General features: G+C 27.4%; 1 protein-coding gene across 2 annotated transcripts; it reads left to right on the top strand.

The window, feature by feature from the left end:
* Positions 1-26224: 26224 nt before the first annotated feature.
* On the top strand, positions 26225-29418 carry LOC111302395 (transcription factor bHLH122-like). Of its 2 annotated transcripts, none has more exons than XM_022898320.2 (6): positions 26225-27543; positions 28019-28341; positions 28431-28604; positions 28703-28768; positions 28854-28922; positions 29078-29418. In XM_022898320.2, the coding sequence occupies exons 1-6, from the start codon at positions 26940-26942 to the stop codon at positions 29129-29131; spliced, it is 1290 nt and encodes a 429-aa protein (XP_022754055.2). In that variant the 5' UTR covers positions 26225-26939; the 3' UTR covers positions 29132-29418. The 2 variants fall into 2 exon arrangements, with proteins under 2 accessions (XP_022754055.2, XP_089600750.1); XM_089744624.1 differs by having other exon boundaries at positions 28025-28341; positions 29078-29155.
* The last annotated feature ends 33573 nt before the right edge of the window (positions 29419-62991 follow it).

Genomic DNA, 62991 nt, shown 5'->3' with positions numbered 1-62991 from the left:
GGTGGAAGAGAATGTCACGCCCTAGATGGGCACACTAGGCACATCAAGCGCACCAGTAAGCACACTCGAGGTTGAAGCCCGCACACCAGGTGCACTGATAGGAGTTAACGTGCAAGGCCTTGAAGGTAAGGCCATAAAAACTCGCACAGCTTATCGGCCAGCCCACAAGGCCAAGGTTTAGCCTGCATGATGCCGTACCACATCCGATAGGGCCCAATATGAGAGATACATAAGGGGATTTTTTGAAAGATCACAAGATTAGTAGGAGCCTTCTGGCAGATCTGGTTGACCCTTAGAATCAGGAGATAGAATCCTGATTGATTATAATATTTGTAATTCTTTGATTTTAGCTTTGATTCTAAGGATTTAGCCATAAATGTAGCTGAGAGCCTCAATTATAAATAGAAAGCTGTTTGACCCTCATTTGTACACCATCATACACTTCTGTTTCAGTGACTACAAAGCATATTACAACAAGCTATCTTATTTTCCTGTTTTTCTCAAACTTGTGCATTCTGCCTTTCTTTTTGTTTTAATGCCCGCACGATTGTGTTTTAGGCTGACTTAGGCTAGAAGGAGGTGATTCCAAGCTTAAGGCCGTATGGATTCTGAGTCTAATGTTGGAGCCCGTGACACCATAACAAGCTAAGTTACGTAGTACTACGATATTACTTTAACACCCTACGATGATAGGTCTTCCACTATTCACCATCTCGTAATTTTTTTCCTATATAAGAATTCATAAATTAAAAGACTAAAGGGAATTCACAAAAGAGGAGGCAGAGAGATTGATTCATTATCCACCCATACTTACAATCCTATTCAAACAACCCAGCCTGTCTATAACCTAGACAAACATTACAATTGAAGGGACACAACCTTTGCCTTATGCACCATACCCTCACAGCACCATTAGTCCACCATTAATCACCACCTCTTAAGAACCTGCGAGCCTCATTAACCCTCAATTTAGCCTTATAAAGCCTCTACACCAAGCACCCCATTCCCTTCACCGCACCGACATTAAACACCAACTGAAATCAATCCCTCATACACAAGTCCAGACCTTTTTCAAACACACCACAACCTAATGCCTTTACGGCCAGCACCATTCTTAACCACTAGCACTTCATAGAACTAGCACCAAACCCCAACACCTAAATCTACCACCTACCTCTATTCTCCATAAAGCCACCCCAGCCAAGACCTTGGTCTCCACCATCGTAAGACTTACCTACCACTAAAAGCCACTATCATTACTGCCAAAACCCTTACCTGCACCAACCTCCTAAATAGCCATCTAATCAAGTGGTTAAACCTAAAAAACAATAGCCATTTGAATCTGTCATCACTACTAACCCTTTTCAAAACCTTTAACATCCATCAACCCATATTAACCTAAAACCTATCACAAACAAAAAAAAATCACGAGAAAAACCCCAACACCTTTAACTAATAGAAAACCACCCCCTGGTGAACCACCAAAAACAACGAAAAATATATATATCACAATCTTCCCTGAGGGAGGAACCTTAGCACCAAAGCCATCATATGAAAATAAAAATCAGTTTCATTTAAAAAAAAAAAGGGAAAAGATAGCCATAAACCATCAACACCAGCGGCATGGACTTCCGATAGCTCACAACGGTAATTTTTTTAGATGATTAGGACCGGTGATAACAAAGATTGAAAAGAGAGCAATAGCATATTAAAACTATAAAAAGATCCAATGGCAAAAGAGGGAGATTTGAAGGTTTGAAGTTTCAAGCTAAATATTCAAATCTAGGCTATTATGAGATGATTTGTGAAAAATAGATCTTAGATCTGAGAAGAGAACGAGAAGGAAAAGCTTTCAGAGAAATTCAGGAACCAATCGATGCCAGTAAGCAGTGGCTAACAGTTGAGTGGTAGATGTGTGGCAACAAAGTGGTAAAGACGTGGTAACAAAGTTGTTAAAAATTGGGTTAAGGGGTAGCTGTTGGTTTTTTTTAAGAATGAAGATTTTTCTTTCAAGAAAAGAAGAAAATGAATTAAAAAAAAAAACCTTGATTTATAGTTAGCTTAAAAAAAAAGGTAAGGGATCTGACAGGTCAAAGCTGACCCGACCCAACTTGATTGGTGACCCAGGCCGGTCCATTATTGCAATTTGACCTACGACCCAAGCAACTCAATCCACATCTATTTTAATCTAGTATAGATTAGACCCGAACCTTGCTTTCGGCTCTTTCATTAAATTGGGTTCAAACTTAATTTCTAGTAAATTCAATGTGACCCACTCTCTAATTATTTATGTTGCATGCATTTTTTACATAAATATATATTTTTTATTATTATCTTTTAAAATTGTTGGGAATGAAAATCTATATATATAATTTTCATTTTGTAAAAGAAAAAAATAAATTATTATATATATAAAGCGATTAAAATTATAATTTTAATTTAACTTTATAAAATTATATTTATAAATGTTACAAGATTAAAATTAAATGAAAATCTTCTAATGATGAGACTCCGAGAAGTCCAAGTAGTGATTCTTAAGAATTCCTTAGGTGAGAAAAGCTTTCTAAAATTGCTAAAGTATTGAAATATTTAAAAAGTCTTTTCAATACAAAGATTTTCATTTCTTTCTTTAATTTGAATAATTTTTTTAACTAATAATAATAAATATAAATAAATATAAAATATAAAATATTTATAAAAATATACATTTTTAGGAAACAAATTTATTTATGGACAATTGAATAATGGTATAACTTTTAAGGTAAAATAATAATTAAAAAATTGATGACGATGAATTTTTTATGATGAGATTTTAAGGTATTTTAAGTAATAATGCTTAAGAAATCTCTAGATGAGAAGATTTTTTTTTTTAAATGCTACCAACGTATTAGAGTATTTATAAAAAATTTTCAATACCATAAAAATTTTCTTTTTCTTCTAAATAATATAAAAAAGAAATTAATAAGTAATTTTTTTAAAAGGGGAAAATTAAAATGTGTGCATTAACATTTCATTGTTTGCCTTTTCATGTATGTCATTTATTTTTTAAAAAATAATAATAAAAATAAAAATAGCATCCGGTGATGAGATTTTAAAAAGATCTGAGTAGCGATTCTTTAAAAATCTTTAGATAAAAATATTTATCTAAAATGTCGTCAATGTATTGGATCATTTAGAATAATTTTTGATAAAGATTTTTCATATATTTTAACAAATAGAATAAAAAATGAACTTTTAAAATATTATTAGGATTAAATTATAGTTATCATATTTCATTACATGCATTATAAATGTTGATTTTTGAGATAAATATGAATCGCCGATGATAGGATTTTTGATAATTTTGAGTAGTGATTCCTAACAGATCCTTAGGCAAGAAAGTTCCTTTTAATATTGTCAAAATATTGAAATATTCTTAGGAATATTTCAATAAACAAAGTCCTTATTTATTTTTTTAAATCAAGATAAAAAAATAAAAAATAAAAAATGTTTTTTTTGCAATAAAAATTTTAAGAAAATTAACTTTAAATACAAAATTAAGACCTTTTTGTCCAAATTGAAAGATAACACATAATTAATTGTTACAGTTTTTTAATGGGCACTATAGGGGTGCTAATCCTTCCCCACGCATAATCGATTTCCAAACCCAAACTATTCCCTAGACTTAAAAATTATCTTTTTAATAAGTTTTAATTTTTTTAAAATTTTATTAAAGGATAAGTTTTAATAGGTGGCCAATCATACTTAGCCAAAAAGATTAGTGATGACTCCTCCTTTTTATTTTCAAATTTGTTTAACGAACCTAAAAAACTGTTATAATAGCTTGACGACTCTACTTGGGACATCATTTTTTTTAAGGAGTCAAGCCAAAAAATTAATTAGGTGTTATCCTTAATTGTGATTAATGGTTTTAATTAGTATTTAACATTAATTTTCTCTATTTTGATTTTTTTTAAATAACAATGGTAATAGAAATTTACATGCATTTCATTTTAATTATGTCATTTATTCATTTATTATTTTATGTTTTTATATATTATTATTGATAAATTGCAAAGCATTTAAGATTAGGTTTTAAATGTTATATTCCCTCATTCACACATGGCATATCCATATTATGCATGAGCTCCATGCCCATGCTTAATCCTCTTTATAAGGAGTGGAGTACCTATAATCTCATGAGGTGAAAATCTCTACAATAGCAAGTGAAATACTCACACTCAAATTGAACCATTTTCGTTTGTAGCCTATAATAGGTGAGTATCAGGATGCCTTACTAGTTCTATGTGGACGTTAGTCAAGAATAATTTGAGAACCTATAGACATATAAATCTTCACTCAACATACAATGAGCCTTAGGGGACCAGCTATAGGTGGAGTGATGTCGACTTTTTTTTAGAAATAACCCAAATTAGGACACTAATATGATATACATTTAGGGATAATAATGGCAGGTAAAATTAAAATTTTGGAAAAAAAGAAATAGAAATTAAAAAAAAAGCATTTTTTGAAAAAGAAAAGAAAAGAAAATTTTCATTTAACATATAGTTCATTCATTTGTTGGTTATCCAAAATTTACATTTTCAAAAGATGTTTTAAAATAAAATGAAGAATTTTTTTAACATTATCCAACAAACATAAAAAAAAAAAAACAATTTTTTTCAAAAATAAAGTTTTTCTTAAATTCTTTGGTTGTTGGCCAAATATAAATTAATAAAAAAAATTTTGAATCCTAATTATTCTGTGTGATAAAAAATGCACGTTCTTGAATTTTTCCTTTTCCTAATAAAGAAAAAAAAAAGAAAAAGAGAGAATTTTAAGTTTGAATGTTTCATCTTTTGCATTTTAATTTAATCTTGTTGCATACATTTTTATTATTTTTTTAAAAAATAAAAATAATAAGATAATACATGTTCCCATCTAATGATGTCATAATAAGATAATACATGCATTTCATTTCATGCATATGTTAATAAATGATACATGCATCCATGCACATCTTAATAGTAATGCATGCACTCCATCTCATTACATATTTTAAGGTAGTGTCAATCTCGTTAGGCCAGCACAACACGTGCATTGCATTTCATGTAGATATATCTCATGTACATGATATGTTCGCACATTTCATACAAGTAGGTGGCATTAGTCATAGGTATATATCTCATCACTCATGTAGTATGTCATTGCATTTCAGTATATGGATTCATGAATGGTAAGGTTTTATAGAACATGTGTTGCATTTCATACCCTACCATCCAAGCAACATAACATTATATTCTTTGTATACATATTCATGGATGATAAAATTTTTATCATTTGGGGCCCGATACATGTGAAAATTCATTATATTAGGCATTTTGATGTTCCGTGACATTCTTTAGGTATCATTGTCATATTTATAAACATGCTCTATGTGTCATATAAGTTAGAAATTATTTTGTGGCATTCATTCAATAAGGGTCATAATATAGAATTTTTAGTTTAAGTCCCAAAATAAAATATCTGTCTTGGCGGGAATTAGAATGGCAAAAATAAGAGATCAATTAAAAGAAAAAATTAGCGCATTAGAGTTGAATCAAGAGAAATTGTTGCACAACCTTCGAGCGATGAAACAATAAATTGCTCAATTGATGGAAATGGTTAAAGGTAGTGGTATGGTTAAGTTTATTACTCCTTAAGGGCCATTATCATTTCCAATTCTATTAAATCAAGATCAACTAGCTCCTATTCATTTCAGCACTTTTTTTTAGTATACTAGGCATTGGGTGATTCAAATAGTGATCAAATTTTAGGCAAGCTCAAGAAAAGAATGAATGAATTGGCCACACAAATGACTGAACTCAAAAGTATAATTTCCAAGATGTAGTCATTTGGCTTCAAACAACCTTCACCAACTATCTTAATTCTAAACCCGCACCTAAGTTCTTCTCATGACTGTTTTCGACCTTCTTTCCAAGCATCTAGGATTAGGCCTCTAAATTTCATACAACCTCCAAGAATTTTACACCTGAATTCATGCCTACCACCTCTCATGTCACAACCACTTGTTCAGTATGCTATCGCATCACCACTTTTTCAACCCAATTTTCGATCCAAAGTTTCCCAATTCACTCTAACACCAACTGTACCACCAATTTTTCAACAAAGCAATCGAACTATAAAACATAAAAAGTCTTGCACCACCAACACAAAAAGAATAACCCCTATTGACCTAATATCCATATCTTACATAAATTTAAATCCATTATTTCGAGAAAACTATCTTATTGCTCTTGTCCTTATTAAACCCCTTAAACCACCTTATTCCAAATGTTACCACCCAATGCCTAATGTGAATACCATTTTGGCATTATCGGCCATTCTTTAGAAGATTGCATGCCTTTGAAATACAGGGTACAGAGATTGATGAAAGTCGAATATTTAGGTCTTGACGTTGAAATGAAGCCAGTTGTTTATAGGAATCCTTTATTGATCCATGCTAAGATAGCAAGCAATGTTATAGGTAATAGTCAAGTTGGCTAAGATAATGAATAAAAAGCAAAAGCCTTAAAGCAAAAAATTATTCGTACCACCAATCATAGTCAACTTTTTTTGGATTTCTTAGATGAAGGAAGAGGGAGTAAGAGCCAGTCTAGCACTTTTTGCCCTTAGTTCAAAAATGGTTCATGATGTCTAAACTTGAAACTTTTGGGAATGGATAAAAACTTCGCTTGATCAGAATTTCTTATGGATAAACATCTCTGTTTACGTTTAATTTTTTATATAATGATATGCTTAAAGGAGTCCATAAAAAAAATCATAGTTGTAAATATATTTTCACTAAATTTTTTAGCTAGAAGGAATATATTTGAATAAGTTGACCTTTAGGATGGAATTTAAACTTCTTCTCAACAATAATAATAAAATTTGACTTGTATATCATGCATTATTTGTTTGAATTCATTGTTTTTCATGCCAACTAAGGATAAGGAATGATGATTGTGAGTATAATTTCATCAAACCTTTGAAGCAAAAAGGTATTTTTGAAAGTTTTATCTAAAGGCCAATAATAGAATTCATGTCATGCATTTATGACTTTTGGTAATTAATAAAAAGGTTCAAGGATAGCACGTCTTTGGAAACAAGATGAGTTAAATCTATGTACCTACAACTCTCAAGCTTGTACTAGAATTATAAAAAATGAAAATGCAAGTTAGATGGATAGAATGAAAAGTGCACAAGGAGATACTAAGGAAACAGTTATGAGAATGTAATAGAATATGGATAGACAGTTGGCAGAATTAAAACAGTTGTTAGTAGGTTTGACAAAAGGAAAAGGAATAGTTGAAACACACAGGGCAAGGGAGGAAATAGATATTGAAGAATCATTATTTCCACCTGGGTTCACATATCAATATGTTCAAGACCCTCATATGTCACAAGCACCTTTAGTAATTCATCAACCTTATACTGACACTTTTGCCAAGTTACCGTCAATTCAGATAAATGTCAATTATGGGCCTACTCCATATGACTCCATTGCTATGCCTAACTTGGATAATCCTAAAAAAATGGAAGAAACTGAAAAGAGAGTTAATTTATAAGGAGATATGGTGATGAAAGTTAAATATGATTTGTTGGAAGAGAGATAAAGGTAATTGAAGGCCATAATATATATGGGAGTGTTGATGCTAATGAACTTAATTTAGTGCTTGATTTTGTTATTTTATCAAAATTTAAAGCCTCAAATTTTGAAAAGTATGATGAAAGGAAATGCCATTTAACACATATTATCATGTACTACGGAAAGATGATAGGCCACACTCATAATGATAAGTTGTTGATCCATTATTTTTAAGATAGTTTCATTAGGTCTATAGTAAGGTGATATGCCCAGCTAGACCGAAGTAAGATTTGCTCATGAAATGATTTGGCTAGGGCCTTTCTAGCACAGTTTAAGCATGTTGAAAATATGGCACGAAAAAGGTTGTCCCTACAAAATATAGGAAAAAAAGGGCCAATTGAAACTTTCAAAGAACATGTACATAGATGGAGACACACAATAGCCCAAGTACAACCACCTTTGTCAGAGAAAAAAATCTTTGTTCTATTTATTAATTCCCTAAACACTCCCTATTACGAAAGAATTATTGAGAATATATCAAAGAAATTATTGACATGGTGATTATAGGGGAAATAATAGAAAACATAATCAAGAATAACAGAATTGAGTTGAAAGATGCAATTAATGATGAAAAGGGAAATACATCGAAAAACAATAAAGGGGAGGTGCAAGCAGTCACACATGAAGGGCATTTACTTAAGAACTTCATCACGTGCAACCCTTATCCTCTTCATCAACCCCATTTTCATCAACCCCATTTCCCTATCATAGGTAGTATCTCTTAAAATTCATATATTTGCTAACCAAGCCAGTTTTTGGGCTTTTTAATAAATTCCTATCCCTAAATAACCATTCATGATCTTGCCCTTACATTTGAGTCTACCACCCGACTAACAAAGAATAAAAAAAGATCGAGAAATGACCAAGAGTAACTTTTAATCCCTATTTTTCACCTTTTGCCTTTGCTAATAGATGGTTGATATTTCACTCTTGTGCCTCCAAAAACAACACCAAATCCGTCGATCCTATTGGTAAGTGTGATTATCATATGAAGATAATTGGCCACTCGATTGAAAAATATAGACAACTAAAGGAAAATGTTAAGGATCTCATCAAGAATAGTATTTTGACTTCATAACTTATGAAACAATGGAAGTTGACTCTATCCAGTTGCAAAATCTGAGGAGTTGAAATGTGAAAGGAGGTATTGAGTTTTGAAAGATCAAGATAGGATGCTTTTCTTTTAAACCTTTGACCTTTTATGTATGACATGTGTATGGTGTCCCTAGGAGTTATTTAAATTAATCTTGTTAGAATTTATTTTGGAAAAAAATGAATTTTTTAAATTTTACTATGAAATTTTATCTTTATGCATTTGTTTGAATAAAAGTCCCACATAATTAATTTTTCAAAATCATAAAATAAAATGTTCTTTGTAAAAAAATAAAATAAAATAAAATAAGAAAAGAAAGAAAAAAGAAAGAGAAAAAGTTATCTTTTGTAATAAAAGATAAAAAGAGTCTCGAAGTAACTGGTGATTACTATTAAAAAATAAACTTATCCAATACATTCACACTTTCCTTGACCGTTCCTATGTTGCAATTTTTTGAATAACTTCACTTACCAGTTATAATCCTTTAAGGGGCATTAACTTCAACTTACGAACCTTGTCATCATTTGACATATTGAGATAATAATATTTTCTTGGGCAATGAACAAAAAAGACTAATTTTGAAAATTCATTTTGAAATTCGAAAACCAAGCAAGACACTCTTTCAAATTTTTAATTGGTAATTTAATGCACGTCAAAATTTTGTCAATATAATTGAACTATTTAAATTCTTTCAATGACCATAGACATGAAAAATGCCTAAAATTTCTCTTTTAAATAGTCTTTGTTTCACATCTTAAGGTATATTGAACAAAAAAAGCAAAATTTCTTTTTGCCTAAGATAATTTGTTTCCTGCCTTAATACCTTTTCCCTTCATTTTACCAAAAAAAGCCAAACAATTTGGAACCAAAAAAAGTTTTTTCACTATGTGATCAAACAAGGAAACATCCCATATAACCTGATTTTCACTATCATAAGAACCTTGAATGGAAAACAAGATGGGGCATCAGTCATGCAAAAATAATTTATGGTTATAACACAAAAGTAAAGGAAAAAACAAAAACAAAAAGAAGCCTTTTATCTCTTTATTCAAATAATTTATTTTTTTAACTAAGTAATCGTGTTTGAAATGATAAATGGTCATTTTTTTATCCTTTTCATATAAAAAAATTATCCACTTGCTACCTATTTGAGCCACTTAAATTTTTCGTTTCAAAGTGAACCATGACCAAGGATCGTCTTTTACAATGGGGGTAAAATAAGGATATCTTGAAGAGCCTAACTTTAAGAAAAATGTTTGATAGTAAGAGCATTTCACATGCACCTCAGAGATTAGTGTCCAGGGTAAAAAGTGAATAAAACTTCAATTAGAATCCTACGAATTCAAGAAAGTAAATTGCTAAAAATGAAATCAAATGTTTTAAAAAAATAAAAAAGGTAAAAAAACAAAGATGTGCATCTTGGAAATGAGAGTCAGGGACAAAAAGTGAATAAAGCTTTAGTTAAAATCTCAAGTAAAAAAAACAGATAGAATTTAAGAAAATAAAATACTAAAGTTGAAGTCAGATGTTTCCAAAAAAGAAATAGCAAAGAAAAAAAAACAAACACCTTAGAGATGAGGATCCAAGGTAAAAACTGAATAAAGCTTTAGTTAGAATTCCAAGTAAAAAGAAGATAGAATTTATGAAAGTAAAATGTTAAAGATAAAGTCAAATATTTCCAATAAAATGTTTCCAAAAAAAAGGAAAGAACAAAGAATGGAAGACAAACACATCGAAGATAAGGATCCGAGGTAAAAGGTAAATGAAGCTTTAGTTAGGATCCTAAGAAAAAAGAAGATAGAATTTAAGAAAGTAGAATGCTAAAGTTGAAGTTATATGTTTTCAAAAAAAAAAAGGAATAAAGAAAGAAAGGCACATGACTTTTAATCCAGAGAATGCTCTATAAGATTCTTGGTTTAATTACCCCGAATAACATATTTTGAGCTTATTTATCCATTCTTTCATAACATTGAACCTTGGCCTACATTACATACCTTGAAATATCCATTTTGATCAAATATGGACACTTGAATTGAAGAGTTGTGTTCTTGAAAATTTGTATATACTTGTTAGTATTTGATAAGATTTTACCTAGTTCCTCATTGTTAGAAAATATAGTTCTAAGGTGAAAACCCAAAAAGGATAGTTTAGAGCTAGAGCCACTCTTAAGGGTCCAAAAGAATTTCAGAAGTTTCAAAGTTCTATCCAAAATAGAAAGTCTAGATGCAAAACCTTTTGAAACACCAATACCCATTAAATATTTTGTATTTCATTAAACAATTAAAATAAAAAACCCTACCTTTTTCTCTTTTCAAATCTTTTTTGAAAAATAATTGCTAGTTTTAATGCACATTGAAGTATCACAGTATGCCATACTTGATTTTCAATAAAAGAAAAGTATTTTAGAAAACTTATCTCTTTCGTAAACCCAAGAGAAATCTTTGCAACCCTCGTCGAGACTTCATTAAGATATGCCCACCAGTGAAAAGAATTGAATTGTTGATTACCCTCATTCACAAGCATTTCAAATAGTAATCATCAATTTTTAAGAGATTCGAAAGTCATGGGTTTTTAACTTTTCTCATTAATTATGAAGATACTTTTTGTGGGGTAACTTTGTGATCACTTTTGAAAAGTTTGAAGATTATTTGAGCATTTTGTACAAAATATTAAGAACATTTTTTTATGAAAAGTAAACATTAAAAATTTGAATAGAGATCTTAAAAAAAAAAACAAAAAAAGCATGAGAAAAGCATTTGACCTACATGTTGCAAAAACAAAAATGACTTCGCATTTACATCATTTGCATTCGCATTGACATTTACATCGTGAGAAAGACATTTGATATGCATGTTGCAAAAATAAAAAAGCCATTCGCATTTGTATCACTTGCATTTTTATTAACATGTGCATCATGAGAAAGACATTCACATTCACATCTCCATCATGAAAAAGACATTCGCTTTTACATCACTTGCATCTGTATCATGAGAAAGATTTTGCATTTACATCATCTGTATTATAACCAAGGCTTTCACATTTGCATTATAAGAAAGATATTCGCATTTGCATCATAGCATCTACATCATAAAAAAAGTATTTTTAGGGCCATCTACATGAAATGAACATTGGCAATTGCATTATGAAAAAAGTCATATATATTTGTATCAACATTCATATTTTTCCATTTGCATAGACATTTGCATTTGTATCATTTGATCAAAATAGACATCTATATGATGATAGTGTTTGTTAACTTTGTAAATATTAGAAAAAAAGAAAAAAATAGGAAATAGAAACATTTTAAATAGTAAAAAAAAAGAAAAAAAGAAAAAAAAAGAGGGAAGAAAAAGTATGAAGTTTTTGAGAAAAGAGTTTATGAAGAAAAAAAAAGAAAGAAAAGTCTCCTAGTTCAAAAGATAAGAAAAGAAGAGTCTACCAAAAAAGAAAGGAAGGAAAAAGTTTGAAAAAAAAAAGAGAAAACAAAAAAAAGAAAAAATAATGAAATAAAGGCAAATAAAGAAAATGAAGTCTATTATGAAAAGATGAAAGACAAATAAGAAAAAGAGAAAATAGTTTGATAAGAGACCAAATGTCAAAAAAGTTTGAAGAATTGAAAAAAAATTATCTGTAAAAAATAGCGGGTTGTTGAAATAATGAATGAAAAAAGATGAGATACAATACAAGATTAAGATTTAAATCCAGTCTAACTGGCACCTAAATCAAACTAAGCCTAGTCTAGCTGGCATCTTGATTTAACTAAGCCTAGGTTAGCTGGCACCCAAATCAACCTAAGCCAAGATTAGTTAGCATTCGAGCTCAGATTAGCTGACACTTTAAGCTTAGATTAACTAGCATATTAAGCCTAGATTAGTTGGCACTGAAAGGTTTTAAGTCCAGTTTAACTAGCATCCGAATTTAAGCTCAATGAAATTGGCACCAGTTAAGAAAAATGTTGTGATCAAATTTTCTACAAAATTGCTCGGTGGTGATATTCAAAGTTCAAAAAATCTTAAAATTTGAATGTTTTCCTTTTTATAAACAAATTTTCAGAAAATAATTTATAAGTCCTCCAAGCAAAATCTTAGATTTTTAAATAATCTCAAAGACTTTCGTGCAAAACCTCATATTTTTACATGATTTCTAAGACCTCTAAGCAGAATGTTTAAATTTTATTAATGCTTCAAGGCCTTTAATTAGAGGAGCTTTCATACATGATAAGATCTCTAAGGCTTTTGAGCATAATATTTAATACTCCTGGGTATAATCTCTAAGACCTTCAAGCATAATCTCTAAAACCTCTAGACAAAAAATTTTACGATTTAAGGCCTCTTATTAGATGAGTTTTCAAAGATGTTGAGATTTGTAAGACCTCCGAGCATAATCTCTAAGACCTCGACGCGTAATCTCTAAGTTTTTTGGGCAAGATTATAAGTTTTTCGAGTTGAATATATTTTAATTTCAATATTTGTAAGATTTCTAAGCATAATATTTTGGTTTATTTTCAAAAGTTATTGAATTTTTTGTTTTCCAGTGTTTAAACTTATTGATTAAAAAAATAAAAATAAATCAAGAAAAACCAAAAATGAAAAAAATAAAATCAAGAAAAATAAAAAAAAATTAAAAAAAACTTTTGAAAATTTTTGAATCGTTACTTTGAACAAAATTGTTGTGTATGTTTTTACCATATTCTTGATTTTTAGCAATGTGCAAAGAATGGTAATTGTAGACACCTAATTTTGTTTGGATGGATTCAGCTTTTTTTTTTTTATGTTCAATTCAAATAATTTAATTTAGACTAATTTAAGTGCGATAATTGAATTAATGTGTTTCGAGCTTACCCCAAATTAATTGTTTTTGAATCATTTTATGTGAATTAAAATCTAGTCTGATTTAAAGTTTGAATTCTAAAGTTCAATTTGTTCAATCTCAGGTTTAAATTCAATCACTTGCACTTAAAGGGCTAATAGGAGCCCAAATCAATTTTTTGGGCCTCAAGCTCCAATTTTAGGCCTAGATTAATTTTTAAATCTCAATTTTATTTTTATTTATTTGAAATTAATTAAATTAATTAAAAATGACAAAAATGAAAAAAATGTAAAAAAATAAAGATACAAAACATGAAGAAATAGTCGGCATCTTACTGTTATAATAAGCTAAATTGCCCAATACTGCTCTAATACTTAACACCTTGCCACAATAAGTCTTCCACTACCCACCACCCTATAATTTTTGTCCATAATAAGAATTTACAAATTAAAGGACTAAAGGGAATTCACAAAAAATGAGGTGGGGAGACTAACTCACTATCCATCCCTACACATAATCCCACCCAAACAACCCAGCCTACCTATAACCCAAATAAACACTACAACCGAAGGGACATAGCCCTTGCTCGAAGCACCATACCCTTACAGCACCATTGGTCCACCATTAATCACCAACTCTTAAGAACCTACGAGCCTTATCAGCCCTTCATTTAGCCTTATCAACTTTCCATACAACCCTGTATAGCCCTACACCGAGCACCCCATTCCCTTCACTAACACCAACCCTAGCTAAAACCAGTCCCTCCTACACAAGCCTAGATGCTCTTCATAAACACTACAACCCAATGCCTTTATGACTAGTACCACTCCTAAACACTAGCCCTTTCTAGAACTAGCACTAAACCCTAAAACCTAAATCTATCACCTACCTTTATTCTCCACAAAGCAACCCCAGCTAAGACCCTGGTCTCCACCATCGTGAGACTTACCTACCACTAACAAACCATCGTTATTCCTGCCAAAACCCTTACCTTTACCAACCTTTCAAATAGCTATCTAATCACACCGTTAAACCCAAAAAAATAATAAACCCCAGAATTTATTACCATTGCTAACCCAAAACCTATCACGAACAAAAAAAAAAAAGCACAAAAAAGCCATAACACCTTTAACCAACAGAAAACTTCCCACTGAACCACTAAAAACAAAAAAAAAAAAAAAAAAGTCACAATCTTCCCTGAAGGGAAGAACTTCAATGCCAAAGCCATTATGAGAAAAAAAATCCATTTCATTTTTTTTTTTAAAAAAAAGGGAAGAGATAAACAGAAATCATCAACATTGGTGGCATGGACTTACGACAATTCATGACGACTTATTTTTTTAGACAATCGGGATCGGTGATAACGAAAATTGAATAGAAAAGAATAGCATATATAAAAATTTTTCAATACCATAAAAGTTTTCCTTTTCTTCTAAATAATATAAGAAAGAAATTAACAATTTAACTTTTTTTTAAAAGCAGAAAAATAAAATATGTGTATTAACATTTCATTATTTGTCTTTGTATGTAAATCATTTATTTAAAAAAAAATAATAATAAAAATAGCCTTTGAAGATGAAATCATAAAAAAGTCAGAATAATGATTCTTTAGAGTAGTGATTTTTTAAAAATATTTAGGTAAGAAATTTTATCTAAAATGCCGCCAATGGATTGGAGCATTTAGAATAATTTTCTATAAAAATTTCTAATCTATTTTAATAAATATAATAAAAAATGAATTTTTAAAATATTATTGGGATTAAATTATAGTAATAATATTTTATTACATGCATTATAAATATTAATTTTAGAGATAAATATAAACCACCGATGATGAAATTTTTAAAAATTTCGAGCAGTGATTATTAAAAGATCCTTAGGTGAAAAAGTTTATTTTAATATTACCAAAGTATTATAATATTCTTGTAAATTTTTCAATAAACAAGGTTCTTTTTTTTTAAGCAAGATAAAAAATAAAAAATAAAAAATTATTTTTTTCTACAATAAAAAATTTAAGAAAATTAATTTTAAATACCAAAATTAAGATTTTTTTATCAAAATTAAAAGATAACACATAATTAATTAGTATCGATTTTTAACAGGTGATGTATAAGTGCTAATCTTTTTTCACGCATAATCGACTCCTAAACCCAAACTGTTTTTATAGGCTTAAAAATTATCTTTTTAATAAGTTTTAATTAATTTTAAAATTTTATTAAAATGATAAATTTTAATAGATGATCAATCACACTTAACTAAAAAAAATTAATGCCGACTCTTCCTGTTTATTTTCAAATTCATCTAACGGACCTAAAAAAACCATTACAACACAAACATTTACTTAAAATTTTTGTGTTTTTTTGTTTCAAACGTAAAGGAAAATTTTAATTTATTTATCTATATTTTGCATTGATGAGCATATGAAATGTCTTTTTTGCCCCTAATTAACCCAACAGTTATTTAATGCTTGATTAACTTTTTAAAAAAAAATTATTTAGATGGTGCTTGAATTTTTTTTAACTCTGATTGTGGTAAAGCACAAGGAATCTCAAATTGATCAAAGTCCAATGCTATAGCTCGATGAGATCCAAAACAAATAAATAAATATATAAAATGATTTCCTCCATACTTAGTACGCATAAACATGCAAACAACCTTCAACTCCAGTCCCAATAATTTTATTTACTTATTTTTTTAATCCAAAAAAGTACAACCCCGATGTTATGAACTTCAGAGTCAAATATTTTGGACCATAATTTCTTTATAACTAATAAAATAAATCTGTCATTCAATTTGAGTCAGTCATAGAGACAAATTTTAACATTTGATTTTGAGAAAAACAATTAATAGTATATTTTATTATATTTTTTATAAAATTTATTGTATCATATATATTAATAATAACAAGTAACGAGGTCATAAATTATAAAATAAAAGTATTACTATCATAATGTTAAACTTTTTAAAGAGTATTAATACTTTTAAATTAATAGTAGAATGACTAATTATACATTCTTTCAAATGAATAATGAAAACTTTTTTATTCTTTTGACAATTTAAAATTTAAATAAAATAAATAAATAAATCAAAAGTTAAACAATATCTTTTTATTGAAACAATATATATATATATATATTTTAAAAGAATGAAGTTGAAATTTTGAAATTCAAAATTATGGTCAAATCTTTTATAAAGTGATTTTAATTTTTTGTTGAAAAAATTGCAAGACAATATAAAATAAATATCTAGAGTAAAATTAAAAGTGAAGAATTATAAAGAAAAGAAAACTTGTAGTAAGTTATAAAGAAAAGGAAAAAAACACATTTGATATTTGAATGAAATTTTGGATTCTTGTTAAAGTGGCTAAAAATTAATTTGACTGTTGTTAAGTTCAAATGATTTTGGTTTAAAATTTTGACAAATCTCTTAATTGTTAGGTAAAATAAATAAAGAAATAGTAATATATTTTAACTTTTGTTAAATTGTAATGCGTAGAATTATAAATAAAAAAATTTATTTAGAACATATCAATTTAAATAAGCAAAGGCTAGCCAAAACTTTTGGGGTTAAGGGCCCTTCATGCTTATGTGACCATTCGCACCTTGTCAATTGATGGAGTAAAAACTTTTATATGAAGGGATCAAGTCATATATATGTACACATGTGAATGTGTACACGCATATATATATATATATATATATATATGTATAATATGTTTGGAATATAATATCATATCATGATAGAATAAAATAAAATTATAAATAAAATAAAATAAAATTATTTTATTTTATTTTATATTTGATGTATATAAAAATTAAGATAAAATAATTTATTTATCAATCAAAATTATTTTTTTATACAATTTAAATTATTAATATAATTTTTAAGTATATAAAAGAATATGTAAGTTTAATTGTAAAGATTAAAAATAATTTTATTTTATTTTGAAAAGATTAAATTATCATATATCAAGGTAATGATTAATTCTTTTTGTAATTTTATTTTTTTAAATATAAATGAAATATAATATAAGATGATTATCATCGCATTATATACATCATGTTATGTATCAAATATGATCATAACTTATTTAAATATATAAAATTGATAAAAAAAAAAGAATATGATCAAAATTCTAAACATATATTTGAAACATATCGTAAAAGATTTTGTCCTAGTAATATTTCATATAAAAATTATCATAAAAGATTTTTCATATAAAATTATCACAAAATTAAAATTAATAACTTACTAAAATACAAAAATTAAATTAAAGATTTTTATTTTATTAAATTATAAGAATCACTGAAAATACGATACTAACCAAACATTCTTACATTATAACAAAATTGTAAGTACAATATCACTAGGATCGAGGTAAAGTGAAAGTAGAGCTGAAATCTTGTTTTTATCAATTCATCTTACTGGTATTTATTATTATTACTATTATTATTATTTACCAATTCAAAGTAACTGTCTTTTTTTAATTTTTTCAAGTGATATTACCTAGTAAAATCATCTGAGCAAAAATTAATGCCAAAGTGCTTTTTCAGCTTTTTACAAGGCAAACTAACTAAATAGATTTTTTTCTTTTGAAACATTACGAAATTTATAATAAATAAGTTATAAAAAATTAAAAATTAAAAATTAAAACTGATTGATTAATAAAACTCAATAGTAGAACAATGATATGTAGCTTATTAAAGTTTTCCAAAATCACATGTAGGTAGTATATTCAACAGGCTATTAATTAAATTGTAGTATTAGTTTTGATTTGTAGTATGTATAGACCACTTGTATTTGTAAACTTTACAAATTTTACTTAAAAATTTATACACCTTGCCATTTATTTAGTGTTCAAATGTTTTATTCTATTTAATAACACTAAAAATAAATTATTCTATGGAAAAAAAATTTTTACACTTTACAACTATATTCAATTATACTAATCTTCTTATTTTAGCGAAGACAAAGTTTAATTTTTTATTTAAACTGAAAAAAAATAAAGCTCTTAAAATTTTTAAAAAATTTAATAAGTTAAAAAATTTATAAATAAAATTTGAAGGCAATTATATTACTTTGAAGGGATCATTTATTTATTTTGAGAAATATATTTAAAATTTAATGTATAACACAATTTCAAAATTTTGGGGCGCACCATGGCCCTTAAGCTTCTATGTGGTTTTCGCCTTTGATTTGAGCTGATCTTTGGGGTTAGGTAACGAAGGCAACCATGGTTTTTTTTTTTTTTTTATCCTTTTTGTTAGGGTAGTTCTAGTTAAAACTTGAATGCCTATCCTAGCTTCGCTTGGGTTGTTTTTCTTTTCAAATATTCAAAAAAAAAAAACTCTTAACTGAACTATGTTAGATATTTTATTATGTAAATCGAATTTTAACTCTACATAGTTTTAATAACTGAGGCTTAAAATAAGATAATTTTCATAATTTTTTAATTGAATAAAAAGCATACCTTGATTCATAATAAATTATATATAAGTGTTCTATAAAGTTTTGTTTCTTTCTCTTGACTTTTTTTATCTTTACATATATTTTTAATTGATAGAACATGATCATTTTATAGGCAGAGAGTGTGAAGCAACTTTTCTTTTTTCTTAATGACATTCAATTCATATGTTCCATCAATGTACGCATTATAAACAAAATTTTCTTTTGTTTTAATTATATTCATTTATTGTTTCATAAATGAAAACAAAACTCACTTATATCTTTATTGATCAAAAGTATTTTTAACATATAATAATTATTAAACTATTAATATCTTTTAAATAAACCATTTACTTCATCGAGCAACCCCAAACAAGCAAGTGCCTTAAATTTAGTTTTTATCTCATCAATAATTCAAAAAGAATCTTTGAAATTGCTTTACGAGAAACCCTGTTTAACAAATACGTGGTGATTTTCAAAATATACATCCACACTGATAAGGGTAAAGAAGAATTACTTAATTTACTCTTAACCATATCCATTAAAGTACAGTTATGTCTTTCTGCAACACCATTTTTGTTCTAGTGCACTTGGCATTGTGTATTAAGCATATATGCCATGCTTTTCAAGGACTTTAGCAATGGACTAGGAAATTGTCCATTTTTATCATGCCTTCTATTAGATATGAAAATTTTCACTTTACTCTCAATTGTTTTTCAACCTCATTAATAAATACTTTTAAAGTATTTACTGACCGAGATTTTTGCATGCAACAAATAAATATAGCCATAACATGAAAAATCGTTAATAAAGGTGATAAAATATTTTTCTTAACCAAAAAATGAAACATCAAAAGGTCTACAAATATCAGTATATATAATCTCAATGAGCTTTTTGCTTCTTGTAGTTGCTTTGTTAATTGTGTTTTTTGTGTGTTTTCCCTTAATACAATCCATACAAATACCAAGATCAGTAAAATCTAAATTAACAAAGATTTCATTCTTTATTAATCTTTACATTCTTTCTTTGAATATGTGACCCAAATGTTTCTGCCATAAGTAAGTTGAATTTTCATTCACTAAAACACATTTAGTTTGAACGTTATGATGTATCAAGTTTTCAACAAAAATGTTATCAAGTTTCAATTTATATAAACCATCACAAAGAATACTAGAATCAATGAAATAATTATGTTTAAACAAAATGAAACATTCATTTCCAAACTTAAAAAAAGTATCTAGATGTATCAATTCTAGATAAAGAAACTAAAATTTGACAAATGGAAAGAACATAAAGAGTTTGAAAATATCTAAATGATGTCTAGCGTTTAAAATCAAACAGTAGGTTCTAATGACTTCAACTGGAGCTTTAACTTGGTTTCACATAAAAACAAAATTTTCATTTGGATTTATGTTTTGGGTCATAATGAATCCCTGCATCATATTTGAAACATGAATAGTACAACTAGAACCAATCCACCAATAAGGAATTTTCGCCAAATTTGGTTCAAAAAATATGAAAAGTACTAAGCTTACCTTTGCTTTTATGCAAAAGTGAGACTTATCTTTCTTTTGTTCTTTCTTGTAGATTTGAGTAGATGACACATTAGCCTTTAGTAGTCCTTTATTTCTCTTTCCATTATTCTTTCCTGGTTTCTTTTTAGGTCCTGATTGCTCATGAGATTATTGAGTAAATTCTTTGCTTTTTAAGCTTTACTTCCTCTTGAATAAGCATAATTTGCTTTTCAATTATGTTCTATTTATCCTTTATAATGTTGTAATTTATTTTTAATGGACTATATTCAAAAGACAAAGAGTTTATAATAAACTGCATAAGAAAACTTTCACTCATTTCCATTCTCATGGATCTTAATTTTGCTATTATATTTGACATTATGCTCATTCATGATACAAGAATCATCAAGTTTCATGATAATTAATGTACCCATTAATGTCCAAGCAAGTGATTTATCATTAGAGTCAGTCTGAGACAAAACTTTCATAAGTTTCATAAATTATTTCGTATTATTAGTTTTAGAATCGTTAACTTAATATTGTTTGGTGTTGTCATCCATTTGAATATTAAACTTTGTCTACTTGATCTTTCTCAAGCCTTATGAAAAAATCTTTATTCAGTACTGCTAAAATAATTAATAGTAGCAAGCCTATTAGTCGGGAGTACAAAATCAAAATCCATAACACCTAGATGATATTAGACTTGTTCACACCATTCAGAAAAATTAAGCTTATTGAACTTTATAATAGAAGAAGCTTGTGAATCAAAAGAAATATGAGCGCATGTAGCAAATATATAAAATGCTCATAAGTTAATGCTTTAACTTGTAACTTAAACACATAATATAGATTCAAATAACATTCATATAATCATTAAATGTACATTGAATTTCTTGGATGATCGAACAATGTATAACAATAAAAATAATTGATGCTTAATTTTGATTTCACATTATTGGAAATTATACATACTCTAATTAGACATACTTGCTATCTTTGAATATGCAAAAATATCTAATGAATTATATTAGTCAATCACGATCATGTTCATCATTATAAAATTAATCAATCTACTTTTGGATGATCTTTAAACACTTTATAATCAATAAATTTCAATTTGCTCATAAATAAGGGAATATATATCATTATGTCATCTCATTTATAACATTGCATAATCATGAGTAATTGAATTTTATTTAATTTGAAATTTATAAAGTCTTTTTAATTTGACCACGTTGGTGACTAACAAATTATACATATTATAGATATCAAAATAAATAATTAGAATAATTATTTCAATAATAATAATACAGAATGATAAATTAAAAATGCATATACTGAAAGTGTTAATATTTTGAGTAAACCAAATATCTAGAAACTATCATATATAAATTTCACATAATTATTGTATCTCGCATACACAATACAATATTTATATTATAACAAGTAGATAAATATAAAACAGTTAAACATTCATTTTATTTAATGGCTTTCTTGATTATAAAGTATGTAATGTTAAATTGTATTATTAATATTAATAAAAAGTTACAAAGATACAAACCTTAATGACTTATAAGAAAATCCAAATTAAACTTTTAAAACCTAATTAGTTTTTAACAAAACAAATAAACAAATGGTCAATTTAATTAAAAACATCCTAAAAACTAAGTTTGATTCATTTATTTATATTTATCATGCCAGATATTGTTTTTTTCTTTTATTTATGGTAAGTTTTAAATACCCATATGCATTTTTTCTTATCAATAAATTTTATTATTATTATTATTATTATTTATGAGATTTCAAAATTGAGAAACCCATGATAAAATTTTCATGTAGCATGCCATTATTAGCTTGAAGAAAATATTGAAACTCTTAACTTTCAACATAATATAAAATAAAATTAAAGATAAGTAATAATATGAAAATCAATCATAAAAGTAATAATAAATATATATAGTAATATTTAAAAGAACATCACAAGTTTTTTATCTAAAAACTCTGATACTACATACTAAAATTTTTTTTATGCAAATTGAATTTTAACTTTGCATAATCTTAATATCCAAGGTCTTAAAACAAAATTTTTACAATTTTTTAATTGAAGAGAAAGCATAACTTGATTCATAATAAATTATATATAAATATTTTATGAAATTTTGTTTCTTTCTCATGACCACTTTTATCTTCACAAACATTCTCAATGGATAGACCGCGAGCAATTTATGGGTAGAGAGAGTGAAGCAACTTTTCTTTCTTTCTTTCTTAATGGCATTCAATTCATATATTCCATCAATATATGCATTATAAATATATATTTTTTGTTTTAATTACATTCATTCATTGTTTCATAAATAAAAACAAAACTTTCTTTATCTTTATTGATCAAAAGAATTTTTAGCATATAATAATTATTAAACTATGAATATTTTTTAAATAAATAAAATATATTTATTTAAGTCAGATAATGGGCATATAAATTACATAATATCTAACAAACTAAACAACAAAAAAGAGTAATCATAAATTAACTAAAGCAATAGATAATAACAGTAATAATAAATTCAAAGATATTTATTTTAAAGTATCATTTTTTTTAAATTTTTTTGTGAAAGCAAATTTTTTATTTAAATAAATTTTATTATGAAAATATTTTTATATATGTATGCTAACGTTAAAATAATTATATATTTGTATATGTATGTTAACATTAAAATAAATATGTATTTGTTAATTATAAAAATTAAATACATTAAAAATAATTATTGATAAACTACATGGTCTAAATGTATATTGGCAAGTGTAATTGATAATTTGATATCATTTTATTTTTTGAATGTTTATATTTTGACTTAGCATATATTGATTTAATAATTTCATTTTCATAATTTTTATTATTCTCGATATTTTAAAATAATTTAGTCTATGGTATTTTTATTATTCATTACTTTTTAAAATAAGTTTATAAATTTAATTCATACATAAACATTAAACATTAAATAAGGAAAATAAAAAATACAAAAACTAGGTAAGTATCTTAACTAGAATTGGGTTTAATCAATTTGATGATTCCAGTCCAACAAGCCTCCTTTCCTTTCTTTTCCATTTTTTCTACTAACTTACCCGACCAATTAAAATCCAGTGGTTTAAAAACCCACAATATATACTTGAAAAAATCTTAACCTTACCTCATTACCTCTTCATTTTACCTCTAGCTGCTCCTCATTCTCTCTACAAAAAACTTTAACCACCTTTCTCTGATTTTTTTAATTTTCACTGTTCTAGTCGTTAGATCCTAATGAAGAAGGCATCATTTTCTTGCTTTCTCTATCTTTAAAGCTTTCACCTAGTATTTTTCCTTAAACCTCTCTTTCATTTTGTTGAAAGCCCTCTACAATCACTTTTCTGCCATCCTAGCAGTAAAAATTTCTAAATTTTTTCGTCAGTTCAATTTTTCTTTCTTGTGTTATGATTTATGATAGGTTGAGAAACATGATTTTTTTTTAAAGCCTGGAATGATAATAAAAATTCCAATTTTACATTTTTTTGGTAGTGTTCTTATTGTTTTTTAAAACATGATCGAATTAAAAAAAATTCATATTTTTAGGAAATAGTTCTAATATATGTTAATGATGTTTTATATTTAAAAAAAACATAGAATGGTTAATAATTAATACCTTATTCTTTTTGTCTTAAAAAACTTTAAATGGTATTGATAACTTCATCTCTACAAGCTCAACAGGACTTTGGTTTTAATTCTTTGTTAATTGTATTTTGTTTTTACTGTTTGATATACTTTTCCTTATTGTTAAGTTTTTAGGATCTAACCAAGTATGTTTTAGTTTAGTAATAAGAAGAAAATCTTATAATTTTGATGTCTTTGACTCAAGTTTCATCCAAAGTAAATTTTAGGGATGGTAATTGGGTCAAGGTGGGATGAATTTTTGCTTGAATCTGATCCAACTTTCTATCTTAACTCATCTTGTCTATTTTGGTGGAATTAATTTAATTTTATATTGAATTTATCCAATCATATGATGATTTGGTGATTGATTTATTTATTTGATTTAATTCATTAATTTTGTATATAAATTTAATATTTAATTATGTTTATATATTTTTTGCTTGTAAATTCATAAAAAAAATCCTAAGATCTACCGTTAATAATGAAATTTCACACATATGAACGGCAATAATAAATGTATTATATAGTACAAGATAAAAAGGATCTCAAAGAGTAATAACGGTAAGCTAAGCAAATTTTTTTCCCTTTTCTTTTTTTTTTTTCTGGATTGACAAGCAGACATATATATTTTTTCAATCACGTGTACGAAAGGGAACAGCTACCTTCAAAAAAATAATAATAATAAATGTAGAACAAATTATTTGCCTACTTTCAAAAGAAAAAAAAAGTGGAACACCATGTTTTGAAGTGTTAAGTATAGATCAACTCAAACCCCAGTACAACAGGATTACTCATTTTAGATTTTCATATAAAAAAATTATAACATGTATTTATAACCATCAATGCTATCATTTAATTATTTGGTTTCCATATCTTAAATGATTAAATTATTCACATGCAAGTCCCTTTTCATTTCTAAGTGAGAGGATTTTAGTTGATTTTTTAAATTTTAACTGAAAATTTCTTCAAGAGTAAATAAACTAGTTACACTTCATTTGATTAGGAGTAAACAAATTATTAGTTACATTAGTTTCAATTGAATGGTGAATACTTTTCCTTTTTCTTGTTTTTGGATCAAATCCAAATATGCATGTCTAATTGATCAAGATTATAGGGAAGAACAAGGCAGCAAAACAGAGTAAGGCTATTTGTCTCTATATTTTTATAAAATTTAATTGGATAATTTAAGGATTAAATCTATGATAAAGTAGGTAAACTTCTTCATAAATACAATGTTAACTTTTTCTTATTTGAAAAGCAAAAATTCAAATTCAGTGCAAAAATCATATAACAATCATTGAATCAAACACTCAAATATAAATATAATGCTTAAAATTAAACAATAATGTTTCAACCACTATGATAAACATAAGTAAAAGATGTTCAATTCAAAGGAAGCAATGTTAAGGTTATTGTTTTCCTTTTTTATTTTTTTCCCTTTATGTAACTATATATACTGATACATAGAGGCAAAAGAAAGTTGAACTTGAGATCCTTTGGGGCATGTAATTTTATGTTTTTCTTCTCCCAACAAACCATTCTTTTTGCATGACAACAAGAATTGTGATTTTTCTCTCTTTTGGGTAATGAAATGGAGTTCAAGTTTAACATTACTCATACTTCCACCTTCCATTCAAATGCAACAATCTGCAATTGTGGTCCAACAAGGATAATAAGGCCATTTTATTTGTGGGGTATTTATATTCAGAAAAATCCTAGCTTTCTTCTAAAACAAGGACTCATCTCGACTAGGGTTACCCCAATAAATGAGTTTGACAATTCTACCATTTAAATTAAGGCTCCTTTTGTAATAATAAACAAAAATAAATAGCATAGCTGTCAGCAATATTAGATCAATAAAACACACTAAATCTGAGGGACAAATTTCTGGCCTCTGTTACTTCCCATTGGCTGAGCCTACAAAACTGGGAAAGAAAATACCTTTCGCTCTTTAATTAACCTTTTTTTTTTTTTTTTCTATTTTAAAATTTGATTAATCTCTCCCTTCTCTCACTTTCATCAACAGCACTGCCTCCATCAGCCCTCATACACATGCCAAGAGAGAGCTGCAGAGAGAAAAAAAAAAAAAAAAAAACAAACAAACAAAAAGCAAAAGTGAATAGAAAGTGGAGAGAAGAGAGGTAGGGATGGTGATTATATTTTTGTTCTTGTTCTGTTTTTTGTGCTTCTAATCCAGGATATTCGTTTCATTGAGTGGCTCACTTTTTTTTTCTTACTAATGTTATATTCTTCAGCTAAGTGCCCTGGTTTCAAGAATAGAAAATTGGGTTTCTTTCGGATTTGATTATGGGGTTGTTTGTGGTGAACTGTGGCGCAATCTCTTTTTTGTTTTTTTGTTTCCCTCTGTTTTCCTCTGCTTTTGGAGCTACTTTGATAGTAGAGCAGTGATAGTACTTGAGTTTCAAGCCAACCAAAATTTTTGGGATTCAACTTTGAGGTTCTTAAGATAGATCCACATAAAAGTAGCTGATTTTTCTGGGTGATCACTTTGTTAGATTAGATGAAGCTTTCCATGAAAAAACTTCATAGAGCTACTTTCTTGGGAAACAAACAGAAGCTTTGGTTCTGTATTGCTTAGGGGTGGTCCTTCTAGGCTTTTGGTATTCAGTCTTGATCTGATCAAAAACCCTGTCCAGAAAAGTTTCTGAATTGGGGTTTTTGAGTCCTTCGAGTCTGGAGTATTTTGAAAGATAATTGAAAAGGTAAATGGAGTCAGATCATCAACACCACTATCGCCATCTTCTGGATTATCATCAACCCCAACACCATCAAAAACAGATGAACTCTGGCTTGATGAGGTACCAGTCTGCACCTAGTTCGTATTTTTCAAACATCTTGGACAGAGATTTCTGCCGAGAGTTTCTAAATCGACCATCAAGTCCAGAAACAGAACAAATTATCGCCCGCTTTTTATCTAGTGGAGATGCTGGTGGTGATGGCGGTAATACAGAGAACATTTCAGACCAAAATCTTTATGCGATAACGCGGAATTCACCTATTAGAGAAACAGCTGTAAAAATTGAGCAGCAAACGCAGATTATGACACCAATGAATAATCAAACAGGGGTTATGCGGCAACAACAACAGCAGCAGGGAAAATATTCATCCGCTTCACAGAATTTTTATCAAAGCCAAACTCAACAGCATTTACCAAATGAGCAATCAAGTTCAACTATGGATTATATGATTCCAAATTCAACGGGGATGGCGCGACCAACACAAATCAAGATGGGCGGTGGCAATAATTCCAATCTTATCCGACACAGCAGCTCACCTGCAGGGTTGTTCTCTAAAAAAAACATTGAAAATAGTAAGTGATTTTTACTTGCATGTACATTCTTGATCAAGCTTTTCCTTTTCGGTTTCCAGTGTAACGCCGAGAAAACGCAAAAGAAATATGTTTCATGGTAGTACATACAGCCTACAGGGGGTTCCTTTCAGGATATTATGTCTTTTCTTTCTCTCTGTTGTCTTCCAATGACTACCGAAATTTCATTTAAAAATGAGAAAGAATCAGTGAAAAAGTTTCTTTTAATGGCATGAGCTCATAATCGACGCTTTTGTGAGTAAAATGATACAGTTTTTAATCAAATTGACCGAGCTTGTACTAGACCAATCAAATTAAGCAGCTAGGAGTCAACCAGTGCGAAAAATTTAATATATTCAATCACCATTTTCTTTACTCTTTTTGGGTTTCTTTTTTTTTTTTTGCCAAGAGCCTTCAAATTTTAGGGAGATGTTTTTTTACTTTAAAAAGCTGAGAATGACACTGAAATCTTATAAAGTTGCAGGCTATGGTGTGATGAGAGGAATGGGAGAATATGGAAGCTCTAACAGCAGTAACAGAGAAGCAGCATTTGCTTCCGCAAGCAGGCCACCTCCTGGGTTGATGAGTCCTATTGCCGAGATGGGAAACAAAAACATGGGTCCAAATAGCTCAGAAAATGCTGGATTTGGTGAAAGTCGTCACAACAATTATTCCTCAGGGTTTCCCGTTACTTGTTGGGACGATTCAATGATAATTTCTGATAACATGTCAGACGTAAAAAGAATCAGAGAAGATGACAGATCACTTTCTGGCTTAGACTTAGACGGAGCAGAAACTCAGGTAGTACACATTTAATACAGTGTGAAATTTCTTATATCCTTAATATTCTGATCTGATGGTCATTTTTTTTTCTTATCAAACTCTAACAGAACACAGATGCCGGAAACCGTCCACCGCCACTTTTGGCTCATCACTTGAGTTTACCAAAGAGTCCGCCTGATATGTATGCCATTGAGAAGTTCTTGCAGAATAAGGATTCTGTACTTTGTAAGATTCGGGCCAAGAGAGGTTGTGCCACTCACCCTAGAAGCATTGCTGAGAGGGTAATGTTGCATCTTAGACCCTTGTGTTTTCTTTTTCTTTGCCCATTAATTACATTTGTTTAGACCAGCAACCGAACACAATGGTGATATCCTTTCAGGTGAGAAGAACCAAAATAAGCGAGCGCATGAGGAAACTGCAAGACCTTGTTCCAAACATGGATAAGGTACAAATTCTTGATTCAGGAACAGGGTTTGCTTCCTGGTTTATGAAATTTGTGGAAACCTCATGTTTTCTTTCCATGTTTGCAGCAAACAAACACTGCCGACATGCTAGATTTGGCTGTTGATTATATCAAAGACCTCCAAAAACAGGCCAAGGTATGTTGCAATGACCCCCTGAATGAAAACCAACCAACCCAAAAATCTAGTTCTTTTGTTGTAATCTAAGACCTTTTTTCCCTTTTGATTCTAAAACCCTTTTTCCCTTTTGATTCGATTATTTTGTTTCACTTTCCATGTTTCAATATTTTCAGACACTCTCGGATAATCGGGCAAAGTGTTCGTGTGCTGACAAGCAGCAGCAATAAAAATGTTTGTTTGTTGTGACTTCATTATTGTTACCTATAGCAATCAGAACCTTTAGAATTTGCAAAAAGCAGATATGAAAGCTAGCAAAGCACGATGTTCTTTTGCACTCGGAAAAAAAAAAAAAAAAAACGAGGTATTTATTATCTGGGTTTGAATTCTGTAAAATCCAAGCCCATTGATATGCTATAATAGAAACCGATCCAGCTTTATAGTAACAAGTGATTTTTATGTTGTAATAATTAGGGTTTTAAATATAAAAATAATTTATATTATATATTTTTTGTCAGTTTAATATTTAAAAATATAAAATTATCAATTTGATATTTGAACTCTCGATATGTCATTTATTTTGGTATTTCGAACTAATATCATTAGTCAATTTATCAACATGATATGAACAATTAATAAGATATTGATACGTGTTAAAAAATTTAATCATCTTAATGTCATCAATTGTTATAGAAGCATTAATAGAAAATTTCAAAAATTTTTTTTAAAGAATTCAAATAAAATTGTAAAAGAATATTTAAAAAATTTTCAAAAATCTGAACTATTTAAAAAATTATAAGAAAAATAAAAAAATAACATATTATTAAAAATTTTAAAAATTTTAAAAATTATTGAAACTTAAAAAGTTCAAAAAATCTCAAAATTTTAATATAAAATCCTAAAAAATTCTAAACAAATTAAAAAAAATTAATAAGTTAAAATTCAAAAAAAATTTAAAAAAACTTAAAATTTTGAAAATTAAAAAATCGAATTTTTTTTGTAAAAAATCTAAAAATTTATAAAAAAATTCTTAAAAATTTTAAAAGATTTTGAAAAATTAAACAATTTCAAAATTATAAAATATACTAAAAAAATTATTAAAAATTCTGAAAAATAAAAAATTAGAAAAATAAAATATTTAATAAAAATCCAAAAAAATTCAAAAGACTCATAAAATATATAAAAATTAAAATTGTAACATTAAAAAAAAAATGAAAAGTTTTTCATAAATTTAAATTTTTTTTACAATATTCTGACTTTTTTAGATTTTTTCAAAAAATTTTATATTTTTATTGTTTTCAAAATTTTGTAAATTTTGATGATTTTTTTTTTTTTTGGATTTTAAGAAAATTTTATTTTTACTAAAAATTTTTTAAAATTTTTTTGAATCTTTTTGGAACATTTATTAAAGTTTCGAAATTTTTTGAAATTTAAAGTTTTCATATATTTTTAAAAATTTTTTTAAATATTTTAGTTTTATAATTTTTTAAATATTTCATATTTTAAAAAATTTTCTAAAATTTTTGTGAATTTGTTAAAATATTTTTTAATTTTTGTAAATCTTTTAAAAATTTTTTTTTAATATTAATGTGACAATTGATAATATGACGTTAATTAAATTTTTTTTACACATATTAATATCTTATTAGATATTTATGATAAGTTAACAAGTTGACTGACGGTATTAGTTTCAAGTATTAAAGTAAATAATGGAATGAAAATTGAAGTACCAATCAAAATATTTTATTTTTTTATGCATTAAATTGACAAAAATTATATAATGTAAGGATATTTTTATATTTAACCCTAATAATTTTTTTATATTTTAAAATATTTTAGTTTTATAATTTTTAAAACATTTCATATTTAAAAAAAAATTTCTAAATATTTTGTGAATTTTTTAGAATTTAAAAAAAAATTTTGTGAATCAATTAAAAAATTTTATTAATATTGACGTGACAATTGACAGTGTGACATTGATTAAATTTTTTTATATGTCAATATCTTATTAAATATTTATACCATGTTAATAAATTAATTGTCGGTGTTAATCTCAAGTACTAAAGTAAATGATAGAATAAAAGTTGAAGTATCAATTTAAAAAATTTATTTTTTTATATATTAAATTGATAAAAATTATATAATGTAAGGATACTTTTATATTTTTATATTTAACCCTAATAATTATGTAAGATTTTTATATATAACAAGCTGATGTAGTCATTTGCCGTGAGCTTATTTTCACACATGTTTGAATTTCTAATGCAAATGTCAAATTACATCATGTAAGTAGATAAATAGGAAAAAATATTAGGGAAAATAGGATTGTCTCCTCTGCCTAACTTGTTTTTTTATGAGATGTTTTAAATACATTTTCATTTTTCCTCTTTACATTTGATTTTTTTTTCAAAATTTTTTAAGAAAAGTATTTATTTACCCTTTTTATCTTAATTTTAAAACTTTCAAATATGTATTTTCAATAAATCATATAATTTATCATTAAATTAAAAAAATTATATTTAAGTTTGAAAAAAATAATTAAAAGAAAATACCTTACAAATTTTTTTTAAAATTTCGAATATGCAAATTTGAAAATTCTTAAAAACCTTTAGATTTACAAATTTCAAAGGTTAAAAGTGATAAGGGAGGCATGAGAAAAAAAGTAATTAAATAATTTTATTTAAAAATAATTTAAAAAAAGTGTGAAAAGAAAATAAGGAGTGTATTTAAAATAATCTTTTTTTTAAATAATATATTGATAAAATGTAAAATTTTTAATTTTAATTATAAAAATTTAACTATTGATAACTTTAAATATATAAAAAATCGCTATTTGTTGCTTGTCAAAAAGATCTTGAATTTTATTTTTTTATAAAAATCATAGTTTACAAATACAAGAAAAAATTATTTAAGTATTAAAATTTAAAATTTAAATATTATTTTTTAAAATAATTACATAAATTAATTAAATTAAAATTTCTAACTCCTTTTGAACTTGCGAACAAGAAAAGTAAGATGTTGCGGCGATTGCTCCTCCGCCACACACTTTTCTATCATGATGATTAAAACTGTTTGAAGAAAAGTAAGACGAGGGAAAACACACGAGGGTGGGGCTACCATTTCCCTGGTTGACATAAACGGATGGAAGAATTAGTGACGGAAATTAGGTGTTATCGCTTATGTATTCAATTTAGTCTCGTAGTACTAGTTACGTGGACGTTTTGGTTTCTCACATTAATGCCAGAAAACGCCTTGCTTGCTTCTTTTTCTTTTTTTCTTTTTTTTTTTTCTATCTTTGGACTTGGTTTTCGGCCTTTTTAGTTTTCTATTTTTGGGCAAGTCAAGGCCAACCATTTCCAAGTGTCGATGGATGGAATTAAATTGTGTGTTTAAATTGTAAAAAATAATAATAATAATAACAACTCAATTAATTTCCTTTTTTTTTTCTCCTTTCTCATGATACCTAAATTGGATCATTATCTGTGTCCAAGCCATAATGAGTTCCTTTTCTGGAGGTGAAATTTTTTTTGTCCTCTTTCATATGTACAAAATTTCCCAACACATTTGAATTATCCAATTATGTTAGATTTAGTCAATTATTTATTATTTTTCATTTTTTCATTTTTTATATAATATGTAATTCTTAAATCGATTGATTGTGATTGTGATTGTAATTTTTATTTATATATTTAAATTCATAAAAAATCTACTAAAAGGCAAAAATTTTAGCAATGTCCTAAATGACGATCATTTGACTTTTAGAAACTAATTTTCTTTTTTATTTACTTTTGTACATGTGATCCCGTCATCTGGCACCACTCAATAGACGTGGTAACTTTTTTTTTTTTTTGTTTTATAAATTCACCTCTCAAATTTTAAATTCAAATTCAAAATTTCTAAAATTAAATTATCATTAAGTTCGAACATTTATATCTAACTAGCACATATACTTGTCTCCAGTCCACCCTCAAAGTGTTACGTCACCTCCTTAATCGTAAATGAAACGGTGTGTTTTGTATTTCTTCACGACATTTAGCATGCACAAAAATCATATCAAATTTCATAAAAATCCAATATTATGAAATCCAATTTCAAAAAATTTATGCTATTTATATCGCTTTCAATACTAAAAACGAAAAAAGAAAAATAAGAGGATGCGAGTGATTCCAGTGATTTTTGACAAAATTTCAAAAGTTAAACTAGAAAACCTAAACTTATTGAAAGGCTAAACTGAACAAAAAAAAAGGTGTTACTCCATAAAGTCGAATTCGTTGCTCTACCAATCAAATCGCAGTAATATATCCAAATCCAAACAAACCAAAATGAAATTTATCAAACAATGGAATCAGTACAGAACATAAAGGAGACATGGATCAGGAAGCTAAGAGCCAAGAACATCAAGGCCTCATGAGGTCGGCTTCAGTGGTAGATGAAGAGGTGGCAATCGGCCCCATGAAAGACCTGCGACAGGGAGCAAGGCAAGAAACTCCAGCAAGATTACGAGACATTGTTCCAAGAAAACTAATAATGATCTGAAATTTCAATCTTCTAATTTCTTTAAACATCTAAAAATTTGAACGGTAAAAAAAATTAAAAGAAAGCAAAAAAAGGTGTAAGAACAAAAACCCTTTGCAATGAAATAAGGATCGGAAGAGAGATCTGTCTAGTTTCACTTCATTGTTAAGAAAATAGCTTTTCTTTCTCTGGATTTGTTTTAGACAAATAGAAGAGAGAGGAACCGTAAAGAAAAGATAAAGAAGTAATTATTTTCTAATTATTTATTAGTTTTTTAATAATGATTGATTGGACATATAAAAGACAAGTCATACAAAGGAGGAGGAAGGGGGTCTAGAAAGAAAGTAGGTGAAAAATGGTAATTTTTTAAAAGAGAAAAAAATTAAAAATGAATTTTTTAATTTTAAATTATTTATTTTTTTTTGAAAGTTTGGGTTTTTTAATAAAATATATCCACGTATTCCACAATTATATTATTAAATATTATTATACTTTATTTATAATATTTTTTTATTATTTATAATTTTTAAAAATTACTAGTATTCCAAGATTTGACATTAAATAAATTTCACTCCACAACCTTTGTTTTGCTTTTGCGTTTTTCTTCCGATTCTAAATCTTGATATAGTATAAAGGTTCAATTAATAAATTTCATTTAATGTCAAAATAATATCGTAAAAAGTTGAAGTGAAAGTTGAAAGTATTTTGCATACATAAATAATTATTGTGAGAGGCAGTGGAGTAGAGATGCAACCAACTTGTTAGAAAAAAGACCATCCAAATTGTCAAAATGTTAATGAAAATAAAAGAAAAGCAACAATAATAACTGGTGGATTACATACATGCTGACGTGATTATGTCTCATCCATTATTATGATTTTTTTTTTAATCTCATCTTTAAAATTTTTATTGGATTAAAAATTTCTTACATATAATTTTATCTTTAGGTTTTTGCTTGTACGACACTATCATTTTAAGCACAAAAAAAATTTAATAATTTTTTAATAATATTTTTTACTTTTCACAAATAACAAATAAGATCAAAATATCAATGGTGATAAACATATTTGTTTTTTAAGATAAAAATGAAATTACATCCATTTTATTTTCTTAAAGTGCAAACCAATTGTTTTCAACCTTTTATCTCCTTTTATTTTTCCTCCTCGAGTTATTATTTGTAAGAACTTTTTTTTTTATTTATTTTCAGTATAAGGCATCTTAATAGGAGCATCAGGAAGAAATTCTTTCATTGATCTTAAAAATTATACATCAATTTATTAATTTTCTTACAAAGCAATGAGGTTTCATCTTCTATAATTAAATTATCTTGAAAAATCAAAAGATTCATGATCACCCTTTATGTCTGGGTTTGGAGTTTTTATTTCTATTTTGAATGAATTTGTTTCTAATTTATTATGTTTTTACGGAGCTTTGCCTTTATCTTACATGTCTTGATTTAGCTGCAAGTGTAAGACTCTTTTATGAATAAAAATCATATTTTGAGTGAGAAAAAAATTGTTTATCACTTTGATAATGCCTAAGCTATGAAGAATTTGAATACAAATAATTGGACTTATTTTGCTTAGCAAGATATTATATGAATTTTTTAATTAAGATTTTTATCTTTTATTTTTTGTCACTTTTCAAAATTATTAGTGTTTTCTTAAACTATTTTTTGAATATATTATTTGTACTTTAAACTTTGAACTTAACTCTATATTTAATATCTTAATATTACATTATTTAAATTTTGTTATATTTAATAGTTATGTTTTTATATTAAATTATATAAATGTATATTTTAAATTTTCTATTAATTTTACAGTGAAGCACATATTGATTTTCTAATATATATGTGTGTGTGTCATTTTAAGAAAAAGGCATATTTTTATTTTTAGCATTACTAAGTGAAATCAGTTTTTATAAAATTTCATTAAAAAGTAATCCATTATGGCCTTTTGTTGTCATTTTAGAAATAATGTACATTAGATGGATACTTGTGCATTGTCGCAGGTCAAAATTTTTTTATTTTATTATTTTTATTCATTGAATTGTTTTTATAAAATTTATCTAATTAAAAGAATAAAAGATAAAAATCAAATAAAGTGATATGTGGATATCTAAATTGACTTCCTATTATCATTAAATTTATCTAATAAAAATTATAAAATATAAAATGAAAGAAGTCTTAAAAAAAAAAAATGAAAAAAAGGAGCTCATATAGGGTGTCACATGGAGATCCCATTAAATTTAAAATATTAATTGCTTAAATTATAGTATCAAATAATAACTTTCATAAAATAATACATATATATAATTAAATTAACAATAAAATATATATTTTTATATATACCAAAAAATAAGTCGAGAGAAAACATCCCATACATGTTTACTCTTCAATCTTATAAAAAAAAACTTGGTTTGTCCCAACTTGACCCCGATTTAAAAGAATCGCCTAACATTGGATTAGGATTGGAATGTATCAAAACTTGTTGGATACGTAATATTTTAGCATTTCCAAAATTCAAAATTTTTGTGTTGCAAAAATTTTCTAATTAAAAAATATAGAAAAAGTGATAAAAAAAAAAGTCAAATAAAAGTACTGGACATCTTAATTGGCTTTATTTGTTTAACAAAATTAATTTAATAAAAAAGCATTAAAAAACAAAAAAAAAAGAAGGAAAAATAGAAAAGAAAGGAAAAAACAAAAAAGATAAAAATAAGGAAAAAAAGTTTATTGAGGTATTATGTAGATATTCCAATCGAGTTGAAAATATTATTTTATTTAAATAAAGGTATTAAATAATAACTTGATTAATTAAGAATTTGAAAAAAGAAAAAAATTAAAAATTAAAAAAAGAAAAGAAAAAGAGATATTATAAAGGTACTATTTCAGCATTAAAATTAAAATTAAAATGTTAATATGTTAATTTAAGGTATAAAATAATAACTTTATTAATATAATATATATAAATATAAAATTAAATAAAAAATAAAATATATACTATATCATAAGGTGGATGGGGACAAAGCACCTTAAACTCGTTTTTGACTTGTCCATGCTTTCTATAAAAAATGACCCGATTTGACTCGATATCGATTTTCATCAAAACGCCCATATTGATCAAGATGGATAGAAAATTATCGGACATCGACTATAATCATTTTATTGTAAAATTAATTTAATTTAAAAATACAAATGAAAAAAGAATGAAAAAGGAAATAAACAAATGAGGGTGCTATGTGGACATTGTCATTGGCATTTTTTTATAAAATTTATATAATAAAAAATAAAAAATGAGAAAAAGAATTGTCCACTTTTGGATCGAATCATATTGAAATTCATTGGATACGAATTATTTTACCATTCTTATCATCAACTCCTTTTGTTGTAAAATTTTTGTAATAGAAAAACAAAAAGGAAAATTAAATTAAATTAGGATGCTCATGGACAACTTCATTGGAGTTTTTTAAAAATTTATCTGAATTTCAAAAAATTAAAACAAAAAAAAAAGTTAACAAAAAAAGAAAAAAAATAAAAGATGTCATATCAACACTTTAAATGAAGGTCAAACAAAAGTTAGAATGAGTAAAATTTATATAATAGATGAATGGATGGATGGATTACATCTTAATTATATATAAATGAAGTATTTTTATCAAATTAAAATATTAAATAATAATTTTATTAATATAATAATGTATATAAATATAAAATGAAATAAATACTTGAAAATATAATTATATTAGGTCTAGTTGTAGTAAGAGAAAACAATGAACCTATCATAGACCTATATACTTTAGAATCAATACATCTACCACCTTCAACCTTGTCAAACTTTATTGTTCCATTACAAACCTTTTGTGCAAGTCTTTGATATATTTAGTTTGATTGATGAATGTGCCATCTTTTATTTGCTTCACTTGTAACCTTAAAGTGGCGTTTGGTTCGTGGAATTATAGATTTTAGGAGAAAGTGTGATCCTAAAAAAAATGCAATACCCGGGGTTTTCTTTCATTTTCAGGGCATCTCATGTTTAGATTTAGTCGTTTGGTTGGGCAAAATCTACATATATTAAATCTTAAATAATTACTATAATCTCCTGGGTATATATGATAGAAACTTAAATAATCAAATTTTTAATTGAAAGGGATTATTCATAGTGTTTTAAGCTCGAAAATGCCTTGAATAATCTTTACAAAAAATATTTATGAGAGGATTATTAAAAGTCTTTTTGTCAAAAAAATTCATTTAATAATCTCTTTAAATTTTTTTACTAGGGGATTATTCAATGCATTTTTTGCAAAAAGCACATTGAATAACTCCATTCAATTTTTTGTAAGGGAATATTCAAGGTGGTTTTTTCTCAGAAAATGCCTTGAATAATAAAATTAAATGGGTTTGTTTAAGATGTTTCTAGCAAAAAATGTTTTGAATAATCCCTATCAATTTTTATAAGTGGATTATTCAAGGTGGTTTTAGCCAAAAACACATTGAATATTCCTTTAAAAAATTAAATTGTATTATTCAAGGTGTTTTTAGCCAAAAACACCTTAAATAATCCCCTCACATTTTTTTATGGACTTAACAAATGCCTTGAATAATCTTTTACAAATATGAATGGGGTTATTGAATGCGTTTCTGACCAAAAATACCTTGAATAATCCTTGTCAATTTTTATGAGTGGACTATTAAATGTGTTTTTGGCTAAAACACCTTGAATATTCTCTTAAAAAAAATTGAATGGAATTATTAAATGCATTTCTGGCCAAAATCACCTTCAATAATCCCCTCACAATTTTTTTATGGATTATTCAAGGCATTTTTAGCTAGAAAATGTCTTGAATAATCCCATACAACAAATTGAATGGGATTATTGAAGGCATTTCTAGCCAAAAATACCTTCAATAATCCCATTAAAAATTTTTTTATTAGGAGATTATTCAAAATGTTTTTGGCCAACAAATGCCTTGAATAATCCTTTACAAAAAATTTAATTGAATAATCCCATTAAATTTTTTTACCAGCATAAACTTACAACTGACTTGTATTCATTTTCAGACATGCTTTTCAAAATGGTAATGGCTATTTCAGGCATTTTTTTCATGTCAAATTTAAAAATAACACTATTTTCTCTCTCGGAATCCTAGAATACCATAGGAAAATGTGTATTTTTTATTCCAGAACTTTGGGTATTGTCGAAAAAATGTCAGATTTCTTAGGAATCAAATGACCCTGAACCAAATATTGGAATCAAATACCCAATAGTAAGATTCTAGGAGAAAATGTGTGGATTCCCTTAAACCAAATGCCCTCTAAGAAAAATATAAGTTCTCCCATCATGCTTATTTCAAATTCACCTTGCATGGTCTAAGCAAACTCTTGACAAAAAGATTCATTAGTAGCACCAAAAATAATGTCATCAACATATACTTGCATAATGAAAATATCTTTACCTTTTATTTTAGTAAAAGGAGTAGTATTAACCCTCCCCTTATTGAAACCATTTTCAATCAAAAACTTTGATAATCTTTCATACTAAGCTTTAAGAGCTTATTTTAAATCATATAAAGCTTTTGTCAATTTAAAAATATGATTTGAAAATTGTGGATTTTCAAAACCAAGAGATTGCTCTAAATATACCTATTCATTTATAAAACCATTTCGAAATGCACTATTGACATCCATTTGAAAAAGTTTGAAATCTATGAAACATGCAAATGCAAGTAATATCCTAATGGCTTGTAATCTTGCAACTGGGTATAGGTCTCATCATAATCTATTCTTTTTTCTTGGCTATACGCTTGAGCTACCAAACTAGCTTTATTTATAATAACATTGTCATTCTCATCTATTTTGTTTCTAAAGACTTATTTGGTGTCTATAATGGGATAATCATTAGGTCTAGGTACTACGTTTCATACTTAACTTCTTTCAAATTGGTTCAATTCAATTCCTTTTGCATAGCCAATATCCAATGATTGTCTCTTAAGGCTTCATCTAGACTTAACAATTTAAAATATGACACGATTATGATATGAAAATAGAACATGAAGGTGACACAGCTTAAAATTATAGTAATAACTATGTATGAGTTTAACAAAACAAAAAAATTATACTTTATATTTTTATGCTAAGACGAATTGTGACATGTAATTTTCATGTAAAATATGATATGAATACATGAATTTTAGTATTTTACATGACACGCATACATGAATCACCAGGTCTAGCTTCATCTATGTTTTTTGGTTCAATTTGAGGAAAAAAAGGCTACATAATTACATACATTGTAAGAAAATCTAGTTCTTATCCTTTAAGATGGATCATCAATAATCTCACTATCTTTTACATACCTTCTTTCTCTTTAGTGATTTGGTTCTTACTTCATTTGTTGTTATTGCTCTAGGAACTCATCATTTTCCTTTTGAATGTTCTCTTTATGTCATGTGATGCATCATCAATATTTTCTTGAAGTATACCTACATCATAATCATCTAAAGAAACTTTTCTTAAAGGTTGATTAGATTCATCAAATATAATATGTATAGACTTTTCAACAAACAAAGTTCTTTTATTAAAAACTCTAAAAGCTTTTAAATTCAAAGAATATCCTAGGAAATTACCTTCATCACTTTTTACATCAAAATTTCCAAGATTATCTTTTCCATTATTCAAAACAAAGCATTTACAACCAAAGGAATGAAAATAGCTTATATTAGGCCTTTTACCTTTAAAGAGTTCATATGGTTTTTTTTTTTTTCAAAATTGCCAAGCATAACTATATTTATGATATAACAAGAGGTATTTATGACTTTTACTTAAAAATATATAGGTAAATTATTTTCACAAAGTATGGTTGTAGCCATTTCTTTTAAAGTACTATTTCTCCTTTCTACTACCCCATTTTGTTGAGAAGTTCTATGAGTTGAAAAATTATGGCTAATACCAATTTTACTACAAAACTCATTAAAACAAAGATTTTTAAATTCTTTTCCATTATCACTTCTAATACCAGAAATTGACTATCCTGATTGAATATCCTTTTTTATTTTGTATTTGTTGCCACAAGTAATGAATTTTTCTAAAGCTTTGTTCTTTGAATGCATAAAGAAAACCCATGTATATCTAAAAAATTTATAAAAAATAACACACGTATATCATTTACCACTAAGGCTCATTATCCTAGTAGGGCCAAAAAGATCAATATGAAGCAATTAAAGTAGTCTAGTAGTTGAAATACAATTCATAGGTTTAAAAGAAAGTTTTCTATGTTTTAATTTGAGCACATGCATCCCAAACCTTTATCATTTTTAAACTTCAATTTTGGTAAACCAACTATTAAAGCATTTTGAAAGAGTTTTGAAATCACATGCATACTTGCATGTCGAAGTCTCCTATGCCATATCTAACTTTCATTCTCTTTTTGAGCCATAAAATGAACATTTTTAGAAGGTAAACCATCTAAGTAAATCATATAAACAATTCTTTGATTATGTCTAAAAAAAACAAATTTGTTAGTTTTGGTATCAATCATTTGACAATACATGGATTAAAAAAAAATAACTTTAAGACCTTTATCATACAATTGACTATTGCTAAGTAAGTTATTTTGAGTCCTTTAAAATGTAAAACATTTTTAATATTAGTAGAAGAATTGTTACCAATGGAACCAATTCCTTCAATTTGACCTTTGGAGTTGTCTCCAAATGTAACATCTCCTCCACTTTTAGGCTTTAAGTTCTTGAATTGACTATTATCCTTGATCATGTGTTTTGTGCATCCACTATCAAGGTACCATAGATTGTTCTTACTTGAATTTACCTTGTAGCAATGCTTATCCACGTACAAGTACACAATCAAATCTTCATTTTGGGTACCAAAATTTTCTTGGGTCATTGAATATTAGTACACATAATTCTTGTACATTTTGAATCCACTTCATCCTAGTAATATCTTGAGATGTGTTAATTCCTTTTGAAATCCACACACTCTTATGAGTTTGCTTCTATAAGTGACTTTCTTCAACAAATAATATTGCTTAGAATGACCCAATTTATGAGAATATGCACATCTACTAGATGAATCATTTGGTTTAACATGAAAATTCTTCAAATGAGTTTTTTTGTCACCACCATTATAACCTAATCTATCTTTATCAAAAAATGCTTTTTGAGTTTTAAGCATATCATTTAGCTTTTGATGTTACATATAGAATTTAGAAAAAAAAAATTGTAAATTCATATTTTTCTTAGTCAAATCATCAATATTCAATTTCAAAAGCTCAATTTCCTTTTCTAAGTTTTCTTTACCTTAATCAAGAACTCATTTTCTACTTTCAACTTAGAAATAATTTTTCTATACATCATGTTCATGCTTTCAAATTCTATAACTAATTCATCAAAAGCATCTTGCAACTCATCAAAAGTGTATGAATTTAAATCACTGGGATTAAAAATTACCTTGGGTTCATCAAGAGCCATGAGACATAGGTTGGCTACTTTCTTCTCATTTGATTCATCATCGAAGAAGTCACTATCATTCCATGTTGCAACCATTGCATTCTTCTTTAGCTTCATTGCATTTTGCTATTTCCACAAAGAACAATCAAATTTATAACACTTCGTTTCTTACACACATAGCAAACAACTTGGTCTTTTTCTTTTTTACTTGATTCTCCCTTGATCATTTCCCTTTGTGGTCTTCTTCCATTTGAGAACTTGTTTATCTTCATGAACTTCTTGAACCTTTTTGCAAACATGGTCATTTCTTCATCCTTATTAACCTCATCTTGTTTAATCTTTTCTTCTTCTTCTTGAATGGTTGATTTGAAGGCTATTCCAACTTTCTTGGTTAATTTTTGTCCACGTTTGATCTTCATCTCATATGTTAGAAAAGAACCAATGAGTTCATCCAATGAGAGTGTGTGAAGATCTTTAGACTCTTCATTTGTCGTCATCCTTGCCTCCCAACTCTTTGGTAGACTATTCAAGATTTTTTTCACCATCTTCACATTGGAATATATCTTCCCAAGAGCTTTCAATCCATTGATGATGTCGGTGAAGTGATTTGACATTTCACCAATGGTCCTTCCGGTTTCATCTTGAAAAGTTTATAAACATGGGTAAGCATGCCAATCTTGGTCTCCATCACTTGATTTGTGCATTCATATGTGATTACTAATTTGTCCCATATTTGCCTGGCATTATCACAAAGAGAGACTATTGTATTCACTTGGACCCAATGCACAAAAGGGAGCATGCATAGCCTTTGCATTGAGTTGAGCCATCTTGATATCATTGGCATCCCACCCATGTTTTTCTTTGATTACTTATTTATCTTTTACCTACTTCCTGGGAATGAGAGGACTATTAACAATCACCCTCCATACTTTATAATCATTTGTTTGAACAAAGAGCCTTATCCTTATCTTCTAATATGAGTAATTTTGACCAACAAAGAAAGGAGGTCTTGTTTGGCGATCTGCAAGCATAGAGAATCGTACAAGTAATATAATGATAAGTAGAGTATCATTCTCAAGGATATTGTATAGAGAGGATAATCAAGTATCGAAATTGTATCAGTTTAGTTATATTCAGACAAAATAAAAAAAATAGACAAGTAACTATACTACTTAAGCAAACCGAAATTAACCATGAAAGTATGCAAATAAATTATTCCTATAAAATTAGAACTAAACTTTAAGTATGCAAATAACAAATTAAATTAATGCTAAATTATGCAAATAAAGACAAAGACAGCAACTTAAACTTAAATTAAAGAACTAAACATTAAAATTTAAAGCATGCTTGAATGCAATAAACCGAAACTAACTAAACTATGCAAAATAACAACTTAACACTAATGCAGTAAATTATTTAAATGCCAAAACAGTCCACTAAATTAATGAAGTAAACTAAATTAATTCATAAAACCAAATGCAGTAAAATAAAGACTAACGCAGAATCTAAACCAGTAGCTAAAAACGGTGTGCAGAATATTAAAACTGTCTAGAAACTAAAGTAGAAAATTAAAACAGTTTTTATAACCCTAATGCAGTAACTAAAATCTAAAACAGTTCGCTACAACAGTAGGCTAAACTGAGTGCAGAATTTAAAAGCTAGAGCAGAAAAATATGCAGAAATTTCTAACTATGCAGGAAATTAATCTAGATACAGAATTATGTAAATAAACTAATGGAATATCTAATCTAGACTATGCAGTAGCCAATCTAAAAAGAATTTTGTAAACTAGAATGATGTAGTAAAGAAAGCTAGAATTTTAAAGAAAAACAGAATGCAGAAAATTGGAAGCCACAAACTGGAAAGGCGCAGAAAATGGAAGTAATGCAGAAACTAGAAAACTAAATGGAATAAATATGTAATATATATTACAATTATATATATATATATATATATATATAAAAGAGGTTGTAGTTTGAAAATAAGATAAAAGTCAATTGTTACGATTTGAATGTTAAATCTATTAAATATTACATCTTAAAAGAGAGTTCAATCTTTAAAGTCCTAAGTTTAAGTCTAACTTCACGTGGGTTTGGTTGTTTAATTATGCTTTAGTTTATTAATTTATTATTCAGTGATTGTAATTTTATTATAATATTAATAGTTGATTACTCAGTTAATTATGTAGATTTAATACTTAATTATATTATAACAATTAAAAATAATAATTATATGAATTAACTAAACTAAATTTTAAATTCATAATTTAATTTTCTTTAAAAATATAATATATTAAAATGATACCCACCCATTATTGTGTGTCCATAAATTATCAATGCTTATTAAAAAAGATAACAACAATCCACCAGTTTATAGTTTTTTTGGCAAAAATAATTATCACTGAAAGCTCAAATGAAATGAGTTAAAGCAAGTAAAATTTAAAGACAACATAGATATATCCACCTTAAGAAAAAAAAAAAAAAAAGCAAAACATGCTCAAGTTAGCTTTTTTATAACAAAATTGAAAAACCATAAACAACAATTAATATGCAAAGCACACGACAAATACTTACCACTAAACCGTCAAATGAAGTAAGTTGGAGCAAAGGTTTGAGGAAACATCAAAATTTTATTTGAATTTTAGATTAGTGAAGTAGAGTTAACCGAACTGGTCTTGAAATTTAAATTGCCATCTATATTTAGGATGTCAAGAAAAAAGATACTTACCATCTTGCTACAGTTTTGTTCACTTTTAATGTAGGCTCTGAAACATTCTAAACTATATAAACTTCTTGAATAGTGAAATAAAAACAAGAAGTTAAGAAGTTGTATAAGAAGTAAAATAATTAGAACAAAAAAAATCAAAGCATAAAATCTTGTATTCAAGGCAGAAAAATTAAAATGTCTCAAAATTTATATTGGAAATCCAAGTGTAGAACCTAGAGTCAAACTTGAAAATTTGAGTTTTAGAAAACTCAATGGCAATCTTGAATCTCAAATCATCACTTTTGTCTAAAAAAAAATACAGTTGAAAAGAAAAGTAAAAAGTAAAAAAGATTTGACATATAACTTTAATATCTTTCCTGAATTAAAGAAGAAATAATAATCCAATTGAGTACGTAAATACATGTACTACAACAAATGCAAATAAATCAAATATAAAGCTTACATGCAGAGTCATACAACATAAATAACCATGTTTACTGAGTAGAGGAATTATGACTACCAAGAATTCAATTAAAGCAAAAAAAAAGTAAAAAAATCGAGAAATTAACATAAGCTTTTTTGGAATTAATTTAACCAAAAGGATGCGTCCTTAAAGGTTACCACTGTAACACTCAGTATAAGAAAATTTTACCACAAAAAATCAATGCATATTTAACTGCTTCTTCGTGATCTTTCCTCATAGTGTTCTGCATTCCAAAAGAATTAGTCCAAGGGCAATAATGCATTTTTTTTATGCTAGAGATAAAAACATAGAAAAAAAATGATAACTTAATGAAATTGGAAAATAAAACAAAACTTGGTTTGAAAAAAAATGCCTTTTTTGTTCCATTTCGATCACCAAGTGAGCATCCTGACAAGCAACCAAATCTCCCTAATTCATCAGTCAAAAACCCTTAAAATTTGTCAGATTAAATGTTAAAAAAATTTTGAACTAACAAATCACCATGTCTAGTGAATGAATATAAGAGAATAAAGAAGAGAAAATAAAAAAAATAAATGAAAATTAAAAGTTTAATAAAAAGGATGCTCTCTTTCTACATACCTTGCTCTTCAACTTCTCTAATGATCTAAATTTAAAAAAAAAAGGTTGAAAGGGAATAGGAATAAAGAAGCAAATGGAAAGTAGTATGAAAGGGATTGAAAGTCCATTTTAATTAAAGGAAGAAGAAAAATTGGAAAAAATGGGAAAAAAGTGAGGAATCGTGAAGGAGGAGGTGAGATAGTGGGAAATGAATTGGAGATATGGATAGGAAATAAAAATAAGAAAAGGAAGCAAAATAGTGGACATGTGATTCATAAAATCGTACTAGCGCACAAGTCGTCAAGCAATAATAGAGACTGTAAAGTCTAGATATCAATCTCTCCAAGATTAGTTAAAAAAATTTCCTAACCTAAATACCAATTATCCCCATTCTCTATCTAAAGTTGGTTTGGTCAAATAATAACTATAAAAAAAATGTTTCTACAAAATTAACACAAAAAATCAAATAGGGAAAGAAACCATAAAAGAAATTAAACTAAGAAAATAAAATGCAAATTGAAAAGTTAACAAAGAAAAATTCCAATTCAAAATTTACAACAACTAAACTAATTGACAATTAAATTTTATCACAAATTCTAAAATTTCAAAAACATGTAATAAAATGCAAAGCTAAAAAAAAAATCAAATGTGAAGAACAATGGCATATTCACCTGAAAAAGTTTGTAGTTTAGAATATGGTGCATCTCACATTGGATAAAAAGATTTAATTATTGATGAATAAAATTAATTTTTGTATTAATTTTATTCATATTTTAAATAATTATGTGTGAATAGAAACAATTATCATATGACAAATGGTCATAACTATTTGAATATAAATAGATTATTATTTGTAAAAGTCATGATTATATATAAGGTCATAACCATCTGAATGTTTATATCTGTTCATTCATTATAAATAAATCTTTTAGTATAACTATTTTCACTAGTTTTAATTGGAGAGTTTGATGTTTTGTTGTATCCTAAAGGCATAATTACCTTTAAGAAAGTATTCTTCATCTTTCAAAGCCAAAATTCCTTTTTATTATTTATCTTCTCTTATTATTTTTTCTAACAATTTAAAGGCAACTATGAAAAATTATATATCGAATGAGGAAGATACAAGGAAAAGAATTTAGCATGATTTGGAGATCTCAAGGTGTCAAAGGATTAATGTTTCCATAGACTAAAATGTTAATTTTTATAAAAATCTTCATTAGAGATATGTTTTTTATTTTTCGCATAATTGTTGGTAAAAAGATTGATTGAACAAGATAAACACGTTAACGATTAATTACATTAGTATGTAAAGTCAAAACATAATATGCACAAGATTGATTACATTACAAAGTTTATGCATATGCTAAAATTGGCTTTGCAATTGGGTTTAATAAATTGTATTGTATCTATTTGAAAAATCAATGCTTATAAAGACTAGGATGGGAAATAGCCTGAAAACATAAAAGAGAGATATGAATTGATCTACGACTAAAAGAATTATCACTTGTTATCAAGTAATGAATTAAATTTGGTTTTAATAGAATGGTTGATTATTTAATTGTCATATCTTGATTATATATAGAATAGACAAATTGTCCCATGGTTTTTATGAAAATAATTGAAAATAGGTAAAAGAATTTACTATGAAAAATTAGATGTAAGTGGAGAATATATACAAAAAATAAGATTTGGCTGCAATATTAGTTTTATTTTTAAATCATGGCATCAAAATTGAGATAATAAATTGAGTCAAACTATTTGTATGGTTTTATCTTTGTTGATCATTTATAAATAAAAGGTTGATTTTTTTTTTTTAAATTTATTTTTGGTTTAAATTTTGACTAGTGTCCAATTTTCATGAAAACCAATTAACATTTTAAATTGATGTATTTGAATAATTATTATTAAGATATGGTGTTTTATGGATTAATTAGTAGATAATAAACCAAATAATTGTTATTATTAGAAACATGGGTAGTGTGACATGTAATTTGCTTGTTGAGTGTATTACACTAGAAGTGATTTTACAAAATAAAATTTTATTGTGAATAATCACAAAGTAAAAATCATACATAGCCATCAAAGAGTTAGCATTGTTGCTTTTTGCATATGGGATATTGATTAAAAGAAAAGGCATGTCATTAAAAAAATATTGAAACATTTGTCAGTCAGTAGCATTTTGAAGGATACTCATCAATGTCTAATTAGTCATGTTTATAAATTAGAAAAGAACATGCAAATTCAATGTTCCAAAGGTACTAATACGTGCATGTGTTTAATTCCATTTTGTGATGGCATGGAGAACATTGGCTCAGTTTGCCATATATTACAGAAAAAAACTTATTGGGATGGAATTTTCTTTCTTATAAATATAAGAAAGATATGGACTATAGAGATAGATTACTATCATCTAATTAATATATTATTGGTTAAAGACAATGAAGATAATTTTGCTTATTGTACCCAGAAAAATGGACTTTTGCAAGCTATTAAAATCAAAAGTGAACAAGTTTCCAAGGTTTTTAATAGTTTCATGACAAGGCAAAGATATGGCTAGTTATACACCAAATTAACATATGGGCTTAGATAATAATATTGGTTAGTGAAAGCTGTAAGCCTTGGAGCTAGCCAATCAATGATTTAACCAATGCAAATTCATTATAAGTTTTGTATGAAATATGAGTAGAACTCATATTATGATTATTGTCTATACTATTTGATGATAATGATTATTTGGATTCATGTTTCATGACTTACGTTAATATGGTGATTTAGATATGAACATATTGATCACAAAATAATTGTGAAAGTATTTGAAATTGGAGTTAAATATACTATGGATTTTTATTGTACATAGACAAATTGGTCCTATGAGTAAAGTTTGAATTTATTATATATCTAAAAATATTATGACCAATTAAAAGTGGTAAATAATAGAGGTATATAAGCCGCATAATAGTAAAGAAACAAAGTTTTCATATAATTTTGAAATCAAGTTTAAAGGTTTCAGCAGTCATGAACTTGGAATTGGCCATTGGGGTAATTAATATATGTATTGGAAACTCATGATAACATTTGAGATAATTGATTTTCACTAAAAGCCATCACTATAAATAAGATAACTTCAATAGCCAAATCTACATGATTTGTAGGTATGATGTGGATTATTATGGTTGGCTTAGAATAGCCACAGGCCAAAATTGATGCCACAATCTTGATCATGTTGTGATAATTTTTTTGTTATGTGTATGATCTAATTCATGGATTGCACAAATAATTTATCATTTATGATTTTATATAATGAAAATTTCAAAGTATATTTACTTTGGAAGCCATGAGTAATTCAAAAATCTTATGAATATGAAAACTTTTATAATAGCAAAAGGAATGCTATTTGATCCATTTGGGTGATAAAAATAGTTTTGTTCATGGTAATAAAAATTATTAATAGTATCCATGATGAAATAGATTCATAATAAGTATTTATGAATTGACATAAAAAATCTTAAAAATAGACTATAGAAGCATGATTATATTTGAAATATGCTCATTGATGTAAACTCTTATATTGAGTTAAAATATAAAAGTTTTGGAACTTTTATAGAAATATTAAGATATTTACTGGTTATCTTTCACTAAAGGTGGATTTAGAGGCCTCCTACTTAAAAAAAAAAAAAAGCCACCAAATAGTGAAAAGATAAATGAAATGGCAACTTGATTAAGTGTCTATGATATCTTGACAATTGAAAAAGATATTCTTTAATAAAATAATGCATATTTGCATATGGTGGGGGTGATAAGAATAAAAAGAAATAAAAATTTCCACCATAGTATTGTAAGATTTCATTATAATTTTATGAGCAAATTATACAAGCTAATAAGTTTAGATACTTATTAAAATAAAATCATAAAAGGTCTTTACAAATCTTAAAATGACTAAAATGGTTTGGTTTATTCGTTGAGTTTATCCAATTGTACTAGAAGTATAATTGCATTAAAGATGTATAAAGTTTCAGAATGGAATTGTTGAAATTTGTGAGTATAGAGCTGTGGCCAAAATCAAAACCAACTATTTTTTAAAAAAATAGAAATTAGGTAATAATGTCTTGAGTATATAAATGATATGCAGAATGAAAAGTTTAGATATATTAGCCCTAAAGCAATTATATTAGAAATTCAATCTCAAATAGGGGTAATTACCAAAAAAGAAAATTGAATTCCAAGATATTGGTTAGTAGTACTACAAGTAAAATGAATTTAAACCCTTACTATTAGACACCAATAATGGGAACCCAACTTTGAATTAGTAACCTCTAATTATAAAGTTTAAAGGGTAAAAACAAGTTATTATTATGTGTCTGTTAAGCACTAGCAAAATCCATTCAAATTTTAGAAACTAGTGTGATCCATTACTTGGAGATGATGAGTTTTTATACTCTTACTAGAATTTTAAATGTCTAAAGTAATTGAGACATAATGGAAACTCTATCTATATAAACACAAAAGTAGTGCTGCTTTAACAAAGAGAATTGGAGTCTCTTTTGTAAATGTTTATGAATAGGATAAGCACATAGTCATAATAATATTAAAAGTAGTTATAAACCTCTGACAGAAGAATAAATAAGAATTATATGTATTATATTTTCAATTCTAACACTAGGGGTTGAGGTTTAATCTGCGAATACTATTAACTTCATTAGAATTCTAAGATATATAAGCTAATTGAAAGTTTAAATCAAGAGATACCTTTTTGTATTTATAGTATTTATTTGTGTGAAAAGTTAAAAATTAAGTACCAACATTCCAAACCAGTGGGGGATTGTTGATAGTTTAGAATGTGGTGCATATCACATTGGATAAAAAGATTTAATTATTGATGAATAAAATTAATTTTTGTATTAATTTTATTCATATTTTAAATAATTATATTTGAATAAAAACAATTATCATATGACAAATGATCATAATTATTTGAGTATAAATAGATTGTTATTTGCAAAGGTCATGATTATATAGAAGGTCATAACTGTTTGAATAAAAGTTTATGTCTGTTTATTTATTATAAATAAATCTTTTAATATAACCATTTTCACTACTTCTGATTAGAGAGTTTGAGGCTTTGTAATATCTTAAAGGTATAATTGCCTTTCAGAAAGTGTTTCTCACACCTCAAAGCCAAAATTCTTTAATATTATTTCTCTTCTCTTAATTATTTTTTCTAACAGAAAATAGTACTTAAAATGCTAAAAAAAAAATTCTGGAAATGAAATATAAAGTAAACTACAAAATAGCAGTTATCATGAATTTCCTAAACTGACTTTGCAACTAAAGCTATCCTAAAGTGACATTGAAATCTTAAATACGCAACCTAAGTGAACCACTGAATATCAAGGATTTTAAAACAAAATTTAAAAGATAGCAGAGGTATACCTACAACAACGTGGAAAAGGAACTTGGGAAAAAGAAAAAGGCAAACCGAGATTCATTTTTCTCCTCCTGATAAAACATTTAACCTTTGCAAATCCTATATGAAGAACTACCTACAGATTTGTATGAAGAGTTAAAAATGCAAAAACATAAAAAACATGCAAACAGAATGCAGTTAACAATGACAGAACCTCCACTTACCCGATTTGCACCAGCACACATGGACAAGTGAAGATCTACATGAATGAGTAAAATTCATTAACAACTTGAACGACCAGTTGAATGACGCCAAAACAGTAAAGAAATTGCCAATTGTGCATGCAGTAAGCTACGTGAAAAGTATATGAAAAGTATCATGCTATGTCAATGGTTGGCTTTTCTAAACTAAGCAAAAGGAACCTATTTCTAAATGGAAGTCATGAAAACAAGTAAAGGATGCAAGACACAGAATGAAAATGCAGCAGAACTTAAAAGAGACAGTAGCATTATGATGAACGGGAATTTTTTTTAGTTGCGCATGAACTGATTTGCATGGACCTAAAGAAAAAATTCAGCAATTGATCATAAAATGTAAAAAATCTTCAACTGCATTAAAATCATCAATATTGACAAGTTTCTACCAAAAATCCAAAAGCAGATCACAAAGATCAAATGTAAAAGCAACTCAACAAATTAAAATTCAGAACAGTTTACTGATTTGCATACGCAGAATCTAGTCACCACTAATTGATCTAAACATCATCTAACTTCTAGTGTAATCAAAGAAAACGATTAAGATTTATCAATCAAATCATAAAACTAGATCTAAGGAGAAAAGAGAGCAAACAGAACTCCATAAGGAGAGCAAATCCACGCCACAGAGGAGTATCACGTCTGGCACCTGCAGTTGCTCCAGCCGCACCTTCCAGCCTTGATCTGTAAATCTCCGTTTCAAGATTCACGCTAAATTTTATATATGATGAAGTTATGCATCTTAGGAACTTGTAGGAAAAAATCTGGACAAAAACTAACAAGTTTTGATAGAGATTCAATGCAAAAATCGAATGAACATCAACCTCAACAATTCAACAAACAAGTGGAAAAGTAAATGGAGATTAACTATTTTGATCTAAAAACCGAGTGAATCTTCAAATTTTATTGCAAGATTTGAAAAGAGCATAAGAAAATATATCAAAACATGTAACTTGGAAGTAAAATGCAATGAAGAAAAATGAAGAAAAAATCTGTTTGGAAGCTAGGAAAACAGAAAGAAAATAAAATGCAGGAAATGTAAAACTAAAAACCTAGCCAAAAGTCTTCTCTAAAGTCGGCCCTCTCCCTTATTTATATGCAGAGGGGAGAGACCTTGAGTGCTAAAAAAAAAATCTCTGGAACCTTCATCTGCCGGTGCTCGCCTGGTCCACTGCATGGCTGTTGACGGTGTGCACTGGGTGCTTCTGCATGGTTGGTTATGATGTGCGCCTGGGGTCTGTCTTTTCTCCCCTGGTGCTTGGTTCTTCTTCAGCCTATTTGAGCCTCATCCAATTCAGCTTCAACAACCAATAAAATCTCCCCATTGTCCCACATCAGCTTAGTCAACTTCCTAGCGTTTCCATGTTTTTTCAATGCATCCATGCGCCAACGTGTTTTCCCTTTTTCAATCTTTTTTTTTTTCTGCAAAAAAAATAATTCCCACACTTAATGAGTATTTTTATCACACATTTTTACTGAAAAATTCTATGAAAATAAAACTAAAAATTTTAAACAAAGAAAGTTTAAAAAAATCCCTAAATGTGATGTTGTATATTTGACACTAATTAAGGCCATTTGCACAACAAATTCTTCATATTGTGTCCAAATTAGTCAAAATTCCTCATTTTCCATAATTGCACTTACACATAAGACAATTATGCTTTTAGGAGTATTTTTGCCAAGGAATGCCAAAGAATAAGCTAGAATATAAGTCAAATTACACTAAAATTGAGCATGAAAAACCTAAAATTTAAGTGCAATCAACATGTTGACAGCTTCAGCATTCTCAAAAGTCTAATAGATGATGTTTATTGAACACAAACGTCATCTAGTATCAATTTATAAAGGATAATGTAATAATAGATGAACAAAATCATATATCATAAATAATGCCAAAAGCTTCCTTGATTTGTAAAAACATAGTAAAAGCATTTTCGTGTAAGTGTTGCAAAAATAATACTGACTTGATTCACTAGTCGGGGACAAGATCAGACATCTGAAAATTGTACATTATCCACAACATAAGTCCTTAAACACCCAAGTATGAAATTCTTCAAAAAGTTTCCTTCTCTATGCTGATATCTCTCTTTTCCTTTCTTGTTCTCTATATGACACATCACATAATTCCATTGTTATAATGTATAAGTTCGTAAAACTATTGATTGCTTCTCTTTATATAGCCTGCAATTGCACAGATCGCATCGATCAGTCTTCTTTTTCTAACTTTTTAGAAAAATTGTAGGCTACTAGGCTCTTGCTAGTGTACCCTACTAGAATTGTGTGTGGAGTTAGTGGTTGTCTCCTTGTGGCAAGCTCCAATGTGCTATGCTGGGTTGACTCACTCCGTTACAAGTTGTAAGAGAATTGACCCACATCACGCAACTTAACCCAATCACGTTGGTTGGCACTCAAAAAGTGCATCAAGTATAGCTTAAGGAGCGCATTGACACGCTCCGTTTGTCTATCGGTTTGTGGGTGGAAGCTTGTTGAGAAGTCGAAGTTAGAGCCTAGAAACTTGAACAGCTCGGTCTAAAACCACTTAGTGAAGCGAGGGTTTCTGTCACTAATAATTGTCTGTGGGTAATAAAGTGAGTGAAGTAGAGTATCCTTCCCATTGGGATTATGTATAGGGTATGAAACCAAGTACTAAAGGTGATGTTTACTAGCTTTATATTCAAATAGATCGAAAAGGTTGATTGATTGATTGAAAAGCAAATAAGAAAGCAATTAAAATTGTAAACCAAAACTATATAGGCCAATAGCCTACTAACCAATTGTTACATAGTAGTTTTAAGGAATGGCCAGATGTACTTGTAAACAAAAGAAAATAATGAACTTGTGAAGATTTGAATGTTGGCTAAAAGTTAAAGAAAGCATATGAAAACATAATCTTGAAAACTAGTAAAGAAAAGAAAAGTTGTGTGTGAATAGTAAAAAAGAAAGCTTTGAGTAAAAGAATGTAAAGAGAATCTGTATTGAAGAAAGCTTTGAAAACAAGAATATTGTTAATGATGGCTAGTCTATCATCCTAGCCAAAATACAAAGAAAACTTAAGAAAACTTTAAGAAAAACCAAAAAGAAAAAAAAAAATAAAAGTGAGAAAGGAATTGAATGCTTTACAGGTGAGGGAGTATAATCTATTTATAAGCATAGGTTTGGCCAATGGGGGGATAAGATTACAAAGTCTTATTCTAATTCAAACTCCTAAGAGATTACATGTTATCTTGATCTTGAAAGTGGTTGGCTAAATATGGAGTCTCCAGTAGACCATGTGTTGGCTAAATGATGTTTTTTGATTAGTCTTCAATGCTCATATGTCATGCTATGTCATCATCATTTTGAAATGTGAATGTAAGTTTGGCTAAGGTTGATATCTAAGAGTAATCTCTTTGATTCTGGTTAACTTGGGTTCAAACTCTTAAGATAAAAGTCAAAGAATCCTTTTTGAATTAAAACTCTAACCTTTATCTTTTTTGAAGAGTCCATCTTGGAGTTAAACATTTTTAAATTAAACAAAGTCCTTATGCATCTATAACACCTCTTTGGCAGAATGCATGTTGGAAATCCATTAGCTAGTTGGATTCATCTATAACTCCTTAGATAATTGGTTCAGTTATATCTCCCATGCATGGTCAAAAATTGCTTGGTCTTATGCTTGGCCAAATTTTGCATGGATTGCACGGCATTCACATTCCATATGTATCAAACTTTACAAATCAAGATTTCACACATGAAAAGCACCAATTTCAAAAACATTTTCAAAATTTAAAACTAAAATAGACTTGTAAATCACTATAATTGTAATAATCATCAAACATTTACACTTAGCTTTGTGCTTCTTCTCAAGCAAAATCCTCAAATTAACTATAATAACAATTAAAATAAATGTACACAAAGTCAAAGTTTCACAAGTTAACAATAATGTAATATTGTATTATATCAAGATAGTTATGAATATAATTAGAAAAGAAACTTATTTAAAAGTAAGCCCTCAATTTCATGCAACTTTCATGTATGTGAAGTTAATCAATCTTTAATTTATACATACAATCTAAGCAAAAAAATGTAACATATGCCATCACATATCAACTTAAAGATAGAGCATATTCATAGGTTTACTTTTCTCATTCCCTCTACCTTGATGTAGACTTATATACTTGATTCAAGATCAATAAATCTTTTATAAGCTTGTAATGTAAGGCTTGAGTCAAGGTAGAAAAAATGATAATTCCCAAACCCAACTCTATTTTCAAAGAGCAAAATATTTTTTTGATAAATCTTAAACTTAATTTTGATTTTATTAAAAATAAAAACTTTTTAAATGATTAATTACACATAAAAAAAATATGGATGATGATTCTTTTTTTTTCACAAAATTTTACATCCTACACAAACATGCACGTTGCGACACAATGCCCATAAATTCTTTTACTTGAAAAAAATGAGTTTCTTTGCATTGTGGCGATAAAAAATCAAGATTCGAAGGGTCTCTTTTTTCGAGAATAATTAGATTATGAGATATGTTGGCAGGGGCGGAATTTAATGGGAGCATGAGAGGACCAAGAAATGTTTAAAACCACTTAATATGTATAGATATTTATATTAAATAAATTTTAATTGATCCGTAACTACAATTATTTAGTTTATTTATTTTTTGTGATTTTATAACTTAATCTTATTTTCTTATTGTTGTTTGTCCATTTATCATACTCACTAATTATTATTTACAAATTCTTAAAATTTTTTAAGAAATTTATCATAAATTTTAAATCATAATCACTCAAAATTAACAAAATTAATTTAACTTTTTAACTTTATGATAAAAACTCAAAATTTTTAACTAAGTATTTTTTTTTCCATTTTAACTTACTATAACATCTCATCTTAATATCATTCTTCACTATTAATTTTACTCTAGATATCTATCTCATGTTATTGTAATCATTTTTTAATACAAAAATCATATTGAAACCACTTTATTTGTTGTTATTCTAATTGAGGTAATGTCATGAATAATCTTTAAATTATAATTAAATGTTCAATGTGATATCTAAATTTAAAAAATTTTTAATGTGATATCTAAATTATAAATCTGTTAATTAATGTGATACTCATATTTAAAGTAATTAACTTCAAGTGATGATATGTAACAAACAAATAATCTTATAAATACTACATTAATTAACATATTTAAGTGTTACATTTATTATTCATGTACTACATCAAATATTTTATTATAATTTAAAAATTATTTGTAATATTAACCCTTATGATGATGATGATGTTATGAAAGGATGTGGCATAAAAATGTCACGTTATCATGTGATTGGATGACAGCCATATCATTTACCTCATTCAATGTTGTTAATCTCCGTACCACATTAGCACATGAAAGGATTGTATAAGTATCATATTAGGCATTTTTAAATTATAGGTACCACATTAACAAATTGTTATAGTGCAAGGGTCAAATATAACTTTATCCCTTTTTTTATTAGGTACATTTTGACATTTTACCCCTTCTTCCTAAAGTTTTCAATCTTTCCTCAACTTTCTCAATCATTTTTTAGATCAATCTTCCTAAACTCGTGGCTAGTTATTTCCCATCGTCCAAATAGGGATTTGATTCCAACCATGCATTTTATATATTCTTTTAATTTCTTTCCTTCCTCGTTCACCTTGGTTCATTTTTTTTTTTTTCTCTCTCTCTATACTCATTTTCTTCTCACTCCAAACATCCAAATTGCTTGGAAAATTTTCCAAATAAATTTCGTAATCAAATTTGCATCACATGGGTCCTTCATTTACCTTGTTAAGTTTCATGTTTGCTCGAGAAATTTTTCTATATACTTGTTAATCTTCTCAGATTGTGCTTTCCTTTTCGTGTGTTTTGTTATGATGCTATTAGCAATTCATTTTGATTGATTTCAATAAAGGAAATGTTTGTTTTGGTTAGATTTATCATGCAATCATGCGGATGTAACCTAGCAATCCAATTGTGGGTTTTTGGCTGATACTATTAGTTTTTGTTATATGTTTAGTTTTTATTTTTCCGTGTTGAATTAAAAAAGAAGTAAAATCACATGAGTTTGACATGTCTAAGGACTAATGCCATCTACTCAATGTTAACGAAAATAATGCAAATATGATTAAGTGTCAAAATTTAAATTTCAAAAGTCAAATTATTTTATCCCATATCACAGAATATATATATATATATATATATTGTAATTTATCCTAATTTTATTATAATTATTTGCAAATCTTAGCTTATAATTATATTCTTACTGAATGGATTCTCGAAAGTCAATTAAATAGTTAAAATTTAAAATTTTCTTTAAAAATTTATTTTTTTTACTGATTATACATTTTAGCATCAAATTAAAGACTTTCTCAAGAAATCATTTTCTGCATAAAATATCTAAAACTAAGAGAGAGAGAGAGAGAGAGAGAGAAATACGTATACATGTTCTTGTCGGTTAGGGTTTCTCATCAACTTTTTTTTTTTTCTTTTGTCCCTTTTCATGCTTTTTTCTCAAATTTTTCTTATATATGGGGGACCTTTTTCTCACTTTTTTCTTAGCCGTTTGTCTTTCTCGGAATGTCTTTTGTGATTTCTTTTTTTTAGTAATTCTGATTGTCATAAACTAAAAATTCAATATTTTTAGTAACAAACCAAACTATTGTTCATCATATATGAATTCTTTATCGTTAGTATTTTTACTTTAGTTTTTTGTTCATATTTATTTAATGGGTAGATTAAAGTTTGAAAACAATATTAATATTGTAAACTTGATCACATATATAATATAAATAAAATCTAATTTATATTTACTTTCTTTTGGTTTCTTAAAAACGAAAAATTTTAATATTAAACACTATAATTCAAATATTAAATATTTAAACTCTAATCTCTTAAAGAATAGATAATATAATGACATAAAGTTTGATGAACTTAAAATATCCACAAGTCAAGCTATTTATGAAGTCTGCAATCCAAGTTTGATTCGAGTTCGATTTTGATCATGAAGTTTAGGTTTGAACTCAACTTGATTTAGATAGAAAAAAATGATTATGTTAATAAATAACATATTTTCTGTTTTATTTTAATTATAAAACATATTTAAAATATTAAAATCTTCATATAAAAATTTTAAAATACTTTTATAATAAACATTATATGAATGGGTGGATCGAATTGAACTCAAACTTTAGATTTTTAATGAGTTAACATGCTAACGATAAATATCTCTAGGCAAAAATTGAGTGTCAATACCAACTTAAATTTTCTAATAAGGACTTAAAATTTATTTAGCTTTATCTATTTAGTATTATCTGTGTTATGTGAAATTATTTTATTGTATCTGTCTAGGCTCGGGGATTAGTGCATTACCATTTTATCCTATAGAAAAACTTGGTTGGAAGTTGAGAGCATCAGGCCCAAAACCAAGTCAATCCATGCTCCTAGGAATATTAACCTGCATGAAGCTTTGCATCATCTGAGGCCCAACAATAATTTTGCCCATAGCCCAGTGTTGCCACTAAGGCAGTAATTCAATTCCCACTCACTTTTCAGCACGTTTGATTCTCATAATGAAATAGCGAGAATGATAAAATTATTTGTTGGGAATAAAATAAAATAAAAACTAATTATTTCGTAATTTGATTCATGAAATGGAATAATGTAAGAATATGAATAAGTTGTTTGGTTGGTTAATATCTTGCTAAAGAATAAGATAATAATAAGTTTTAGTATCATTTAATATCATTTTACCCTTAATTAAATTAACATTTAAATTGTAAAAATCCAACATATATATTTTAATTGAATAAAAATCCTTTATATTAATATAAAAGTTATATATTTGTTATTTTTGGATCAAATGACTAACAAGTAAATTTCCTCCTCATTTTATTTTTTGCATAAAATAATAATTTTTTTGAAAGAATTTTCAGTAAAATATAATTTTTTTCCATTTCATTTTTCTTGGAGAGGAACGACTCCTCTTCTTATCACTTCTCTCGTTCCATTCCCCTCCTCTCTTTCGCAAAATCTTTACCTTGAGCAGTGGCATACAATTTGCGATTGCAACTATCGCGACCCCTGTTTCTTTTTCTTCCATGTTGAACTCCTATTTCTTTTACAACTTTCAACTTCTCCTTTCTTTTATCTCTTCCTCGTCCTTGTAAATCGAAATTATTTCCTTTCTTCCGTCTTGAACCCCCAAGCACAAATTACGCACAAATTACATTATTTTTGTCGTTATTTTTAGATTTAATTGCATGTTTGTTGGAAAGTATATCCGATTTTATTTGAGCTTCAAGTATGGTAATAGGTTTTTCTTGTTGTATATGGGTGGTTTTTTGGTGTGTTGGGATTTAGATTCTCGAATTTTTGGAATAGATTAGCAGGATGTTGATTTGTGTAATCTGCTAGTTCTGAGTGCTGAAGTATGGAGAATTTTACTTTTTTTTTTTTTTTTATTTTGAGCTATGGATGATTTTGTCTTCAGAAGTTGGGATAAATTTAATTGGCATTTTTTTATTAAAAATTTATATTGCATTTATCATACTTTAATCCGATCTTTTGCGAGAAGAACATTTTAAGAATCAGGGGTTCATCCCTATTCCTTCGACCAATTAAAGGTTATAAACTTTTAAACTTTCGCCATTCAATAAAAAAAGGATGCCCTACATATTAAATAAAATGAGGGCTGTTTTGGCGTAAAAAGAAAAAAAAAAAGAAACAGAGTAGTGGCACCAAAAAGAATAGAAAGAACAAAAATAAGAAAATTAGAGAGAGAAAAAGAAAAGAGAGTTGGTTAAACTAAAGTTAATTTATGATCTAATTAAATTAAAATTTATTTAATAAGTTTATGAATAAAAGTTTTATATTATGAAGGATAAAGATTAAATTTGAAACTCTTTAGGAATAATTTAAAGAGTATTTGTTAAGTCATTTAGATGAGATTTTTTTAATTATCTTTTTAGTTGTTGATTAGCTCTAATTTTAGTTAGAAAAAAATTTTGTATATCTATTATTTGATAGTAGAGATTTTATTTGGTGGTCCGTGGTTCTTTTCCTTCTACATTGGATGATTTTTCACGTAAATCTTGGTGTGCTTTTATATTTCCTATGTTGTTGATTGTTGCCTATTATTGTGAGTTTATTACGATATATTACTTCTGCGTTATTGTGTTTGTTGCTACAGGTCCAATAAATGGTATAAGAGTGAGGGTTATTTTGAGACATCGATATTGAAGCAACTTAGGATAGAAGTAAATTTTGTTTAAGATCATTAAGGGTGATATAGGTTCTATGATAAAATTGACAGCATTCAATTATTCAATTTAGAAGCCTATGATGAAGCATCATTTATACTACAAAGATTTGTATGAACTAATATTGGGTGATTCGACTAAACCAATAAATACAAAAATGAAAGATAAAAGAAGTTAAGCAGAAAGATGCTGGCTACAATAAAAAAATTATTAATATCAGCATGTTTTATCATGTAGCACAGAAGACAGATGCCCACATTATTTTAAAAAAATTAGCAGCATTGTATGAAAAAGAAAATATGTATGAATAAAGTTATACTTATTAAAAATTTTGTAACTTTACAGTATAGGTATGGACGGTCGATTACAGAGTACTTAAATAATTTTTAAGATATATTTAATTGGATAACTACTATAAAGCTTAAGATGGATGATAAAATGAAGAATATTATTTCTTTTGGGTTCATTGCCAGACAGCTATAATATTCTAGTTGTGACTGTTCTTAATTTAACTCTTGATTACAAAGTAACATTAGAAATAGTAAAGGACATGATGTTTAATGAAGAAGCAAGGTAAAAAGATTTAGACCTTGGAAATCAAGCTCTTATTATAAAGAATAGGGGTAAAAATATCGACAGAGGTCAGAAGTTAAAAAGCCGTAGTAAATCTAAACATAGTCCAAGTTTAGAGATAAAGTGAAATGTTTTCATTGTGGTAAAGCAAGTTATATAAAGTGATACTATAAAATCTTGAAGCAAGAGCAAAAAGATGAGAAAGGCAAGAGTTTAAATGATGGCGATGTTACAACAGTGAATTCAGATAGTGATTTAGTTACTTTGATTTATATACATGGTGTTGTAATCATGTTGGTGATCTCAGCATTGAGTGGATAATTGATATAGGAACGGCTTATCATTATGTTCCTAAGAGAAAGTTGTTTACAACTTACAAAGCATGAGATTTTGGTTACACTAAGGTGGGAAACAAGAGTATATCATAGATTGTTAGGATTTGTGATATTGTTGTACAAACTAGTACGGGTTACATGTTGACTTTAAGGGATGTTAGACACATTTTAGATATGAGAATGACCTTGCTTGCTATTAACGTCCTTGATAAGAAAAGATATGAGAATTGATAAAAGAATGGGCAGTGAAAGCTTCTCAAATGATCTATGGTAGTTGTAAAGGGAAAAATTATGCTGTATAATGTACAAGACATGGATACAATTGAATTACAACCAGGTAAATGCTGTTAAGGATAATGCTTTAGTAAACTTATGACACAAGAGGTACACATGAGTGAGAAACGGTTACAGGTTTTGACAAGGTAGTCTCTCATTACCTTGACCAAAGGTATGTCTCTTGATTCATGTGATCATTGTTTGTTTGGGAAGCATCATAGAGTTTCTTTTTATAAGAGTTATTAGAAAAAAGAAAATAGATTGAAATTGATTCATTTTGATGTATGTGGTCTTATTAAGATTGAGTCATTAGGTAGTAGCAGGTATTTTGTTACTTTTATTAATGATGCTTCATGTAAAATTTGAGTATATGTGTTAAAAATAAAAGCCTGGTATTGTAATATTTTCAAAAATTTTATGCCATGATGAAAAGGATGACAGGGCTGCCTTTGAAGTGTATTCATACTAATAATGTTAGGGAATACAATCCAAAACTTTGAAAAATACTATTTAAAGCATGAAATCAGGTATGAGATGATAGAACTTGAAACACCTCAGCATAATAATGTAGCTGAAAGGATGAACTACACTATTATGAAAAAAATTAAATATATGTTGAGGATGGCAAAATTACCAAATCCATTCTAGGATGAAGCAAGCAACACAGCATGTTATTTACTTAACAGATCACCATTAGTTCTATTAGGCTTTTACATTCCAAAAAGAGTGTAGACAATAAAAGATGTTTCATACTCTCATTTGAAAATTTTCGGGTGTAAAGCATTCATGCATGTATCAAAAAAGTAAAGCCAAAGCTTGATAGTAAAGCCACACAGTATGTGTTTATAGGATATGGTGATGAGAAATTTAGCTACTGGGTATGGGATCTAGTGAAGAAAAAGACAATCAAAAGCAAAGATATGGTCTTCCATGAAAAAGAAATTATAGCAGACCTTAAGAAAAATAAAAAAACTACACGGATTATTGTTGAGTGTGATGTTTCAACACCAACTAGGATTCCATAAGAAAAGAGCCATAGATGGTGGAAATAAGCAAGAAACAAAACTTGGGGATATGAATGCTAGCCATAGTTAGTAATGAGTGAAATACAATTAGTTTTGTATTGGAAGAGTAATCCTCTCTACCTGAAAGTGTTGAACAGGGTGAGCAGTCCTCTCTACCATAGAGTATTAAGTAGAGGGAGCTACCTTCAGCATCAGATGGTGTAAAGTCTTAGCCT

This window comes from Durio zibethinus, chromosome 15 (assembly GCF_047325235.1).
Source record: "Durio zibethinus cultivar Kanyao isolate XHJ-2024 chromosome 15, ASM4732523v1, whole genome shotgun sequence".
In the NCBI taxonomy this organism is placed as follows: domain Eukaryota; kingdom Viridiplantae; phylum Streptophyta; class Magnoliopsida; order Malvales; family Malvaceae; genus Durio; species Durio zibethinus.
The sequence above is the reverse complement of the archived record's forward strand: the minus strand, read 5'-3'. Positions and strand labels throughout refer to the sequence as shown.

What these genes read in the sequence shown, in the direction of transcription:
- LOC111302395 (XM_022898320.2), top strand. Translation starts at nt 26,940, where the DNA reads ATGGAGTCAGATCATCAACACCACTATCGCCATCTTCTGGATTATCAT. An exon ending in TAGACGGAGCAGAAACTCAG is followed by an intron (nt 28,342 to 28,430) that starts GTAGTACACATT and finishes AAACTCTAACAG; the next exon opens with AACACAGATGCCGGAAACCG. An exon ending in ACCTCCAAAAACAGGCCAAG is followed by an intron (nt 28,923 to 29,077) that starts GTATGTTGCAAT and finishes CAATATTTTCAG; the next exon opens with ACACTCTCGGATAATCGGGC.